Here is a 72089-nt window from a genome sequence, read left to right on the forward strand (position 1 = left end):
TTTGTATCATCCGCAAATCTGATAACCTCACTCATCGTATTCCTTTCCAGATCATTTATATATATATTGAAAAGCACCGGTCCAAGTACAGATCCCTGAGGCACTCCACTGTTTACCCTTTTCCACTGAGAAAATTGACCATTTAATCCTACTCTCTGTTTCCTGTCTTTTAACCAGCTTGTAATCCACGAAAGGGCATTGCCTCCTATACCATGACTTTTTATCTCAAATTACTTTTTATCTCAAATTACTTTTTATATCAAAGTGCAAAAAAGTTATCACAATTTGCGGTAACTTAGCTCTTCGCATAGGTATTAGCAAAAATTGTGATAAAGTGCCTATTACCATAAAGCACACCCCTTTTTCTATTGCAGGCAATATTTAGTGCATTTTGATAAATCCAGGCCTAAGTTATAAAACAAACAAAAAAAAACCCTAGGCTAGTCAGTGAGGTTTTAAGGGTTGGAGAACTTAGGGTAAAAGAGAGGCTAGTTAGCTAGGGGGGTTAGGGACTCTATCCTATAACTGGGCAAAGTGGGAACAAACTAGGGATGTGCATCCGTTTTCCACGGATTTGTAATCCGCAACTTATTTTTTGCTATCCCCCCACCTTCCCCTACCTAACCCACCCCCCCGGCCCTATCTAAACCCCCCCCCCCTACTTTGTCGGCCAGCAGCCCCGCTCCGTCCTCCGGTCCCGGGGGTTGGTCCGGAGGCCTCGACCACGCCCCTGGGCCGGCACCACAAAATGGCGCCGGCCGTATGGCCATATTGCCGTATTGCAAAATGGTGCCGGCCGTATGGCCGGCGCCATTTTGCAATACGGCAATACGATTCGAGTGCAGGAGGTCGCTCCCGGACCCCCACTGGACTTTTGGCAAGTCTTGTGGGGGTCAGGAGGCCCCCCCAAGCTGGCCAAAAGTCCCTGGGGGTCCAGCGAGGGTCCGGGAGCGATCTCCTGTGCTCGTGACGTCGGGAGACAGGAACCAAAATGGCGCCGGCGCTACCTGCCCTGTCATATGACAGGGCAAAGGTAGCGCCGGCGCCATTTCTATTAACGCACCCGTGGCCGAGAGTGGAAGATCACACCGGGACCCCCCCACTGGACCCCAGGTAATTTAAGACATTTTGGGGGGGTTCGGGAGGGTGGGGGATTTATTTTAAAGGGTCAGGGTGGGTTTTAGGGTTGTTTTAGTGTGCCGGTTTTCCCGCCCTCCCTCTTCCCCTCCCCCTTCCCCCGATTTACGATTTTTTACGATAAATCGGGGAATTCCTATTGTATATCGCCTCTAACAATTTTTGACAATTTAAAATGTATCAGACGATATTTTAAATCATCAAAAAACGATTCACATCCCTACCTAACTTCATGGAATGCCCCCTAGTCCTTCTATTATCTGAAAGAGTAATAACCAATTCACATCTACTTGTTCAAGACCTCTTATGATCTTAAAGACCTCTATCATATCCTCCCTCAGCTGTCTCTTTCCAAGCTGAACAGCCCTAACCTCTTCAGCCTTTCTTCATAGGGGAGCTGTTCCATTCCCTTTATCATTTTGGTTGCTCTTCTCTGTACCTTCTTCATCACAACTATATCTTTTTTGAGATGCAGCGACCAGAATTGTACACGGTATTCTAGATGTGGTCTCACCATGTAGCAATACAGAGGCATTATGACATTTTCTGTTTTATTTATCATTTCCTTCCTAATAATTCCTAATAATCTGTTTGCTTTATTTGACTGCTGCAGCACACTGAGCCAAGGATTTTAAAGTATTATCCACTATGATGCCTAGATCCTTTTCCTGGGTGGTAGCTCCCAATATGGAACCTGACATCATGTAACTATAGCAAGGGTTATTTTTCCCTATATTGAACACGTTGTACGTGTCCACATTAAATTTCTTCTGCCATTTTGATGCCCAATCTTCCAGTCTTGCAAGGTCCTCCTGCAATGTATCACAGTCTGCTTGTGATTTAACTACTCTGAATAATTTTGTATCATCTGCAAATTTGATAACCTCACTCGTCGTATTCCTTTCCAGATCATTTATAAATATATTGAAAAGCACAGGTCCAAGTACAGATCCCTGAGGCACTCCAGTGTTTACCCTTTTCCACTGAGAAAATTGACCATTTAATCCTACTCTCTGTTTCCTTTTAACCAGTTTGTAATCCTACTATCTGTAATCTATGAAAGGACATCGCCTCCTATCCCATGACTTTTTAGTTTTCTTAGAAGCTTCTTATGAGGGACTTTGTCAAATGCCTTCTGAAAATCCAAATACACTACATCTATCAGTTCACCTTTATCCACATGTTTATTAACCCCTTAAAAAAATGAATCAGATTTGTTAGGCGCTACCATTTTGATCTTTAGAATATTTTCCACTATTTTTCCCGGCACTGAAGTCAGGCTCTCTGGTCTATGGTTACCCGGATCGCCCCTGGAGCCCTTTTTAAATATTGGGGATACATTGACTACCCACCAGTCTTCAGGTACAATGGATGGTTTTAATGATAGGTTACAAATTTTAACTAATAGATCAGAAATTTCATTTTTTAGTTCCTTCAGTACCCTAGGATTCATACCATCCGGTCCAAGCAATAGGTTACCAGATGACAAAGATCTTTGCTACCATTGACATTGCCAGTGAGGCAAAATACCACTGTAAATATTCTGAGGCTTGAGGCCAATCAACAGCCTCAACCTTATAAACTTTAAGCTCACCATTTGTTTTGGTTTGAGTGCAGACCTCTTTCCTGTCAGTTTTCAGGACCTAAATGACAGTGTAGTCAAGCCATTGTGATGCCTACTATACAAGGTGGTCATAAAGAAGGAAATGTCTTTCTGAATCAGAGCATCCAGATTCATCCTCAGGTTTCCCCTTTCCATGCTTCCTTCTTTGCCTAATTGCATCCTCTCACACTGTTCTTTAAAGACCCTTACTGATAAATTAAATTGTTATAAACATACTCATGTCCATTTTGTGCTGCCCTACAACTCTCTGATCTCCTTTCACCTCCTCTCCTAAGATATAGTAGCTGTCCCTTTTCTCCCCTCAATACCGAGAAACAACCCCTGTGTTCCAGGTTTTTGAGAGCAAGCAAGAGGAGCCAAGAAGAAAAGAAAAGTGAATATGCTCAGATTTTTGTGCTCACACTATTTTGCTTCCTGTCAGTAGCTAAAATGGTCACACTAGTTAGTAGTTAGCCAATTAATTTATGGGTTTCCAGATACATTAATAATAATAAGTTCATGGTGTCCCATTGGTGACATTTTTTTACAATTCCTACACAAAAATCTTAGGGGTAGATTTTAAAAGGCCCACATGCTCGTCCATGTGCGCGAGGTTTGGGGTGCACGCACATGGACACGGCTATTTTATAACATGTGCGCATGCATGCCGGAGGTGGGTGGCCTCCTCCACGTGCGTGTTGTTTTTGTTTTAAATTGTGCAGCGACATGATCGGGCCTTTGCACAGTTCTCTCCCAGTTTGCTCCAATAAAGGCTCAGACTGGGAGGAAACTTCCCTAACCCTAATTTTATCCTTCTTCCCTCTTCTCCTCTCCTCCCTGACCCCTAAACCTATCCTAGCTATCCCCAATTTTTTTGTTTTTATACTTATTGCTCATCTGAAGCAGAAATAAATTCCATGCACTGTCCAGCTGCTTGCGAGCACTTCCTCAGGACAGCATCTAATGGTTCTGTTCCGGCCCACCCCCATGCCTCGCCTTGCCAAGACCCCATCCCTGGCCCACCCCTTTCTTCAGTTCCAGCACTTCTGCGCATATTGGGAATTACGCAAGTGGCCGGGCCCTTTCTAAAATGCATTTATCGCACGCAAGGCCCGGCCATGCATGAAACCCCCAGTATTTGCACACGTGGACCTTTAAAAATTGACTTGTTATTGCATCACTAGTTACAGTATGTGGTGTTCTAATGTGCGTGTTCAATTCTTAACAACTTACCCTCTAAAAGGTGAATTTTAAAAGGCTGACAAACGCATCAATTAAGGGATAAATGCACAAGTTGGGTTGGCACACACCCACCAAATTTTAAAAGTCGCCAAGATGAGCGCCTATCTCTGGCATTGCACACATCTCAATCAATTGAAAAAGAAGCAGAGCCTGGGCAGGACATGGGTGTTTCAGGGCAGGGCCAAGAGATGTGTATGAAATACATATGTGATTGTGCATGTGCCCAGGTGAAATGCCACTTAAGTTTACTTCTGCTATGGCAGAGGTGCAAGTAAAAAAAACCCCAAAAACTAACCATCCATGGAAATTTAAAGGGTCTGGGGTAACTGGGGGGAGTGTAGGCTTATAATTTAGGGGGGTAGGAGGACATAGCTCTTAACTGGGTGAACTGGTGGATGAACTGGTGAAACTGGCAATGGTGTGGGCACATGATCCTTTTAAAATTCCCCTATTTAAGCAGTAGAAGTAGGATTTTCGGGAAGCTTTGCTGGGAGGAGATGCTACACACAGAGGTATATGGGCGAGAGGGACTGAGTCTTGGTGGAGCAATTAGATCTGTGAATTCCGCCCCCCTGACATCATCAGGAGCCACCAGCTGCACCTATTTAAACCTTGGTGCAGTGGCAGGTTAGTGGAAGCCTTGCTGGGAGAAGATGCTACACCCAGAGGTTTATGGGTGAGAGGGACTGAGTCTCAGTGGAGCAATTAGATCTGCAACTTCCACCCCTGATGTCATCAGGAGCTGCCAGCTGCACCTATTTAAACCTTGGTGCAGCGGTGCGCAGCCGAAGCCGCGTGCCAAAGTGCCCCTGGGTGAGAATGTTTGAGAAGTTTTTCTTCAACATAGGTCTATGGGAAAGAAGAGGAAAGCGAGAATTGTGGCCTCCATGCCTGCAGCAAAGGATGTGAAAGGCCCGATGGATGTATATCTTGTCCGAAGGGTCAGTCAAACCACGAGAGAGGTTATCCCAGAGATTTCATTCTCGTTGGGAGCCTCTACTAGTCCCAGCCCAAACCAGTCATCTAGTTCTACCTCTGGAATTAATGGAGTTAGTATATTGATAGCTAACCCCAATCAAATGGAATTAAAAATTCCTTTAACATCTAATGAAAGAGGGAATGTACAGCCGGAACAGGCTGAAACAAACCTATTAATATCTGAGAGTAATATATTACCATGTGTAAGTTCTACACCATTGGAAATAGGTACTGAAATAGCTGAGCCTGATAATATCACAATGGTGGATGTATTGAGAGCTGATATGAAAATGGAGAAGATGTTATCACAATCCATGTCCCAATCCACCAATTTTACTGGAGAGGCCAGGAAAACCCTTGAAGACTATGGGCCTCATTTTCCAAGGCGCTCGCACATGATACCAGGATGGGGGCGGAGTCAGGGCAGAGTCGACCCCGGAAGAGGAGGAGTAGGGGCGTCACCGGGGCCGACTCTGCGCCAAAGCTGTGGACAGCGAAAAGGTAAGTGCTTTTTCGCTGCCTATTTCGCTCCCAATAGCTACACCTCCTATAGTGGCGCTACTGGGTGCGAAACCGGCAGGGATCGCACTGCAACGGTGCGATCGCTGCCAGCTAGCGCAGGCCCGCCCCCCGTTTCGGCCCCCCGCCCCTCATCTTCTAAAGTATCGCAGGCCTGCGATACTTTAGAAAATGAGGTCCTATGGCAAGCAAATTACACAGTTAGCAGCATCAGGTGCATCCTCTTCATTGCAAATTACTTCTCTCCAAACAACAGGAATGACCTTTATTAAGGATACTTTAATTATTTACAAGCAACTTGAAGGGTTAGAAAACATTATAAGAAGTAAAAACTTATGTTTTTGAATTTTCCAAATCTCGAGATTACTATCAGCTCAGGAATTGTTTAAAAATTATGTAAAATAAATTTTGTGTATTTCTAATGATTTTCTAATTTCTACAATGTATTATATATCTAATATGAAGAGAGATGTTTTAGCACCTGAGGGTGAAATGGATGTTCAATTAGCAGATAGACCTAACATAACATCTTTTTTAGATGACAAACAAACAAGAGCCACTTTAATAGTGACTTTTGGTTTAGAACAGGGAGAAAAATCTAGTTCTTCAAAAATATTTTAAAAATACTGGGCAGGATTTTCAAAGGGGTACGCACGTAAGATACGCGCGTACCCCCCGAAAAACTGGCCCAAACACCCCCTGCGCGGGCCGAGCCTATGTTGCATAGGCTTCCGGCATGAGCAACGCCCTGGGACGCGACTTTCCTGGGGGGGGGGGTGTTTCGGGGGGTGTGTCACGATCTGCGCATCATCGGGGGGCATGTCGAGGGGGCGTGACGCGTTCAGCGCGTCATCTGGGGGCTGCACCGTGGGCGTGGTTTCAGCCCAGGGGCGTTCCGGGGGCATGGCCACGGCCTCCGGACCAGCCTCCGGACTGAAACATGGAGCGCGGCAGCCGGCCCGGCGCACGCAAAGTTACGCCTGCTTCGAGCAGGCGTAACTTTCATGATAGAGGTAGTGGGGGATAGAGGTAGTGGGGGGTTTAGATAGGGCCAGGGACGTAGGTTAGGTAGGGGAAGGGAGGGGAAGGTGGGAGGAGGGTGAAGGAAAGTTCCCTCCAAGGCCGCTCCGATTTCAGAGCAGCCTCAGAGGGAACGGAGGCAGGCTGCGTGGCTCGGCGCGAGCAGGCTGCCGATTTTGGGCAGCCTTGCGCACGCTGACCCCTGATTTTAATGGATATGCGTGGCTACGTGCATATCTATTGAAATGCCGCGTTCTCTTGTTCGCGCCTGGTACGCGAACAAAAATACGCATGTGCGCAGATTTATAAAATCTGCCCCAAAGAGTTTTACTTTTGTGGCCAGAAAGTCCAGGTTTTTCCAGACGTCTCTAGGAACACTCAATTAAGGTGGAAGCAGTTTCTATCATTGCTTGCAGCACCTAAGAGTGGAAATAGGCTGTTTGGGACAGTTTCGTGTACTGAGAAGATTCATTGGTTGTTTTATTGCGGTGCACGATGTGTTCGCCATTTGCGGAAATGGATTCGCAAATCGCGAAAACATCGTGATTTGCAAATCCATTTCCGCAAATGGCGAAAACATCGCGTGACGCGATGTTTCCCCACTGCACGAAAAATGCCTTATTTGCATGGGACACGCCCCCTCATGCATTACCACTGCGATATTGGAAAATGAGGCCCATAAATTGCAAACATGTCCACACAGTCCCATGTAGGCATGTGTAGGAGTCTGCGGAGATTTGATCAAGTATTTTAGAATCTTCATCTGTGCACATTTTAAAATATGCTTATGTCTTCCCTCTCAGAGGGGTGAGGTACAATACCTGGCCCATAAGCCAGTCCTGGCAGAGCCTGCATTTCCAATGTTATCATGGAGCTTCTTAACCCTGGCAGATAAGTGCCTAGAGGGGAATAAGAAGGTCAAAAATCTAATAAAGAAAGGGCAACACAGGTGCATGTGCAAAATGACATAAACTAAGTTCAGGCTCTCGTACTCTTCATACAGTTTTGCACAGAAGCCAGGAAAATGATTTCCAGTGCTAAAGTGCTTTCTCACACAGGTACACACAGGGGTAGTGTGCAGGCCCACAACCACAGCTGTGGGAGCAACTCAGCCCAGCAAGGAGCTTCAGAGGATAGCACCAATGTCCTTATGCAACTTAGGAAAACTCCAGGACTAGTGGTGTTGATCAAAAGGCAACCAAGGCTGCAGTTCATATTATTAAAGTGTCATTTGCAGTGACAAACCTTAGGGGATGGGGTGGAGGGAACCTAACAGCATATACTGATGTCAGGAGGACAGTGAAGACCCACTGTTAAGGTGGGTCACTGGTTAACTGACATAAATGGAAACCTGGATAGTTATTCCCCTAAAGGACCAACCTAAAATACCACTTACCAAAAATGCAATAATAGTAAGTCATGGAAAAAATAAAAAATTAAAATAATCTCAACAAAACTGTGAAAACTCTATTAAGGGGCACTCATAAATGTGGTTTCAACAAATTCAGAGTACACAACTTATAGCATCTTATACCACTAATATTGTAATCATAGCCCCAAGAAAATGTATATCCATTTTCCAAGATTTTTTTAAACTTTTGTGCACATGTGAATGCATAGTCTAACAAAACAATATAGTGGTTTTTTTCTTGAAAATTCTATCTTGTAGCAATGCTCATCTGGAGAAGAGGGGCAGGCCAGGCTGCCACATGAAGTGGATGCAGGAGACCTCAGGCAGCAATGGGCCAAGACCAGTGGAATCAGCACTCCGCCAACAGTACTGGAGAGAGGGTCAGCAGCGGAAAGGCTTCTGAGGTTTCCGAGACCCCACCAGCAGAAGAGAAACGAGGTTCACTGGATGTACAAAGGGCTGATGGGGTTTCCCAGTACCCCACTTTCAGCAGGAAGAGGGGGCAGAGGGAGGGTTGGGAGTGAGATTGAAGCATTCCATGGGAGGGGATAGGAGAATAGGGTTGAATGAAGATGAGAGAATGTGAGTTAGAAGAGGGAACATGGAAGGGACAAGTGGATGGTGCAACAGGTAACTTGTGCATGACCCATATAGCCTCCCACCCCCCTTCACATCCACCCATTCATTCCCACCCAGCCCCCTCACACACACACACATTCATCTTCCTACACCTATCCCCCACATCCATCTCCTGCACACATATAGTAACATAGTAATAATGGCAGAAAAGGACTGAATGGTCCAACCAGTCTGCCTGCAAACTTCTTATGGTAGTATCTGCTGTGGAGTCAGGTTACCCCCCATGTTTCTCTTAAGGATAGCAACTGCTAGGGATATGCATGCAGCAGGGAAGGATACGTTCGATTCGATATTCGTATTCGTCAGGACCCAAATCCGTTACATCCGTTTCCGGGGGATCCCGATTCGTCCATTAGTTATGTGTGGTATTTGTTTCCCATTAAAGTTAAAAAAACCCCCATCCCAACCCTTTAAATTTAATTAACTACAATCCTCCACCCTCCTGACCCCCCCAAGACTTGCCAAAAGTCCCTGGAGGTCCAGCGGGGGTCCTGGAGCATTCTCCTGCACTCAGGCCGTCGGCTGCCGGTATTCAAAATGGCACCAATAGCCTTTGCCCTTACTATGTCACAGGGGCTACCAGTGCCATTGGTTGGCCCCTGTCACATGGTAGGAGCTATGGATGGCCGGCGCCATCTTGTGCTGCCAGTCGGCCCAATAAGCGTATGGTAATATCTGCTGTGCCTTGTAGGTAAAGAACATAAGAAATTGCCATGCTGGATCAAACCAAGGGTCCATCAAGCCCAGCATCCTGTTTCCAACAGAGGCCAAACCAGGCTACAAGAACCTGGCAAGTACCCAAACACCAAGAAGATACCATGCTACTGATGCCAGTAATAGCAGTGGTTATTCCCTAAGTTACTCCATGCTTTTCAGTTTCCCACACCGTAAAAGTCAGAGCCTTCATTTGCTGATTGAATCCAATTCCCTGTTATGCCTTGCCGTTGAAGCAGAAAGAAATGTTTGAATTGCATCAACAGTATCAAGACTTATTGGTTAAGGGTAGTAAACTGCCATATCAGCAAGTCACCCCCATATTTGTTTCCCTCAGACCGTAAAAGTCAGGGCCCTCATTGGGCCCCCTGCCATTGAAGCAGAGAGCGATGATGGAGTGCATCAACAGCAAGGCTTCTTGGCTAAAGGGTAATAGTAACCACCACACCAGCAAGTTATTGCATGCACTCTTTTCAACATTTCCATCCTTTTGCCTTTAGGGATCCACAATATTTATCCCATGCAGATTTGAATCCTTTCACTGTTTTGGTTTTCACCATCTCTTCCAGAAGGGCATTCCAGGTATCCACCACCCTCTCCATGAAGAAATATTTTCTCACACTGGTTCTGAGACATCCACCCTGGATTTTCATTTTATGACACCTAGTTCTAATTTATTTACAATGAAAAAGGTTTGACGTTTGTACATCATTACAACCTTTCAGGTATCTGAAGATCTATATCATATCAGCCATCTGCCTTCTCTCTTCCAGGGTATACATATTCATATCCTTCAGTCTCTCCCCTTAAGTTTTCTGAAACTGATGCCACACCATTTTGGTAGCCCTTCTCTGGACTGCTTCCATCCTGTCTCTATCCCTTTTGAGGTAAGGGCTCCAGGTGAGGCATTACCAAGGACCTGTACCAGGACATCACCATCTCCATTTTCTTGCTGGTTATTTCTCGCTGAGCAGCCCAGCATTATTCTGGCTTTAGTTATTGCCTTGTCACATTGCTTCACCATTTTCAGAGACTATCATCCCAAGATCCCACTCTTGGTCCGTGCTCATCAGCCTTTCCCTCCCCCCAATCAAATACAGCTCTTTTGGATTGCTGCATCCCAGATGCATGACTCTGCCCTTCTTGGCATTGAATCCCAGCTGTGAAATCTTCAACCACTCTTCATGCTTTAGTAAATCACAAGCATCAAAGCCTCCAAAATTTGTCTATGGGGAGATGACTTTTATAATCTATCAGGGGTTCCTATCTCTTGACTTTTGGAAAAGTGTAGTACATAACTGAATGTTACTCTTAATAACACTACATTCAAAACGTGTATACTTTGTAAATTACTTTGAAAGGAAAACTGTAAATTAGCATCGCAAGAGTTCAACCAACCTGTAAATGCCTGAAAAGTCAATTGAACTTATCCATATTAAGAAGATATCATCTATAAATCTTACCCAACATTTCATAAAGGGCCAAAATTCTAAACCATATACAAATTTTTGTTCAGATACTGATGCAAATAAACAAACCACTGAAGTGGCCATTGTAGGCCCTAAAGCCACCCCCTTAATTTGTTGAAAAATCCTATTTTGAAATTTAAATAAATTATGTGTTAGTGCCAAATATGCTAAATCTCCAATGAAATTGTGTTGTATTGTTGATAATAATAGCCGTAAATTATACGTAATAATCTGCAATGTTGCTTCCTGGGGTATATTTGTGTATAATGCTGTAATCTCAGAAGTAACCAACAGCCAGGATGGAACACCAAAAGAAATTGATTGCAAAATATTTATACAATTTCTTGAGTTCTTTATGTAGGATGCACTAGATAATAGAGATGTGAATTGTGTGATCGATCGTCTTAACGATCGATTTTGGCTGGGGGGGGAGGGAATCGGATCGACGCGGTTTTGTTTTTTTAAATATCGTGTAAATCGTAAATCGGGGGAGGGCGGGAAAACCGGCACACTAAAACAACCCTAAAACCCACCCCGACCCTTTAAAATAAATCCCCCACCCTCCCGAACCCCCCCAAAATGTCTTAAATTACCTGGGGTCCAGTGGGGGGGTCCCGGTGTGATCTTCCACTCTCAGGCCACGGGTGCATTGATAGAAATGGCGCCGGCGCTACCTTTCACCTGTCATATGACAGGGCAAAGGTAGCGCCGGCGCCATTTTGGTTCCTGTCCCCTGACGTCACGAGCATAGGAGATCGCTCCCGGACCCCCGCTGGACCCCCAGGGACTTTTGGCCAGCTTGGGGGGGGGCCTCCTGACCCCCACAAGACTTGCCAAAAGTCCAGCGGGGGTCCGGGAATGACCTCCTGCACTCGAATCGTGTTGCCATATTGCAAAATGGCCATATGGCCGGCGCCATTTTGCAAAATGGCGCCGGCCGTACGGCAACACGATTCGAGTGCAGGAGGTCGTTCCCGGACCCCCGTTGGACTTTTGGCAAGTCTTGTGGGGGTCAGGAGGCCCCCCCAAGCTGGTCAAAAGTCCCTGGGGGTCCAGCGGGGGTCCGGGAACGATCTCCTACGCTCGTGACGTCGGGGGACAGGAACCAATGGCGCCGGCGCTACCTTTCTATCAACGCACCCGTGGCCCAAAAGTGGAAGATCACACCGGGACCCCCCCCCCACTGGACCCCAGGTAATTTAAGACATTTTGGGGGGATTCAGGAGGGTGGGGCATTTATTTTAAAGGGTTGGGGTGGGTTTAGGGTTGTTTTAGTGTGCCGGTTTTCCCGCCCTCCCCCTTCCCCTCCCCCTTCCCCCGATTTACGATTTTTGATGATAAATCGGGGGAATTCCTATTATATATCGCCTCTAACGATTTTTGACGATTTAAAATATATCGGACAATATTTTAAATCGTCAAAAAACGATTCACATCCCTACTAGATAAGACCAAAGGTTTCAAAAATGAATCAATATACTTAGATATGGGCTTGAATAGTGATCCAATACCCAAAACTATTAGTCTTCCCAGGGGATTAGATAACATTTGATAATGACCCTTGCAAGGATACATCATCAGGATAAAAATTCTTTTAAGAGTTCCCTTGAAGAAGCCTTTGATAGATGAAACAAGGGCCTTTGTTGGGTCTATGACAATATTCCTTACTGTAAGACAACATTTAGTTTATGGGTCTTCAATGGTATTCCTTGATATAAAACAATATTTAGTTTATATTACAATGGGTCTATGAGGACTGTTCTTTTTTTTTTTTTGTCAAAATACTTTTTTATTGTCAATGGAATGTGCATAACAATTCAGAAAATAGTCTTGGCATAATACATAAACTTAAGAGTTCCAATAAGTCATTTAACATCATGAATGCCAACAACCTCAAAACATTGAAATTGAAGTCAGCCAACCACATACCTTTGTTATTTTGTCTTTTCAAATGCCCCTTTACCCCTCTACCCTTAAGCATGTAGACCGTTCACCATTCATACTCATGCTACTGACCTCTCGCAACTCATGCATACCACCCAGCTACACCCATGCAACTCTCATCCATCCTCCTCTATCCCCCCTACCTACCCACCCTCACCCAGAGACCAGGAAATCAGACCCATATAGTAGAATACCCAACACTAATCAAATTTGCCTGTACCTCGCAGGGTAATAATGCAAAACAATCCCGCCAACATTGCTCGTAGACTTTGTCTCTCTTGCGGTGTCTGGAAAGGCAATCCATGCATTCCAATTGCAGCAATGATGCCGTTCTTTGATACCATGCAGCTATGGTTGGAGATGTTTCCGGTTCCTCCCATATTGGAAAAATAGTCCGACACGCCAATAGTGCAGCCAAGCGCCCAAATTTGGCCTTTGAAAGTAGACATGAGGTAGGGCTAGGAATAGGATGGGTCACCAAAATATCTCCAGTGTGCTGTATAGTATTAAGAAATAATCCTCAACACTTGAGTCCAAAATGCCTACACTGTCATGCAATATTGGAGGCGATGCATTAGGGTGCCCTCTTCCTTGCCACACTTGATGCAAAGTGGGGAATCCGTAAGCCCCATCTGGAAGCGCCGAACATCATCATAGTAGGTTAGATGAAGTATCCAATACTATAATTCCCGGAGCCCTACATCTGGATTTTGCACATGCAAGGATTTGAACCATGAAAACAGTTGATCAGTGGTCACATCTCTGTCCAAGATAGATGACCAATGGCATGTCAGTGCATCCGAGTGACCTCTGGATTTATATGTCTGGCCATGCTATTTCCAGCCAGTAATAGAGTTAGTGAGACATGCCATATCAAAACGTTTTGTGGCAAATAAGGTCTCTATAGACAATGCTTCTGTCGACCAATGTAATGCATGCAAATAATGACAGACTTGTAGATAACAAAAAAAATGTCGCAACAATACTTGAAAGGTTCTTGCTAGCGTTTGAAACTCCAAAATTTCATGTGTCTCAGGGTCCAGTATATGGAAGAGGAAAACCACCCCTCGTCTAGCCCAAGTTTTGAAAATACCTCTGCAGTCTCGACCTAGTCGAAAGTCCAGATTCCCTAGTAATTGAGTCAACAGAGAGTAGAAACCCACCAGCCCACTCAAGTGTCGCAGCTACCGCCACACCTTTACACATGGATAAATTAAACACCATGAGAACATCAGTGCACGTAGAACGGACAGGCACAATTGAATAAGAGAGAGAGGTGACCAGTGAGCAGCCATGCTATTCAGTAAACCCGCTTCACAATAACAGTTATCCACTCTCCCACAAATCTTAGCTGGCAGGCCACATTATAAAGTCAAAAATCTGGCAATCCATAACCTCCCACTTCTTTAGGATGTTCCATTGTGGCATATTTTATACATGCTTTCTTACCTTTCTATATAAATCGAGAAATGCATGAACACAACCTTTGTACATCTCCGATCATTAACCAACAGTGGAGCATGTTGGGCACAATTGCCATTTTTAGGAGTGCACACCTGCTAAATAAGCTCAACGGGAGGGGACCCCACATCGCCATCTGTGAGGTTATTTTTGCAATAGTTTCAGTAATATTCAAGTCATATAAGTGACGAAGATCCCTGGGGATCCAAACCCCCAAATATCGGAGCTTCCCAGGTGCCCAAACAAATGGAAAAGGGCCCTCCCAAGAGGTTTGCAACTGTGGATTCAACACTAAGGCTTCAGATTTAGAAAAATGTATTTTTAGCCCAGCCACCTTCCTAAATTGCTCAAAGATATGAATAACAGGTACACTGCTGCGAGGACGTCCCACAAACAAAAGAATGTTGTCCGTAAATAGTGCTACCTTTAAAGGATAGTTGCTGAGGCTAAGTCCCCAAAACTCCTTTTCCCCCCGCAATTGTGTGGCCAAGGGCTCTATCGCTAATACAAAAAGAAGAGGGGAAAGAGGGCAACCTTGCCGCACTCCACATTGCAGCACAAAAGAGTCTGTAAGAGTACCATTCAATAAGATACGGGCACTGGGGTTCTTATATAAAACATCCAGCCATGTGACAAATGATCCTGAGAACCCATACTGACCCAGCATCCAAAACAAAGAGTCCCAAGACACTGAATCAAAGGCTTTCTCAGCGTCCAAACTCAAAATCATCACTTCTTCCACAGAGTAGTAACTTAGGACCGCTATGGGTCGTCTCACATTTCTTACTCCCTGTCACCCCTTGAAAAAACCCGTTTGATCCTTATCGATCATGGTGGGCAATACCTGATTGAAACGTGCCTCCAATACGGCTGCTAATATTTTTACATCCACATTAAGTAAGGAAATAGGCCGGTAAGAACCTATGTCTGTGGGATCTTTCCCTTTCTTTGGGAGGACTACTATGACTGATTGATTAGCCTCGCCAGAAAGTTTTTTAGTGATAAGTAAATCATTGAAATATGTGGACAGTGGGGACAGGAGGTGGAATTTAAGGATTTTATAAAACTCAGCCCCCAACCCATCTTGTCCCACCACCTTCCCACGTTTTAGGCCTTGAATCACCAAATATATTTCCTGGTCGCTGACAGGTCTATTTAGCAGTTTTTTCTGGTCCAAGGATATGCGTGGCTACTTTACTGTGTTGAAAAAGGAAATTGTGGCAGCTGGGTCCCTCATTTTTGCCCCATATAGCTCTTTATAATATTCTAAAAACCTTGCGGCAATATCTGCGGGTGAAACTACGTGTGTGCCATTACGGTCGTTAACCCCCACAATGACTGCTTTCTGATTTCTGAGCCGAGTCAAGTGGGTCATCAGTCTACTTGCCCTATTGCCTGGTTTATAAAGCTGGTATTGGTAGTATCACAATGACCAGTCTCTCATTCTCACCAGTCACCCTACTCTTATATCTCACTTTCTCTCCAATAATCCCAACTTGTCTCTCTCACTCTTACCAGCTACCCTTCACACTAGTATCTCACTTTCATCAGTCACTCCCACACCAGTTCCTCTCTCATCAGTTACCCTCAGTCATCTTTCACCAGTCACCCTAACCAGTCTCTCAATAGTCCTCACACTAGTCTTTCACTTTCTCACCCCTTCATACCAGTTCCTCTCTCTCACAGTCACTCCCACTCCAGTCTCTCTCACAGTCATGCTTCATACCAGTCTCTCACTCTCTTGCCAGTCAACACCCATACTATACCCTCTCTCTCATGAGTCACCCCCTACTCCAGTCTCTCTCTCTCCAGTCACCTCTCAATAGGTGTTTCCCTCTCTTTCTCTCACTCACCTGTTATCCCACACACCAATCCCTCCTCTCACCAGTCACTCCTCACACCATTCTCTCACTCTCTTGCCAATCAACCTCCATACCAGCCCCAATCTCAAACCAGTCATTTCCTACGCCTGTATCTCTATCACCAGTAACCTCCCAACCAGTTTCTCTCTCTCACTAGTCACCTGTCATTCCAGTGTCTCTCTCTCTCTCTTACTCACACACCACACCACACAATTGATGACAGATACATACCTTAGCTAGCAAAGATAGTGTGATACTTGCTCCAGTAATCAATCAAAGACAACAAATCATATACCACAACAATTTAATTTTCAGTGCTGACTACCTGCCTGCCCAGTGCCACAAGTGCACCACAATGTCATTGACATTCTCTATTTCATTTCAAATGAATTCACATTCCTAAGCAAGATATTTCTTTTCTAGTTTTTGGAAATTAACATTCCCTTCCTCAGATTTCACAGAATGACCTGGTTATTGTGTTTCGACCTGAAGAAGGGAATATTAATAAGCAAATGTTAGTCAAGTAATGAATTAAGCTAGTCCAGTATAATGGAATCACCTTATTTCTTTTTGTTTGTTGACTTTCATTTACAACAATTATTTTGAAATTAAATTCAAAGCAGATCTAGGAAAACCCTTTCAAACTCACATTCTCTACCACTCAAATGACTCAATCTTTTGTCTGCTGTATTTTTCATTTTTCATTTCACAGTTCACACTCTCTCCATTTCACTTATGTCAATTGCACATGCACAATAAACATTTTTTACAAGATTAATGCTCAGTCTTTTACTATCAAGCTGGAAAGTAAAGATAACTCATATAATGCCGATTCTCATCAGCTCTATTTCAATGGGGTGTCTGTAGTATTCTCTGTCAAAAGACTGATTCAGTATTGCAGTTCCTCTAAGTCTTGGTATTGTCATTTTCTGTCCTCCTTCATGAGCAGACTGTAAGATCACCACATCACAGTTTTATCTCCTAGTAGAGTTTCCTACACCATTACTGTATAACTGCTGCCAGTTATTATTCTTCCATTTCAAGTTGTTCTCCTTCACAGACTCCTGATACATGCTCTTCCATCACATACTCTCAAATGTATACAGGATTTCTTCTTGTCTCCCTTTTAATGATCTAACACTGAGCAGCGGGCATCCCTACTTATCAATAAGTGCTAGGACTGCAGGTTATTGTGTCACTTAACTCCTCGCTTTCTAATTCCTATCACTGGTAGCTTCTCAGTATTTCTTCTACCCAAGATTACTTTTCAATTGAAATTACCAAACTCCTAATCTATGCCTGTGCTATTTCTCATCTCTGTTGTTTCTGGGGGGTTTTGTTGTTGTTTTACACATTTTTATGCTCTTCCTCATACCCATTAATCAATTGAAAAAGAGCTGTAATATAATTGCACTGAAAGCAGCATAGAGATATTTTTATTCATAAAAAGGAGCATTAAGAGGTCTATTTACTAATTAGGATTAGCTTTAATGCCTGCCTTTAATGTGTGATAACAAGGACATTAGCCAAAATCCAAAAAACAAATATTGTTACCATGGGTACACTGCCGGAGTTCCCAAAGGTAAAGCAAATTCATACGCAAATATTACATTATTTATAATTTATAGAGTGGAGGAGTAGACTAGTGGTTAGAGCAGTGGGCTATGAACCAGGAAACCAGGTTCGCTCCTTGTGACCTTGTGACCTTGGGCAAGTCATTTTACCTCAGGTACAAAATTAGATTATAAGCCCTGTGGGATAGGGAAATATCTATAGTACCTAAATGTAATCCACTTTGAAGTGCCAAAATCTGAATTTATTCAAATTGCCTCATTAGACATATAAAATCCAGTGTTAATACCTGTGAGGATTACATGGCTCTCCTAATGCTGAAAAGGCACATTCTAAGGTATAGTTAACTTTGCAACCATAGGCTGCCTTCCTCTCTGCCCCCACACATAAGTACACTCCCCGATCAATGTCTGCTCCTGGAAATCCCCAACCCAGGAAAAGGCTCCCTTCTGAAAGACAGTCACCCCAATGAACGCTCCCTCGAGGAGAGTTGAGGCAATAAAAGTAAGAGAAGAGCCCAACTTCATCCCACCACCTTTATAGTCTATTTGCAAATGCCTGCTTTGCTACCTCACACTTTGAACCTTGCTGCATGTATATGTGGTTCAGAGAGTAAAGCAGCAAAAGCACCATATGCAAGAGGACCATCAAGACCTCAGGATGCAAATTGCCTCTACTCCTTGTCCTAGAGCCTTGCCAATACTGGTGGATGAGAGGGGATGGAAGGGACATGAAGCATGGTGTCAAGGCATGGGATCTAGAGAGTAAGGGAGACTGGATGGGAGCAAGGGCTTTTTTAGGGGGGGGGGGAATGGATTTGCCAGAAGGAGTGTGCTTTAGTTAGGGGGAGTCATAGTGGAAAGCCCTTGATAACTCTCCCTTTAAGTCTGAACCAGCTAGTATGGGAAGGCAGCACCTATTACTATTATGTAGACTGTTGCCTTGACCACTTTAGTATGGTCAATGCAATATGACAATGACCTGCATATAATTAGCTATGTGCATCTCATACTAAGGAGGTAATTTTGTAACTGCCTGCCCAAATTTAAAGTCAATTATCCATGGACTTTACACCAGTTATTCTATCAAAACTATCCACACACATCTGCACTTGCTTATGTGTGCGTGTAAATATTTTTGGGGAAAAAAAAGATGTGCATGCACTTGATAATGTAAAAATATGCTTAGAAGTACAAATCTGTCCCCAACCCTACCCCCAGGAAGGCAGTCACATAATTTTACCCGTGTATTGAGCAGCAGAAAGCAAACTTTGAAAATTGCCCTCTAAACCATAATTTGTTAGGTGGCAGCAACACTGATAGGTAAAATATGTTACCTGCCACACTTATAGCCTGCCTCCTAATTTTATCACTGTACAGACATTGAAATTTGCAATGTTTTATCTGCAATAGAGGTTATAAAGGCATAGAAAAGCTAAATATGGCTGGCCTGATGGCGCAGTTGGTAAGTGTTGTCTGTGGTGTATGCTTTTGAGACTATGAATTCATAGAATTTTGAAAGGTATGCGTTGGAATTAGTGCCCTGGGTTTTTTTATGTGAGATTTTTCTGGCTGCTGAAATGCCATTGGTGTCTGGTTATGCAGCTACACTGCCATTTGTAAACTCTACAGCTGGATTGTGGGGGGGGGGGGGGGGATTCGTTCAAACGTGGTTGTGAACATTGATACTGATAAGTATTTGGAGTTATTTTGGTTGATTTTATGGTAGAGACTTTGACAGAGAGGTATTAATAAAATATTGTTACAAACAAATTATGATAACAGCTATAGTGCGGTCTATAGATTCGGCCCGTAGCCCATTGCAGGCAGAAGGCTGCAGATCAAATGTATAGCCCTGGCCTGATTGGCACCTCTTAATTCACTTAAAGGTGAATTTTAAAACTGGGTGTGTGCCAAAATAAGGATATGTGCATGCATGTAGGACATTTTAAAATAATACCTTTATCTGATTCGATGGGGCATGGGCATTCCAGGGTGGGGGCCAAGAGATGTCCAGTGCCGCGTAACTTTACTTTAGCTATGAAGGAGATGTAACTTTAAAAAAACAAACAGCTATTTCTGAAAGGTTTAAAGGATCTGGGGTAACTGGCGGGGAATGCTTGCTATTAAACCAGGGGGCTTTGGAGGACATAGCTCTGCACTGGCGAACTGGTGGCTAAATTGATGAAACTGGTCATGGTGTGGACGCATGCCAGTTATGAAATTCCTTCACTTACGTGGCTCAGACTAAGGTGTGCAAGTCTAATGTGTATCAAGATGCAAAATAAGGCACACACATATGTACACCTATGCTATTTTATAATATACGCGCATCACTGGGTGTGTGCTGATGCACACGCGTCAATGTATGCCTGTGCACCCCTTTGAAAGTTACCGTCCCTGTTTGGGGTTTTCACATATTATTTCTTCACCTTTCTGTTATGAGGTGCTGTGAAGAACCATGCAGAAGGTCCCTGGTTTGATCCACAGGTCAGTTATTCTGTTCCCTGGATTAGCTAAATCTGGGGATGCTGTGGAGACAGCATGAATAGTCCCTGAGGCAGAAGGAGTCATGGCCATTGCCCAAGGGTGTCACCTAGTGTCCAGATGTAGGAAACAGCCCTGAACTAAATGAAAGTGGGGAACAGATGTAGAATAGGGGGAAAATCCTCAGGTAAGTGCAACTAAAGTCTCAGGGCATCAGATCCAAGCCTTGGTTTCAAATGAGATGGATTTACAAAGGAGCAAGAGGAAACTGCCTGATCAAGAAAATAAAATTTAAATGGTTAAAGCTCTGTGATGCCCATTTATGAGAGGGCATTCACCTTTCCAGCCTTGAAAATTGATTGGGTACAACATTTCCCAGAGACCTTGGATGGAAGAAATAGAATATCTAAAAGTTCATGTGGCTAGGAGATAGAAGTTAGTACACCATGCTGCAATTTTAGTTCTTAAAAATTGTTGTCACTAAAATGTACTTTTTGTTAGTATAGTTTCCTCCATGGGAGAATATACAGATATCTTGAGGATGCACAACCATTATTAACTTGGCTCTTAGACAAACTTATGCAAATAAAGCACATCAATATTCATTGTAGGTATCTGGAAAACCAGACCTAGTTGAGGGTTCAAAAACTAGAAAGATTAGGAGATATGCAATGAAGTTACTAAGTAGTACATTTAAAATAAAGAGAAGAAAACATTTTTTCAATCAATGCATAATTATGCGTTGAAATTTGTTGCCAGAGGACATGGTGAAAGCTATTCATGTAGCTGGGTTTAAAAAAGGTTGCAGAAGTTCCTGGAGGAAAATTCCAAAAAACATTTTTTAAATGACCTTGGAAAAATCCACTGCTTATCCCTGGAATAAGCAGCATGGAATCTATTTACAGTACCTTTAAGGATTTTGCCAGGTATGGCCCCCATCTTGAGTATTGTGTGCAGTTTTGGTCACCAGATCTCAAAAGAGATATAGCAGAATTAGAAAATGTTCAGAGAAGAGTGACCAAATTGATAAAGGGGATGGAACAATTCCCCTATGATGAAAGGCTAAAGAGGTCAGGACTCTTCAACTTGGAGAGAAGACAACTGAGGGGAGATATGAAAGAGGTCTATAAAATAATGAGTGATATGGAACGCGTAAACATTAATCAGTTGTTTACTCTTTTGAAAAATACAAAGACCAGGGGAGACACAATGTAGTTACTAGGTAATACATTTAAAACTAATAAGAAAAAAACATTTATTTTTTTACTAAATGCAAAATTAAGCTCTGGAATTCATTGCCAGAGGATGTAGTGAAAGCTATTAGCAGAGCTGCATTTTAAAAAGGTTTGGGCAAGTTCCTGGATGAAAAGTCCATTAACAATTATTAAGGGAGAATTGCAGATATCCACTGCTTATTCTTGGGATAAGCAGCTTGGAATCTATTAACCTGGATTGGCCACTGTTGAAAACAGGATACTGAGCTTGACAGACCTTTGATCTGACCCAGTATGGCAAACATTATGGGCCTTATTTACCAAGGCTATCGCAGGCTTGTACTGTTAGTGCAAGCCTGTGATAGCCTGAGAAGGTAGTGCACGCGTGTGCTACCTAAATGGGGGCGGAGTCAGCCCCAGAAGAGGAGGAGTCGGGCGTCACCGGGGCCGACTCCGCGAAGACGCCGCGGATGATGAAAAGATAAGGGCCTTTTCGCCTCCTACTTCGCGCCCAATAGCTACACCATCTATGGTGACGCTATTGGGTGCAAAACCGGCAGCGATCACACCGCGGTGGTGCGATCGCTGCCGGCTAGCACAGGACCGCCCGCCCCTCATTAGCGCAGTTTTCTAAAGTATCGCAGGCCTGCGATACTTTAGAAAATGAGGCCCTATGTTCTTAAATAAGTGTGGGAAATACTGGTTTAGACGATCAGCCGATAAACATTGCTCCTCTATCCCTTTTCTTCTTCTGATAAACTTACAGAGAAAAGAATGGTAATCTTCAAAGAGGCAGATATTTAAAAATGAACATTTATGTTAGTTAGCAGGTTATCGCTAACACTGGGCAACAATGAAAGTGTTACTGACCTAAAAAGGTCCTACTCTGTAATATCTTGATGTGCTGAATACGAATATGACCATGAAAAGTTTTTATTGGCTCTCGTTTTGAAGATATTTAATATAGTTCACTTTCTATGTTTAGTCATGTAAATTTATCCAGTAGGACTGTAAATAAGCCTAGAATGATGTAATATTGCATCATATTGCATAATACCATCATGCACACATCATCCAGAGTTTATTACATCATTTTCTGATGCAATGCATTCTACTGCCATGCTGCTGCTGAGTAAGCTGACGTCAGCAGTGTACTATTTGAAGCCCAGTCAGAAAGGGTGAGCATTTGAAATATTCCAGACTTTGTGGGATACAGTTTAAACTACTGTTGCATAAAACTGTTTCTGTTTTATCCATATAGGTAAATTAATTACAGATTACTAATGCCTTGAAAGTGTGTTAATACCGTGGACAATTTCTGTTATATTTGTGGGGAAGTGACATTTGTGAAGCAGAAGAAAAGTATAACTTCTCAAGTGAAGAAGGCATATCATCTTTATTTCGGATGCAAGATTGGCGACCAAGACAAGCCTTGGGTGCCGCATATATGTTGTGCTACATGTGCAAAACAGCTTTCACAGTGGTTGAATGGCACAAGACCATCAATGCCAGGGAAAATGGTCCACTACCATGCTGGCTGACTACTGCTGGACACTCCGCAGAGATGCTCCCGAACAGGTGTACAAGAGACAAGCAAAGAAATCTAAGACGTAGTCTATGATTTCATTTTTCAAACGGTATTAACCGTAGGTCTCCTACTATTGGCATACAGTTCAAGTTGTAATTATATTATTGCATATTACAAAAAAACTAGAGCCAATTTTGCATTTTCACAGTCACATTTGTGTTTAGCACATGGAAATTTATAAGAATTGACTAATTTCATTTCAGTAACATGACTTTTGTGAAAATGTGTTGCCCAGTGTAATCTGGCTAATTTACAAGGGATTTCAGCAGCATGGGTTATGCTGTTGAATATCCCCCCAATTCTGGGTAAATTTTCATAAGCTGGCACACATAAAAACCAGGAGATATGCGCATGGCTGGGCCGCAAGCATGCTCTGGGGATTTTTAAAGACCAGCGGCCATGTGCACATCTCTCCCAGTACGTGCCGAAGAACCGACCAAAAAAAAAGGGGCTGCCCATGGGTGGGGTTTGGGCGGGGTAGGGGCCGGCCAAGACTGCACCATTAGGCACCCTTCCGGTGAAGCTCATACTAGCGGTTGGCTGGCGCACACAACTTACTACTGTCTGGAGAACAGGTAAGTATTGAAAAAAAAACAACTTGCTATAGGGGTTTAGATTCGGGGAGGATAGGGGAAAAGGCAAGCAGATTAGGTAGGGTACGTAGGTAGTTCCCTCACAGTCCGCTCCTGGTGCTAGTTGGCGTTCACACGCACATGCGGCGCCAATATAAAACCATGCATGTAAATTTGCCACCTTACTTGCACATTTTACATCTGCTAATTATCTGGCATAAGTGATATTAAACGTATTTATTGTGTAGTACTGACTGGGTGGGAGGTCTGGATGAATCAGTGCTGATGACCTGGAGGAGGAATGGGTAAATTAGTCGACTAATTGGTTTAACTAATTAATTTCATTTATGTGTTCTTGTTTTAAATTTGGTGAACTTATGTGAGTAAATCCTGTTACTTTTGCACATAAAATATATGTGCATACATTTAAAAAAATAGGAAACGTTCTTTCAATGCTTTGCATGTATTCACACATCAGAATACATACACGCATATACTGCAGGTTAAAGATGTGTGTATTGTGTAATACATGTGTATGTGACACATGCAGGTTCTAAAATCTATGGCAAAAATATGGGTGACCAGATATGTGTGTATATGCTGTCACACATAATTGTTTGAAAGTTCTCCTCTGAGTGTCTAGAGAAATAATAAAGTTTTCAGCTCTAAACTCAATTTCCACTAGAAGTATCTCATCTAGGGATGTGAATCGTTTTTCAACGATTAAAATTATCGTCCAATAATGTTTATATCGTCTTAAATCGTTATAGAACACGATACAATAGAAATTCTAACGATTTATCGTTAAAAATCATTAAATCGTGTTAGTGCGCACTAACTCGAGTTAGTGCGCACTAACTCCCCGTTAGTGCGCACTAACTCGATTTAGTGCGCACTAACTGAAAATGATAGAAATAAACACTTTCCAGGTCACTGAAGGTCAGTTAGGAATAAATATGTGTTCCTATTGGCTGGCTGCCCTCTTATCTATTGATGTTACCAAGGTTACCACTGAGGTGATGGTTGGGGGGATGGGAAATGGAACTGGAAACTAACGAACACCAACAGAAAATGAAACAAAGTGTTCACACTTCCCAGGTCAGAAAAGGTCACTTAGGAATGAATATGTATGTATGTATTCCTATTGGCTGGCTGTGCTCTTATCTATTGATGTTACCAAGGCTAATACTGAGGTAATGGTTGGGGGGATGTGAAATGGAAACAGTTGGAAGCTTGACAAAAAAAGTAATGTAATGATCAGCACTCACGTGACTAGAACTTGTTTGTTTATTATTTTTGTTAGCAGGCACCTGAAATGCTAGTGCATGTTGAATTTGCCAATCACTGTGCATTTTAGAAAGGTGGTCCTGGCTGGAACTGTACACAGTTCAAATATATGTAATTGATTGTTGGTAAGTGTATTTTTTAAGTAGCCACACTGGCACAAGTATGTTTACTTTTCCTCCTACTTAACTCACTAGCTCAGCTTTGTAAGAAGGGCTTCTCTGCTTGTGTGTTGTTTTTGTTTGGTGTGAGGAGAGCAGAAACATCAGATCTTTATTCAATCTACTACAGTCATCTCTTACAGTGCCCTATCCCTATTAATACCAGGAGTGTTGTGATCTTCCTGCACACAGTGCCCTAACCCTGATACCAGTCTGAGACAGCTCCCTCCCTGCATTACTAGTGAGAGGCTGGCTTCACAGACAGCGGGGAGCTGCCTGACCCTCACTCCTGACTTCCCCCATGTCCCAGCTAGTGAATGGTGTGTGGGTGAGGGGGGGGGAGGATGGTGAAGTCTGAGACAGCTCCCTCCCTGCATTACTAGTGAGAGGCTGGCTTCACAGACAGGGGGGAGCTGCCTGACCCTCACTCCTGACTTCCCCCATGTCCCAGCTAGTGAATGGTGTGTGGGTGAGGGGGGGGGGGAGGATGGTGAAGTCTGAGACAGCTCCCTCCCTGCATTACTAGTGAGAGGCTGGCTTCACAGACAGGGGGGAGCTGCCTGACCCTCACTCCTGACTTCCCCCATGTCCCAGCTAGTGAATGGTGTGTGGGTGAGGGGGGGGGGGGGAGGATGGTGAAGTCTGAGACAGCTCCCTCCCTGCATTACTAGTGAGAGGCTGGCTTCACAGACAGGGGGGAGCTGCCTGACCCTCACTCCTGACTTCCCCCATGTCCCAGCTAGTGAATGGTGTGTGGGTGAGGGGGGGGGAGGATGGTGAAGTCTGAGACAGCTCCCTCCCTGCATTACTAGTGAGAGGCTGGCTTCACAGACAGGGGGGAGCTGCCTGACCCTCACTCCTGACTTCCCCCATGTCCCAGCTAGTGAATGGTGTGTGGGTGAGGGGGGGGAGGATGGTGAAGTCTGAGACAGCTCCCTCCCTGCATTACTAGTGAGAGGCTGGCTTCACAGACAGGGGGGGGCTGCCTGACCCTCACTCCTGACTTCCCCCATGTCCCAGCTAGTGAATGGTGTGTGGGTGAGGGGGGGGGGGGAGGATGGTGAAGTCTGAGACAGCTCCCTCCCTGCATTACTAGTGAGAGGCTGGCTTCACAGACAGGGGGGAGCTGCCTGACCCTCACTCCTGACTTCCCCCATGTCCCAGCTAGTGAATGGTGTGTGGGTGAGGGGGGGGGAGGATGGTGAAGTCTGAGACAGCTCCCTCCCTCCATTACTAGTGAGAGGCTGGCTTCACAGACAGGGGGGAGCTGCCTGACCCTCACTCCTGACTTCCCCCATGTCCCAGCTAGTGAATGGTGTGTGGGTGAGGGGGGGGGGGAGGATGGTGAAGTCTGAGACAGCTCCCTCCCTGCATTACTAGTGAGAGGCTGGCTTCACAAACAGGGGGGAGCTGCCTGACCCTCACTCCTGACTTCCCCCATGTCCCAGCTAGTGAATGGTGTGTGGGTGAGGGGGGGGGGAGGATGGTGAAGTCTGAGACAGCTCCCTCCCTGCATTACTAGTGAGAGGCTGGCTTCACAGACAGGGGGGAGCTGCCTGACCCTCACTCCTGACTTCCCCCATGTCCCAGCTAGTGAATGGTGTGTGGGTGAGGGGGGGGGGGAGGACGGTGAAGTCTGAGACAGCTCCCTCCCTGCATTACTAGTGAGAGGCTGGCTTCACAGACAGGGGGGAGCTGCCTGACCCTCACTCCTCCGGGGTATTGTGATCTTCCTGCACACAGTGCCCTATCCCTGATACCAGGGGTGTTGTGATCTTCCTGCATGCAGTGCCCTATCCCTATTAATACCAGGAGTGTTGTGATCTTCCTGCATGCAGTGCCCTATCCCTGATACCGGGATGTGTGCAAGAAGATCACAACACCCCCGGTATCAGGAATAGGGCACTGTGTGCAGGAAGATCACAACACCCCCAGTATCAGGAATAGGGCACTGTGTGCAGGAAGATCACAACACCCCTGGTATTAGGGATAGGGCACTGTGTGCAGGAAGATCACAACACTCCTGGTATTAATAGGGATAGGGCACTGTGTGCAGGAAGATCACAATACCCCTGGTATCAGGGTTAGGGCACAAGTTCTAGTCACATTGACTGATCACATTACTTGTTTTGTCAAGCTACCAACTGTTTCCATTTCCCATCCCCCATATACTGTCAGTAGGAAACTTGGTAACATGAATAAATCAGAGGGCAGCCAATAGGAATACATATTCATTCCTAAACTGACCTTAACTGACCTGAAAAGTGTCAAATTGTATCATTTTCAGTTAGTGCGCACTAACTCCCAGTTAGTGCGCACTAACTCCCGTTAGTGCGCACTAACTGGGAGTTAGTGCGCACTAATCGGAAAAAACGATTTTTAACGATTTTTTAACTAAAAAATCGTGCCTAAGACGATTTTCTTGCCCTGCCACACGATTTCTATCGTTAAGACGATATGGAAAACGATTCACATCCCTAATCTCATCTATAAATGATGCTCTTAACATATGACATTCTTTTAAAGTCCATTAATGTGTAAAACACAGTCACAAGGTCTTGTCTGCAAAGGAAATATTATAATAGAGCATCCAAAGGGAAGGTAACTTTCAAAAGGAATTTTATGAGTAATAGTTCTTTACCAAATTGCTTCACAGAAATGGATGCATTTTTACATACATAGGGGTAGATTTTATAAACTTACGCGCATGCGTACTTTTGTTCGTGCACCGGGCGCAAACAAAAGTACGCCGGATTTTATAAGATACACGTGTAGTCGCGCGTGTCTTATAAAATCCGGGGTTGGCACACGCAAGGGGGTGCACATTTGTGCACCTTGCGCGCGCCGAGCCCTACGCGCGCTGCCCGTTCCCTCCACACACCCCCGCACCTTCCCCTCCCTTCCCCTACATAACCCACCCCCCCCGGCCCTATCTAAAGCCCCCCCTACCGTTGTCGGCAGAGTTACGCCTGCCCGAAGCAGGCGTAACTCTGCGCACGCCAGCGGGCTGCTGGCGCGCCATCACTCGACCCGGGGGCTGGTGTGGAGGCCTCGACCATACCCCGGAGCCGGCATCACGCCCCCGACATGCCTCCCGCCTTGCCTCGAAATTCGCACCACCCACCCGGCACTCCCCCGACACGCCCCCCTTGCGAAGCCCCGGGACCTACGCGTGTCCCGGGGCTTGCGCGCGCCGCCGAGCCTATGCAAAATAGGTTCAGCGCACACAGGGGGCTTTTGAAAGGGTTACACGCGTAACCCTTTTAAAATCTGGCCCATAGTGGAGAGGAGTTCCCGACAGTGGAGTCTGGGTGGGGTTAGAATTTGCATACGTATTTTTTGATTTTAAAATGCATACATTTTCTCAGGAAAAGTATGTACAGTCTACCAAATAGCAGGTGCAAATGATGGGATACATTTTCAAAGAGAATGTTAGGGATGTGCAGCCAAAAAAATACTACTCGGGTTCATTTTTATTTTGTCCAATGTTCAGGACATTAATTCTGAAAGTCCTATTCGTTTCCATTTATTTTTGGACTTGTGCTTGCAAATGCTGATGCATGAGTAAAAAATGTAATTTTATACACATAAAAAAATATGATGCACATAAACCTCTTAAAATAAATTGAATGAATGCACTTCCCCAGCAAATTTACATGCATAATCTGTTATGAAAATTTGTGAAGTGTGGGCAAATAAAGATGAATTTTAAAAGTCCTGCGCGCTCCAAAGCAGGAAGATATGTGCACAAGCTGAGCCGGCACATGCCAAGCAGATTTTATAAGCCGCCCATGTACACACACATATCAAAAGTTTTTTAAAAGGGGCAAGGTGTGTGCGTGTTGGGGGAAGACAAAGTTTGGGCACCAGGCACACGCCAGGGTCCCCTGCCCTCTAACTTTACTACTGTTATGGATTGCATGTAAGTAATAAAATAAAAAAAATCTAGTCTAGTCAGCAAGGTATTAAGGGTCGGGGCTAATGGGGTTAATGGAGACTATTAAATAGGGGGGTTAGGAAGTCATATCCTTAACTAGGCAAACTGGGAACAAAGTGGGAAAACTCTCTATGGCATCAGTGTGCGTCCCTTATAAAATTCCCCCACTTGTGCAGTAGAAGTGGCATTTGTGTGAATCCATTTAAAATTGTGCACACATGAACACACATCCCAGGCTATTTTCTAACGTGCATGCATATATGCGCTAATGTTATAAAATGGGCACGTCTGTGGACACAAGCCAGCAAACATCATGCACCTGTTTCAAAGCTACCATCATATTATCTGGCTAACTTATGCACAATTTTACCAAATTACCACATTATTATTTTACACATATTTTACACAAATATTATTGCCATTAATAGACCTCTACTGAGTATGACACAATCACTCCCATTGCTTCCTTGGTCCCAATAAAATTAGAGGACAGATTCTGGATTTACAAAAACTGAATAAGCTTCAAATACCAGAGAAGTCCAGGATGAGCTCTCTTTGCACAATCCTTCCGTTCATGCAGTCGGATGACTGGATATGCACCCTGCCAATTCTTATATCCCAATTCATCATTTGTCCCTGGCAATACCTCAGTGGAGGGGAATCATTAGCATTGCCAGTACATCTGCCTTACTGGGCAATTTTTAAACTGTTTCCTCTATTTATTTATTTATTTATTTATTTATTTTGGATTTTTATATACCGACATTCTTACATTACATGTAAATCATACCGGTTTACATAGAACAAAAAACAGCTGGAGAATAATTTCATAGTCTGATACAGTGAACAATTACAAATTAAACTTGTTAACAAACTAAAAAGGGTACATAACTTGGAAAAGGTTTATATAACAGAAAATGTACAAAAAAGATATTAAATGAGGCACCAAGGGTTGTCAAAATCCACAATCCAAAATCCTGTGCTATTGACCGCACCCTTTGCAGCACATTTCAGAGAAAAAGTGCACATACTCTTCCCCTTTGGACTTTTACATCTGAGGTTTGTAGGAAAATAATATAGGTGGATTTGAAAATACAACCTACACATGTTACTTTCTGATTCCACCTAAAGCATTGTCCCCAAGGAATGCATGCCTAAATGGGACATGCTTCTAATGCAGGTTTTATCATAAAGTAAATTTGTGAAGCAGTTAACATTTTTCAAAATCATTAATTAGATGTGGGAACAGAAGGGTCAAGCAAGTTTTGATAGTATTACAAAGCCTTTCATCACTAGGTCAGTATGAAGTGCGTTGGCAGCCTTAATACAGCCTTAATACAGTTCCAAGGGCCATAGCAGAGGTGTTCACAGTGTGGCACCTGAGAGATACCTACAAATCTGTAAAGTCTGTTGTGTCACTCATCACAGGTTTGTGATACGGTAGGAGAATCAATTACAATTTAGGATTTTTCTTTACAATGGTTGAATAAAAGAAAATAACATGTTGTATAATACGTCATCTTAACAAAAACTGCAACAACAATTAATAAATACCACCACTAGAGCTGTAACCTTACTAAATTCCTTCTTTTTGGTTTCACCAAGAAATGGCAAACTTCTTCAAAAAGCACTGGAGGGCTATTGTCCCGTACTAAAATTAAATATGTTAAGGCAAAGATTTCACTGTACAAATTTACAGACATTTGATTTCATGATTATATTTTTCCTGTGACTTATTTTTTTTCTCTCCTTCCCAAAGCTGAAGGAAATGTAATCATGTGACAGGGGCCGACCGCCGGCCATCCATTGCTCCTACCATGTGACAGGGGCTGACCAATGGCATTGGTAGCCCCTGTGACATAGTAGGTCAAAGGCTATTGGTGCCATTTTGAATACCGGCATCCGAGGGTATGAATGCAGGAGATGGCTCCTGGACCCCCCGCTGGACCACCAGGGAGTTTCCCCGTTTCTACCGCACCGCCTAATTTGCATAGTGAATCGCACGCACTGGCAAGGGGCCGGTGCGTGCGATTCACTATATAAATTTCCTTCCTATGGAAGATTCATTGGGAAGAGATGAATGTATGAGTGTATGCTTTATACAGACAGGGGTAGATTTTATAAATTTATGCGCGCATTCGTGCACCAGGCGCGAACAAAAGTACGCTGGATTTTATAAGATACGCGCGTATCTTATAAAATCCGGGGTTGACGTGCGCAAGGGGGTACACATTTGTGCAACCTGCGCGCACCGAGCCCGGCGCGCGCTGCCTGTTCCCTCTGAGGCCACTCCGAAATCAGAGCGGCCTCAGAGGGAACTTTCCTTCCGCCTCCCCTCACCTTCCCCTCCCTTCCCCTACCTAACCCACTCCCCCGGCCCTATCTAAACCCCCCCTACCTTTGTTGGCAGATTTACGCCTGCTGAAAGCAGGCGTAAATCTGCACATGCCAGCGGGCTGCTGGCGCGCCATCACCTGACCCGGGGGCTGGTCCGGAGGCCTCGACCACGCCCCCGGACCCACCCCGAACCACCCCCATACCCCAGACACACCCCCTCCCGCCCCTTTTACGAAGCCCCGGGACTTACACGCGCAGGGCTTTTAAAATCCGGCCCACATTGTCTTAAGTACCAAATTTTAATACTGTAATCTCCACTATTTGAATGTTTTTTCATTTTTTATGTTTTTATTTTTATTTATTTATTTTCACACCTGATGCCCCGATGCAGGCATCTTCCCAAAGCATAGCCATGAAGGATACAAAAAGAGGCATTGATTGGGGTGTTCAGGGGTGTGATTAAGCTTTGGTGGATGAGGAGTGGATTCCCCATAGATCAAAATATACCAGTATTCATCCATTGCTGTAGAATCCTTCTAAAGTTGGGAATCATAGACGACTAGCCAATTTGCCTTTTCTAGGCTTGTTGATTGAAAGAGCAGTAGTATGGCAGCCGACCCAACTCCTGTAGGACTGACAGTTTCTTTGGCTTTTGAGAAAGATTTAGTAAGGGAACTTCTTTGTTGGATCTTTCTGATGACTTACACTGAAGTCTTGACAAGCATCAAGATTCAGTTGTTCTCCTCCTGTACTTTGTCATCTGCATTTGATACAGTTGATCATGCTGTTCTAGTACGCCATTTGCAAATAATTGGAGTTCCAGTTCAAATAGCAGATTGGTTTCATTCTTTTTGGAAGGATAGCAAATAAAATGTTATTTGGGGAAACACGTTTTTTTTTTAATTCTTGTGAGTTCTGCAGTGTTCTGTTATAAAAAATGAATGGTTTTAAGTGTCAGATTTATGCTGTGATGTTAAGATTTGTTCTGAACTAGCTGGGCAATGTCAAAATTTAATAAACAGATAAAATACTTGTTTGGGGGAGTGCAGCTTGGGGAGAGCCTTACCCGTGAGGAACTGTGACCAGAAGGACTGCCGGAGTTGTAACACCATCCGCACAACGAGCTTCGGACACACCCCCAGTAATGTCATCTAGCTGGGACATCTCTCAGCATAAAACCAGGGGCCTGTGGAGTAAAGTCCGGGAGTACAGCTTGGGGAGAGCCTCACCTGTGAGGAACTGTGACCAGAAGGACTGTCGGAGTTGTAACATCATCCGCCCAATGAGCGTCGGACACGCCCCCTGTGACATCATTTACCTGGTTCGTCTCCCAGCATAAAACCAGGGGCCTGTGGTGCGCAGCCGCCGGTGCGCTGCCAAAGGGGCGCACCCCTTGTCAGATCCTGCATTCTTTGTCGAGGAAAAGCTCATGTTGTCAACATACATGGGCAGGAAAAGAAAAATAAAGGTTTTTCCTTCAATACCATCTACTTCAACGGTAAGGGGTCCTATGGACATACATATTTCTCGTACTGTTATTACAAATTCTTTTAACCACAATCCGGAATTTTATTTTTCATCTGGCTCCATAAGGAGCCCTGATCTGAATGAACTGTTGGTTACAGAATCCTCTACAGATAAAATTATTGATTTAGAAGGAACAGCTGCTGGTGGGAGGGTAGAAACCCAAATGCAAGCAGCTGCTGAGGGGTGGGATAATAGTAATATGGAATATCTGATTTAAGAAATGTTACTTTAATCAATGTGTGGAGATCTGTAAAAAATATGGAGAAATTGAGCAATGGCTCAATTTACCTCTTCAAATATTGAGATAAAGAATAAACTACAGGAACATACTCATCATTTGGATAAGCTAGAGAGCCAAAGTGTGGTAAATGAACAATATATTAAGGATGTGAATTGTGCTTCTGACGATTGAAAATATCGTACAATATTTTCAAAATCGTCAGAAATCGAGGGCTCCCCGAAACTGATAGGAAAACCCCACAAAATTGTTTGTGGGGTTCTCTTATCGTTTTGGGGGAGGGCGGGAAAAATGGCACACCAAAACAATCCCTAAATCCACCCGACCCTTTAAAAATGATCCCTTAGCATCGCTCACCCTCCCAAACCCCCCCCCAAAAAAACTTTTTACAAGTACCTGGTGGTACAGTGAGAGTCCCGGGAGGGATCTCCCACTCTTGGGCCTTCGGCTGCCACTAATCAAAATGGCCCCGATGGCCCTTTGCGAAACACGGCCGCTGTCGAGTCATGAGCTTTGAATTTCTACACGAGTTATCAGCTTTGAATTTCTATATGAGTCGCTTAGCTTGAATGCTGACCTATATCCTAAGTAGCAAAGGGCTATACAAATAAGATCCTTAGATAACACCAGATGGTGAATCTTACAAAACAATCTGACGGGCCGCAAGTGATCGAGAAGACCGGATGGCTTGGTTGCACCGAGCACTTTGTCTAAGGCTTGCTGATGCGGTCCCGTTTCACATACAAAAAATTTATATAAATAAATTCTACAGTAGATGGTGAAGAGTTTTCTTCAGAGAGATTTTGGCGATACCTTTTGTTGTGAATGGTTCTTTTGAGCATACAGGTTTGCAGTGCTGCTCTTTGTGTTTTTGTGTTGCCAAAGTAAAGGAAGCCATCTATGAATTTTACCCCAACATTAACTTTATAAGGTCTTTCTTTGCTACTAATCATCAACAAGCACATATTCTGGGGGTTCTTATTGATGTGGAACTGTCTTTTTTTTCAGTTAAAATTCCTCTGTAGTTATTTTATCATCTTCAGGTTCTTCACTGTCTCTATCTTTTTTTTTTTAATTAACAACTCATATGGCTACAGTATTGCTTGCCCTACTATCTAGATATGATTATTGCATTGATCTTTATTTAGTTTTACCTAAGAAATAGCTATGAAGGCTGCAGTGCTGCAATGCGATGGGAGGGAGCGCTAGAGGGTGCTCTCCATTGCGGAATGAGTGGTGTGTGCCCTTGCAGTGAGATGGAACCTCATCTGGGAGTAGAGTGAGGACCAGACCTCCGCTGGCCTGCACAACCTCGGTGAGACCAATCATGCAAGATTGGTCTCTGAGTAGTCCTCCGACCACTCAAAGTCCTTTCAGACCTGCCACTGGGTAATGGCAGAGGCGGAAGGCCAGACATGAAGCAGAGGTGGATGAGGACATCAACAAATGTGGATGCTGAAGACAGCAGAACTGACGTAGACACTAGGACTTGACAATGACAAAGATAAGCTAAAATCAGATGAGTTAAAAGTCCAGGACTCCAGGAGAGCAGAGGGCCTCCCGCCACTGGCAGACACTCACTGAAGAGCAGCAACGAGCACAGGATGGACAATGGCCCCACAAGGAATCCTGGAACAGCAGACGGACATCTGGACAGAAGGATGAAGGAATCCGGCCAAACTCCAAGTAGTGACATTCTGGACTGAGCCTTGGGACCCCAGCGTGATCAACGCACCTGACAGGTCAATAAATGGAAGAGGAACTTCCGACCCGGCGTTGAAGATGCAACAGAGGGATATCCCAAAGTTGGACTGAAGACGGCCACTAGGGGTCAATCCAGAACCCAGAATGAGACAAGGACATCTGGACATCCAACACAGAGGACATCAGGCCATGACGGGTGAAGAGGATCTTCGACCCCGATGGATGGAGCTTCCCACCAAGCACCCTACACGTCCCGGGGGGGTGGGGGTGGTCGCAAACTACTGGGCCACTGCGTGCCCTACCAATCCAGCTGGGCTGGTCGTGGACCATGCAGGGATGGGAAAATGGAGTCTCAGGAAACCTCTGCATGCGGAACCTCATGAACATGGACGAAGACATCAGGACACATCAGGAACAGCAGGATGACAGGAACAATTGGAACATCAGGACACATCAGGAATATGAAGAGAACAGAGATCAGGAACATTGACGAGGGATCCCATGAAGAAAAACTCCATGCTGGAGCAGAGAGCAGGAAGTCCAGGAAAGACCAACTCCTTGCAAAAGGCAAACTTGAACTGAGAACTGAGCCCTTTTGTAGGGCTGAAGAAGCGACTCCCAGATGATGTCACCAGGTGGAGCCAGAGGGACCATTCCCTTGCTGGCCCTTTAAAGCTGGACGAGAGGTGCGGCCCCAAGCCTAAGGAACAGGAACAGGAAGTGCAGGACCATGGTCAGCGGCCATGCTGCCACTGAGTGCAGGAGCAGGAGAATGGCCACAGGCAGGCCCTGACATAGGAGGTGCCTTCCTGCAGCAGGAAGGAGGTAGGGGCAGAGCAATGGCAACATCCATGCTGCTGAGGAGCAGGCCTCCAGGCCTGCCGGAGGACGGCATGGATGACGGCTCCGTGCCGAGGAAAGGCAGGCCGAAGTCAGCGGCTCCCTGCCGCGGTGAAGAGGATGTCATTGGTGGCCTCCGGGCCGAATCATGGCATCGGGCAGGCTAGCAGAGAAAAAGGTAAGAGGCTGCCCGTAGCTCCGGCTGCGGGCAGCATTGCAACATGCAGTTGATCTAGAATATTTCCACACAGATTTCTTGAAATCTGCATTTTCATGTTTGCAAAACCACAGCACTGAAGTTTTGTTCTTGATCAATAAAGCTGTGAATGATAGGGACAGGCTGAAGTAATGCATCTGCTCGTCCCTATTATGCACAAACCCTTTTTACTGGGATTTCTATAAAAATGAACCCATTAGAAAACTTACAGGTGTACTTTTTCTATGGAAAAATTTGCAAAACTTTAGCTGCAGTTCATTGAATTATTGTCAACTTCTTTTTTTTTTTTTAAAAGCAGCCTGCATAGCTGTTTTTGAAAAATTCTTTATTAATGAATTTTTTAGGATGATTTTCATTGCGTAGCTCATACATGATTAAGTTCAATAAACATTTGCGCATGGATGAATACATGCATGTTTACCACTTACAGAGGGGAAAATGTGCAGTTTTTTTCACAAAAAGACCCTACACTCATAAATATGGACAAAAGCCTGGAACACTGGCATTTCATGGGGTTTGCACATAATTATCTGCTTAATCACCCATCTGCAAATACATTTGCATCTTAGTATTTCAATCACTGTGTGAAATTACTGATATATATTTGTTTATTTATTTATTTGGGGCGTGACATATTTCCTTCCTACTTGTTTGAAATTTCCACTCGTTCAGAACCAGGACAGGGATCCAGTACCTTACATCTTCGTTCTTAACCACTCTGGGAGAGGGGTTTACCCTACCTTACATCCCTACCCAAGTCACCTAGATTGGTGCTTAACCATAAACCATGCACAATGTTCCTGAAGGAACCCTGCAGTTATCAGAATTAAATCCATCCACTAGGCATCCCCATTGCATGGTGATAGGGTCTCCCCCTCCCCAAGGAATGGGAATATGGCCTCCACTGTATTTCCAGCCTCAGCCAGCCCTGGGGGATGGAAGTTCTGGGGCAAGAATGGAACCCGTGTTCTGTATGGCAATGCACTGCCCTGCTTCTCAGCCACCATGCCAGGCCTACAAGTACTGTAAATATAAGGCTATTCCTGTTAATAATATCAAAGTTATATGAAAATTTAACTCTGAATTTCAGAAAAGAAGCTCTTAACCCGGTATTTAAAGAAGGAATTCCAGAATCATAAAAATGTCTGACTTCAAATAGGATGTAAACCAAGGTTCAGATAAGCAATTAAACCTTAGTGAAATTAGATTATCCCTGTGAGATCAGAATTTATCACTGGAGACAGGCAGAGATTTTTCTAGAGATAAAATGATGGCTCTTACTGATCTGCAGAAATATCCTGCCAATATGTACATCTCGGTTAATTTCTCACTAGCCTAAATTTCATTCCACCTGCCCTGGAAACTCATCATTGGCTTAATTATCTGTCCACTCTTATCTCGCCAAACCGACAATAGAATTAAAAAGAGATGAGTCAGTCTTTCTTATTGCTGCTATTTAAGTACATTTCATAGTTGGCAACCATGCCTGCAAAAGTGGAATCACACTGATAATAGTGCCTGAAGTGATCTCTTTTATCATGTTCCTAAAACTTATGACTAAGTTTATTATTTATCTTCTTATTTTTCGCTTTGAAGCTAGTTTGTGTATTTGTACAACAAAAATATTCTTCTGTAGTCAAGAACCCACCCTGGTGAGAGGAGAGAAAACATCCCATCTCTCAGGTCTGCTATGCTCTCAAGACATCTTGTAAAAGTGGAAGGAAAATGTTTAATTAAAATATCTTTCAGTAAACAGTGATACTATTTCTGTTGTTAAGAAGAAGTGATATTTGACTTAAGCAAATACACACATAGTAAAATGAAAAGGGGACTATTAGCTTGTGTCAACACTTGAGAAAGATAATGCACTAACAGACCAATTTTTAAAAAATGGCTGAGTCTCTAACTGACCCCTAGATTTATCAAAATACTATAAACATAGCAGAAATAGCATCAGCAATAAAAAAAAAAGGGGGGCGGGCATGGTTAGGTTAATTTCCCTGCTCCCACAGGCAATTTTCATAAGGTATGATAAACGTATCACTATGCACATTGATTAATACATGAAAGAGAGAGAGAGACTTGTATACAATCAGTCTGACATGCTCTATATATGTACCACTGTAGACTGGCAATTTGAACTGAAGTGGGGTTTTGGAATGGGGAGGGGTTAGGAGGAAGTGTTACAAAAACATTCTGAAGTATTCATAGTAAAATTGACATCACTAAAGATTTGTGGTCATTATAATGGATGAAAAGTATAACTAGAGTTGTAGATTTGAATCTCTCTCTCTCTCTCTCTCAGTTGTGCTGCATTCAAAATATTTTCATTATTTATTGAGTGTGTTAGGGCATTATCACGCACATTAAGGCGTATTATCACGCACATTAAGGCGTACATGTGCGCGCGCTACCCGGTGCTTGCACATGTACACCTGATTTTATAACGTGTGCGCGCAGGCATGCGCAAGTTATAAAATCAGGGGTGCGCTCAAGGGGGTGCACAATTGCGCACCTTGTGCGCACCGAGCCGCATAGCCTTCCTCCATTCCCTTCACCCTAACCTGACCTTCCCCCCCTTACCTTAACCTTTCCTCCCCTAGCCCTACTCTAACCCCCAAAACATTTTTGTTTTACCTTTTGTGCCTGCACGCAATCTCTGACACAGCGGCAAATGGCGGTTGTGCCAGGAGCCACTGATCCCACCCCCGGCGCAAGTAAGGCTGGTTATGAGCGAAATACTTTTAAAATCCGGCCCTAAGTCCCTATCACTAAATGATAATTGACCCTGTGAGTCAGTCAAATTTTGTCTGGCTAAATTTAGCTGATTTTCAGATGAATATAGTTGGCTATATTTTTATTCATTTATTTATTTAAAATACTTATATTCCGCTGCCTACAAAGATCAGTTTGGCGAGGATTATAATAAAACATTCATAAAATAATACAATCTAAACACAGACATTCTATACTAAGAAGAAACAAAAAACAATACATCAATAAAAAACATAAAATGTAAAATATTTTTTCTTTCTGGTGAGATTGCACCTGCTGCTACATCCAAAGGCTTGCGTAAAATAAACTGCCTTTAATTGCTTCCTAATAGCTTTGTAATCCTGCTGCAACCTCAGATCAACTAGGAGATAATTCCATTCATGTGAAGATAAGTAAGGAAATACTTGCCCTCTTTTTTACCGGGGGGGACAACAACTAATAGCTGGGTTCCTTCAGACCTTAAAAAACGCCTTGGATTGTAAAGTACAATAAGATCTTTCAAAACACAAGGAAAAGAAGAATTTAACAATTTAAAATCAAATGTCATAAGTCTGAACCTACTGAAAACCATTCTAAATCTAGTCACCTAAATCTTAGAAGGCTATTATTAAGGTCATACAGTCTTTAGGCACCTAAATATAGTCAGCTAACACTAAACGTCAGTGCTAGCTGGCTACATTCTCTTCGACCCAACTCAATGTAAAGTTAACAGTGGGTCTTAGAGTCCACCCTATCCCTCTCCCCACCTGCCTGATTCAAAGCTAGCCCATGAGGTCTGTCCCCCAATCCCTTCCTCTCACTCAAATGATTAAAAGATAAACCATGGGGACAACAATCTCCCATTCCTCCTCACCCAATCATTCAATTCAAAACTAATCCATGGGGATGATGTCCACCATATTCAGCCCTCACCCATCTGAATCAACAATAACCCGCACAGCCTCTAAGCCATCTAAAAGTTCCACAAGCCTAACTGGGAAGAGAACCCAGGCTTCCTTCCTCCCATCTAATCTTTATTTTAAGAAAAATGTTAAACACTGAGCTGGAAGGAAGGAAGCCTGGGTCCTCATTCCAGTTAGGCTTGAGGAACTATTGGGGTGCTTGTAGTAGGCATGGTAAGAAGAAGGTCATAGGAATTGTCACCCAAATAGTTGTTGTTGACTTATATGGATAAAAGGGAGGAATTAGGAGATAGCCCCACAGTTAACTTATCTATAGGGGTAGAGCACAGCCCACTCACAGTGGATGCTTGATTTGATAGTGTGAAGTGGGAGAGAGAGAGGGCTGGTGAAGACTGGCTGGCTACTAGATCTGGACCTGCTAGTGTAGTACTACTTAGGTTTTGCTGGGCAAGTATGACCTAGAAATGAAAATCGGTGCTAGGTGTCTAGCTTACTCCCCCCTTCTTGATCCCAATTTAGATACCTAACTCCCAAAACTAGGCACCTAAACCTTTTGAAACACCACCCCAGAGTATGCTGTGCATTAAACTGGTTGATAACACCCACATTGAAATTGTCCATTAACACGCATCAATGATGATTTTAACACAGCTTAGTATATTGGTCCCCTTTAATGTGCCCCCTATTAATTGAAGCACCTTTATTAACTTTTTTTTTTCAAAAATCAAATATCCCAATCCAGATTCTGAAAGACTATTCTTAAAAATAAAGAGCTGATCTACAACTGGAAATTTGGGTACTTTTCCACTCTGTAAAAAATTGAAAAATCTGTTTTTTGTTTGTTTTTTTTTTTCATTTTCCTATTTTGGACCATTAGAGGGTAATTTTATGACAGTATGTTGCAGCAAAGTGTACATGCAGATTTTACCACGAATATTCAAAACACATTTCTCTATATAAGATCTCTTTGAAAATTCACACATAAGTGTCCTGGAATATGCAAACATCTAATTTCCACTCATTTCCTCCTACTGTTTGCAGGGCATAACTTGTGCAGATGAACGTGTGTGCATACTTTTGAGAATGAAAAGGTTCCATCGCCAAACACCCCCTCCCTCCCTGGAAGTCTGTTCCCAGTGCACCTAAAATTATGTGCAAAATCAGTTTCTGCACATACCTCGGTGCAAATTGAACCCCAGTCTATTTTATAACAGCCATTTACAGCTTAAAACTATGTTTAATGCATGGAAATGGCTTTGAAGATCAGGCCCTTAATGTGTAAAATATCAGCTATCTTCTCTCTCTCTCTCTCTCTCTCTCTCTCTAAAATACAGAGAGAGAGAGAGAGAAAGCAGTTATAGGTATACAATTGTATCACTATTCACTTGAACATATTAAACTATAATTATACTTTGCTGATTTCACTTCCAGTTCTTCTTACATTCTCACGCACCACTCACAGCAGGCACACGTTAAACCCTTCCTTTCTTGTTCTTGAGGCTCTCCAGAGAAACTTTCTTTGTTCCTTCTGCTACGTTTTGATTGCAGCAGCACTAACCGTCCAGCTGAGAAAGGCAGGCACTGCAGCAGTGTTACCTGCCCAGCATATTTATCGCTTCACTCTTGCTGTCGTTCTCCTGAGAAGCACACTGAAAGCCTGTGGCAAAACTGAGTTTGCCGCTGACATCTAAACTTTTCTTTAGTCAATCCATGAACTTCCGGGATAGCTAATACATTTATGATGAGAATTAGAATGTCAACAAAATAAGGATATCCACTTTTCTGTACTGATAATTTTAATTTGAAATTTGATGGTGGTGCTGTGGCTTATAATGCACACAGAAATAACCTATAACTTCCTGATTAATGTACATGAGCTTCAGATGATATGGAACTGGGAGCATATTCTGCAGAGTTTGATAATTATTTGCATTACAGATTCAAGTAATATTGTGCTCATTGTTCTTTTATTTGTTTTGCTTCTTTAAAGACCACATTTTCCTCCAAACTACTTTTTTTTTTAGCATGAAGGATCATGTGATTGCTAACAAGATCCATGTTGTATTTCAGCTTTTCAAAGGAAAATAAATAAATAAGTAAATAAATGAATAAGTTAGTGTAGAGCACTACAATGTTGCGTGAGTAGCAGAAGAGGGGGAAAAAGACAGGGCCACAAGTCCTGGGCAGTGAGGACAGAAGGGTGAGTCATATGTCAGTGACATGAGCTAAGACGGCTGAAGATTATCTGCACCCAGAAATGTGTGAATGTTGAGAAGATTGAAGAGGGATTTTGCCCCAAATGTTCAGAGTTGGAGCTAAGGAAAATCCAAGAATGTTTGTGCTAATTTCCAGGTAAGAAAAAAAAGTATTCAGGACCAAACAATATGAAGCAACGTTTTGGAAAGAGTAAAAGAGAACCCAGAGAAAGTGGAAAAGGAAATCTGCAGAAGCAGAGAGGTAGATGCACAGTGCCTAAAATATCCCATACATTGGTCATGCACACTAATTTTCTTTTGTTTTCATTTCTTAATTTTTTTTTCTTTTATAGAAATATTGAGAGGGAGTGTAAAGGAAACTCCCTCAGAAGGATTTAAAGGCCTGGCCGCAGCTATCTGGCCTTAAAAGTCAACCTAGCAAGGGATTTTGGGCCCAGGGAGGATCCCTTTAGGACAGGATAAGAAGACAGGGACCAAAAGAGTTAGGGAGGCCCCAGGGTATAGGCAGGAAGCCATCGTACAGACAGACAACTTATGTTTGATGCTTTGGGAACTGCATTTAAGCACAGCTGAGGTAAACAGCCTTTGGACTGTGTTTTTATTCCATTGGTAATAGACATCCAAAAGGTGGGAAAGAAGTGAGATGGGTTGCTTGTTGAAGATTTTAAGCTGCCGGATGTAAATTAGAGTATCCCTTCTGAGGAATCTACAAGAAGTGGAGAGATAGTGGATGCCCTTCAAGGGACTCTGCTCAAACAAAAGGTAAAGGAACCCACAAGTGTGTGATACTCGACTGAGTGCTCATAAATATTGTCTCTAAAGTCCATGTAGGTGCCACCTCTCACCTGAGCACCAGTGATCATCAGACGGTATGATTTGATATCACAAATAATATACAGAGAAGTCACATAAAGACCTGAGTTTTGAATTTCAAAAATATGGACTTTGTCAAAATGGGGATTTTTTGAAAGAACTAGAAGACAGGGAGATAATGGGTGAGATGGAACAACAGTGGGCCAAATTAAAGGGAGCTATTACAAAGGAAACAAATCTATGTGTTAGAAAAGTAAACAAATGTAAAAGGAAAAAGAAACTGATCTGGTTCTCAAAGGAAGTGGCTGAAAAAATAAAGGCAAAAAGAACAGTGATCAAGAAGTGTAAAAGGATCCCAAAAAGAGGAACACAGGGAAAACTATCTGGTTAAACTGAGGGAGACGAAGTAAGAAATCAGGAAGGCAAAAGGTCAAGCAGAAGAAAGGATTGCGAAAGAGGTGACGTGAGGTGTCAAAACATTGTTCAGGTATAACAGAGAAAGAAGGGTGGCCCAAAGTGGTATAGTGAAATTGAAAGGTGACGAGGGACAATGTGTAGAAAGAGACACAGAAATGGAGGAAATATTAAATAAATACTTCAGTTCAGTGTTCATTAAAGAAGACCCTGGAGAAGGACCGCTGCTGTTTGAGAAGACCGTAGATGGTAAACTTACAGAAGTGAATGTATGGGAGCAGCTAGGAGAACAAAAAGTGGGCAAGGCCATGAGGCTGGATTAGGTATATCTCAAGACACTGAGGGAACTCAGTGATGTGCTGGCGGGTGTGCTGAAATAACTGTTCAATAGATCCCTGAAAACAGGAGTGGTACTGCATGACTGGAGAAGCGTAGGGGTGGTCCTGCTTCACATGAGTGGTAGCAGAGAGGAGGCTGGAAACTACTGGCCAGTTAGCCTCACCTTGGTAGTAGGACAATTAATGGAGATTCTGCTGAAGGAAAGGATAGTGAACTATCTACAATCAGGTGGGTTGCTGGACCTGATGCAGCATAGATTCACTAGGGGAAGTTCCTGTCAGACAAATTTGATTGATTTTTTTAATTGGGTGACTAGAGAATTGGATCAAGGAAGAGCGCTTGATGTTATTTACCTGGATCTCAGCAAAGCTTTTGATATGGTCCCATACAGGAGGCTCATTAATAAAATGAGAAGTTTGGGAGTCGGCATCAAGGTGGTGGAATGGATTTCAAACTGGTTGAAATGGTATTGGTAAACTGAACCTACTCAAAGATAGAAGTATTAAGTGTAGTGCCACAGGGATCGATTTTGGGTTCGGTTCTGTTCAATATCTTTGTGAGTGACAATGCAGAAGAGAAAGAAGGTAGAGTTTGTCTTTTTTGTGGATGACACTAAGATCTGCAACAGAATGCACATGCCTGAAGGAGTAGAAAGAATGAAAAGTGATTTAAGGAAGCTTGAAGAGTGATCAAAGGTTTGGCAGTTGGGATTCAATGCTAAGAAATGCAGTCATGCACCTGGAGTTCAGTAATCCAATAGAGCTGTATGAAATGGGTGATGAAAGTCTAATATGTATGGACTGGGAGAGAGATCTTGGGCTGATAGTGTCTGTTGATCTGAACGCAGTGAAGAAATGTGACAAGATGATAGACAAAGCCAGAAGAATGCTGGGCTGCATAGAGTGAGGAATAACCAGTAAGAAAAAGGAGGTGATAATGCCCTTCTATAGGTCCTTGGTGAGGCCTCACACGGAGTACTGTGTTCAGTTCTGGATACCATATCTCAAAAAGTATAGTGACAGGATGGAGGCAGTCCAGAGAAGGGTGACCAAAATGGTGTGAGGCCAGAATAGGAAGACTTATAAGGAGAGGCTGAGGGATCTAAATATGAATATCCTGGAAGAGAGGAGGTGCAGAGGATAAATGATACAGACTTTCCAATACCTGAAAGATTTTAATGATGGACAATCCTCTAACTTTATCCATTGGAAACCAAACAGTAGAATTAGGGGTCATGAAATGAAACTCCAGAAGGGATGACTCAGGACAAACATCAGGAAATATATCTTCATGGAGAGGGAGGTGCCTTCTGGAGGTGGTGAAGACAAAAACTGTAACTGAATTAAAAAAGGCATGGGATAAACATTGTGGAACCCTTAAAGGCTAGAGGTGGAAATGAAGAAAAGGGTGCATGAGGTCAACCTGCATGAAGTGGCAATTACTACCCTAACTGAGGTATGGGGATCAATACCCTTAACCAATTATCCTTCATGATTTTGATGCAACTGCAGCATTGCTCTCCACTTCAATGGTGGGGAAAAGGGGGAATTGGATTCAGATGATAGCTAACTGTTGTGTTGGTGGACCCTTGGACTGAGGTAGAGTTGACACAACCTGTAGGGAGGAGCCCCATAGGTCCCCACCATCAGTAGGCAAAACGGGTGGAAGTAGAGGCCTGCTGGAGCTTTAACAATACCAGCCCACATTCCCCTTAGGTTGAGCTCTTGGGTGCCGGGGCTGACTGATCTTAGGTGGAGCCAATGCGGAGGTGGAAGCCCAGGTTGATGGGACATTGCAAGCAGAATGCTGAAGGGTCAGCAGAGGAACTGCCAGGGGTCCAGAGAAGAGAGCTAAGTGGATACACAGGCCGAGGTCCGGGCAGGAATTGAAACTCGAGGTCCAAGTCCAGGCAAAGTTCGAGGCAGGAGGTGATAAGAACAAGGTCAATGTCCAGTTTGGTGTCAAACCAAGATCAGTCCGAAGGGGAGGAAGTAGGAACTCAGCAACACAGGAAACCACTACTCCAAATGGAGATGATCTGTTGTCAAGGAGTGAGTTAGAGGCAGGAGCCGGCCTAAATAGGCCTAGGGCTGATGATGTCATCAAGGGATGTCAAGTCCCGTTTCCTGCCACTGGCCCTTTAAGAAGGGCATGGTCAGCACATGTGCCTAGGGAAGCAGCATGTTAGGAGTGGTAAGATTGTGGTGGCAGCCACACCAGCAGAAGGAAGCCGGCACTCAGAGGTCGTGCTCCGTGAACGGCTCTCCCCAGTGTCGGGGAACACCAAGGTGAATGAAGCAGCTCACAGAAGGCCACGGACTGCCAAGCACAACAATACCCCCTCCTCTAAACCCCCCTTCTAAGAGTTTAGGCTTTTTGGGATGAGATGTGTGTAATTGAGCAGGTTCTTGTCCAATATATTGGAGACGGGATCCCAGGTATTCTGCTCCTGGCCATACCCTTCCCAGGAAAGGAAGAACTCCCAACTCTTTCCATGCTTCCTTACGTCCAAGACCTCCCTTACTTGGTACTTGGTGTTGTTTTCCAAGGCAACCTCCTGTGGTTATAGCATCTTCTGAGAAGGCCAAGAGAGTATCAGGGGTTTCAGAATTATAAATCTTCAAGGATATGGGTAAGTGAAGTTAATGAATTACTGGCCCAAGTTGTCGCAGCACCATAATAAATAGCCTGATGTACTAGGGAGTGAGCCGCAAGGATGGATGTGTACTGTGCCATACCTTTACTCAGGTTTAAGCTGTGGCACAGGTCTTCGATGAAGGTCAGTGAACGTCTTAGCTTTTAGACTCACTATCTGGATCATCTGTTGAGTATGACTCCAGAGTTTTTGGAGTTCTAGTGCCGTCAGTTGAGCCACTGGTGAAGGAACTGTTAGAGAAAGAGGTAGAGGAGGTAGCAGTTATTTACCATAGAAGATTTGAAAAGGTGAAGAACCCATGGTGGTGCAAGGGTGAGAGATATGAGGGAACTCCATCCAAAGAAGCAGGGCCACCCAGTCATCTTGGTGGGTGTTGACATAAGAAGATTTTAATGATCAATTGGTCCATTTGGGTTGACCATTCACTTGCGAGTGGTAGGCTGTGGTGAAGTCCAACATAATGTTGAATTTCTTGCATAAAGATTGCCAGTACTTTGTAGTGAACTGAGTACCACAGTTTGAGATTATTTGTTTAGGAAGTCCATGGAGTTGGAACATGTGCTGTATGAAGAGTTAAGACAGCTCTGAGGCTGTGGGGAGACCAGGCAATTGCATGAAGTGTGCCATTTTAGAAAAACAGTCAACTACTACCCAGATGACCACATTGCCATTAGAGAAGGGAAGATCCACAACAAAGTTAGTGGAGAGATGGGTCCAGGGTTCCTTGGGAACTGACAATGGCTGTAATAGCCCCCAAGGTCATCTCGCCAATAGTTTCTGCTGCGCACAGGTGGGACAATAGTCCACATAAGCCTGAATGTCCTTCTGCATATGAGGTGACCAGTAGAATTGCTGGAGCATTGCACGTGTCCAGAGTGACCTGCGACGTCAGAATCGTGGAACCATCTTAACACATTTTCAAGGTGCTTGCAAGGAACAACCATCTTCCTTGGAGGAATGGTCATGGTGGAGGTGAGGAAAACCTGGGCTGGGTCAATGACTGTCCAGGTGGTTCAGAGGTGTCCTGGGTCAGAAATGAGCAAGAACAAACATCTGCTAGGACATTTTTGGCTATGGGCCTGTATCTGAGCTCAAAGTCGAAGTGGATAAAAAATAGTGATCAGCGAGCCTTCCAAGGATTCAGACACTGGCTATGGTGGAGGTTCTCTAAGTTCTTATGGTCAGTATAAAAGGTTATACGATGTTGTGCCTCCTCCAACCAATTGTGCCATTCCTTCAGCGTTAACTTGATGGCTAGAAATTCCTTGTCACTGATCCTATAATTATGCTTGACTGTGAAAAATGTTTTTGAGGAAAAAGAGCAATGATGCAGGCTTCCAGTGGAAAAGTACTGGTTCATGATGGCCCTACCCCTTCAGAAGAGGCATCTACTTCAATGATAAAAGGATGCTGTGGGTCTGGGTGACATTCTATGAATGGTTTTCTTTCTTCAAGTTTTCGGTAGAGTACAATTTGTTGGCTGTTCCAATTACCATGTGGAAAGTGAGTGCCTTCCTGAAGGAAGGCAGCCTTTAACTGTTGAAAGGCTGTCACATCTTCAGGCAGCCAGAGTTTGGCATTGTCCCCCTTGTGGGTCAGAGCCATGAGCAGAGCTGCCAACTTGGTAGTTACAATAATAATTAGCAAAGCCCAGAAATCTCTGTAGGGCTCATAAACTGGCAGGCTGAGGTCAATCTTGTATGCACTTGAGTTGGTCGGGGTCCATTTGAAAACCCTGACTGGAGACAATCTAACCCAGGAAAGAGAGGTTCTCTCGAACAAATACTTCTCGAGTTTGGCATAAAGCCGGTTGTCATGGAGGCACTGGAGTACCCGGGAGACATCTTGGCAAAGGGTAACCAGATTCTTGGAGAAAACTTAGATGCCATCCAGGTAGACCACTATGCACTCATAGAGGTCCCGAAAGATCTTGCTCATTATGTTTTGGAACTCAGCTCGTATGTTGCACAATCCGAATGGCATCACTAAGTTCTCTAGTGTTAAAGGCCATTTTCCATTCATCACAGTGTTGTATCTGGATTAAGTTGTACACCCCTCAGAGGTCCCGTTTAGAGAAGATCTTTGCTCCTTGCAGAAGGTCAAATAACTCCAAGATCAGAGGCAAGGGATAACAGCCCATCCAAGTAATTGAGTTCAGGCCTTGATAGTCTATACATGGACAGAGGGCCCCATCCTTCTTTGCCATGAAGAAAAAAACCTGCGCTGGCTGAGGAAGTGGAGCAACGGCTAAATCTTTTGTCCAGATTTTCTTGTATATATATTCTGAAATGGTTTTTGTCTCTTTTAAGGACAAGGGGTAAACTCTTCCCTGAGGAGGCTTGGCACTGGGTAGCAGATCTATGGTGCAATCGAACTCCCTATGAGGAGGCAAGTTGTAGCTCTCTTTTTAGAGAAAACATCAATGAAATGCACATATTGCGGAGGAAGGCCAGCTGGAACAATGGTGGCCAAAAGACATTGCTGGATTGCTACCTTCTCTCAGCAGGACAACTGGAGTGATGCCCAATTGAACTGTGGGGAATGTTGCTGGAGCCAGGACCATGGAATGAATAGTTTTATCGATGACATGGAAAGCCAGATGTTCCACATGCAGGGAGCCAGTACGGAGCTTTACTAGGCCGTGATGTGGGTAATTCTCCTCAACATGGAATCCCTGTGGATAGAAGAATCAAAGGAACCATGCAGAGAAGCATGGGAATCTGGAGGTGTTCCACAAGAGCCTTTATGAGGGAGTTACCTCCAGCCCCAGAATCCACTAGGGCTAGTGTAGTGAAGTCCTGGTTGCCCACCAAGAGTATCACTGGAAGTGTTAATGGGGGAGCTGGAGAGGTGAGGCCTAGGATCAATCCCTCACTGAGTCATAGGCCTGAGATCTTACTGGCCTTACTGGGCTGTGAGCTATTAAATGACCTGCCTCACCACAATAAAGACAGAGTTCGGCCTGGCGGCACTGGAGGCATTCTTCCGTGGTCCACCAGTCACGGCCCAGATGCATAGGTTCCTCCGTCGGGGTTCCAGAAGATAAGGATCTTCTGGAGGAGAATTGGGATGTTGAAGGTGGTTGATTGCAGCTGTACATCTCTTGGAGAGTTGTAACTCTCGGTTCCACTTCTGGAGTTGACGGTCACGCCTCCCAGTCAACTCAATGAGAAAGTCTAGGGAGTCAGAAAGTTCTTGAGCTACCAGTTCATCCTTAATTTGGGATGATACCCCATACAAGAGGATAGAGTGAAGACAATCCTCTCCCCAATGGAATTCCATAGCCAAGGTCGGAAATCAATGGTGTAGTCAGAGAGGGAGCAACTGCCCTAATGGATGTGGAGGAGAACCGAACCAGAAGCTGCCTGATGGCTCAGGTCATCGAACATGGTCTTGAAGAGTTACAAAAATCACTGGAGGTCCTGAAGGATGGGGTTGGAACACTTCTACAAAGGAGAGGACCTGGCGAGGGGATTCCCGTCCAAAAGGGAGACAATGTAGGTAGTATTAGTGGTATCATCTAGAAATAACGCAGATTGGAAGCAAAAATGTATGAGGAACTCCCGACAGAGCTGAGGCTCCCCGTAATAGTGGGGAGGAGCTGGAAGTGGTATGACAGAGTGAAGAGGGGCCACTAGAGTGATAGGAGCCAATGTAGATGGAGTCAATATTGAGGAGTCTAGGCAGCCACTGAGACACTCCATAGAGGCCGCTAGTTCTTCAAGACAATGTTGCAGTTCATGAATTTTCTGGGCCAGGCCTGGAATGGCCTGCAGGGTGGAGGCCTGTGGCCTTAGCAATCTGTTGTGCTGGTGGATCCTTGGACTGAGGAGGAGTTGACACTTCCTGTAGGGAGGAGCCCCACAGGTCCCCACCTGTGGGGCCCTGCTGGAGGTTCACCAATACTAGCACACATTCCCCTTAGGTTGAGCCCTCAGATGCCATGGCAGGCTGGTCTTAGGTGGGGTCTCTGTGGAGGTGGAAGTCCAGGTAGTCGGGACATTGCGGGCAATATGCCGAAGAGTCAGCAGTGGAACAGCCAGGAGTCTGGAGAAAAGAGCGAAGCAGGTACACAGGCTGAGGTCAGGGCAGATATCGAAGCTTGAGGTCCAAGTCCAGGCAAAGGTCAAGGCAGGTGGTGATAAGCACAAGGTCGATGTCCAGTGTGGTGTCCGAAGGGAAGGAAGGAGGAAGGAAAGGAAGGAGGAACTCAGCAACATGGCAATGCACTACTCCAAATGGAGATGACCTGTTTCCAAGGCATGGATTAGAGGCAGCAACTGACCTACTAGCCCTAGGGCTGGTGATGTCATCAAGGCGCATCAGACTTGGTTTCCTGCCGCTGGCCCTTTGAGAAGGACAGGGTCGGCGCATGTGCATACCTAGGGAAGCAGTGTGTTAGGAGTCAAGAGATTACAGCGGCAGCCATGCCAGCAGAAGGAAGCCAGCACTCAGAGCTCCTGCTCCACAAATGGCTCTCCCCAGTGTTGGGGAACGTCGAGGTGAGTGTGGTGGCTTGCAGAAGGCCGTGAGCTGCCAAGCACAACACTAATGCTGGGCCCCGACTTTTATGGTCCTGGGTACTGATACGCAGACATTAGTGAAAAGGTGCAGGACTGCTTCTATGCACAAGTCCTAAAGCAAAGCACATTTAAGTAGCATTGTCTGAATTATCAATTCAATTATCAGACAATGTTGATATGGGTTTTGACAGTGCTTGGTTTTGATTGTAAATATTACCACCCTTAACAAAAAGTTGGTGGTAACCCACAGAGAGTGCCAATTAATACCATAAGAAATTTGTTGGGCAGACTTGATGGATCATTTGGTCTTTTCCTGCCATAATTACTATGTTACTATTAGGGATGTGAATCGTGTCCTCGATCGTCTTAACAATCGATTTCGGCTGGGAGGGGGAGGGAATCGTATTGTTGCCGTTTGGGGGGGTAAAATATCGTGAAAAATCGTGAAAAATCGTGAAAAATCAAAAAAACGTAAAATCGCAAAACCGGCACATTAAAACCCCCTAAAACCCACCCCGACCCTTTAAATTAAATCCCCCACCCTCCCGAACCCCCCCTCAAATGACTTAAATAACCTGCGGGTCCAGCGGCGGTCCGGAACGGCAGCGGTCCGGAACGGGCTCCTGCTACTGAATCTTGTTGTCTTCAGCCGGCGCCATTTTCCAAAATGGCGCCGAAAAATGGCGGCGGCCATAGACGAACACGATTGGACGGCAGGAGGTCCTTCCGGACCCCCGCTGGACTTTTGGCAAGTCTTGTGGGGGTCAGGAGGCCCCCCCCAAGCTGGCCAAAAGTTCCTTGAGGTCCAGCGGGGGTCAGGGAGCGATTTCCCGCCGCGAATCGTTTTCGTACGGAAAATGGCGCCGGCAGGAGATCGACTGCAGGAGGTCGTTCAGCGAGGCGCCGGAACCCTCGCTGAACGACCTCCTGCAGTCGATCTCCTGCCGGCGCCATTTTCCGTACGAAAACGATTCGCGGTGGGAAATCGCTCCCTGACCCCCGCTGGACCTCCAGGAACTTTTGGCCAGCTTGGGGGGGGCCTCCTGACCCCCACAAGACTTGCCAAAAGTCCAGCGGGGGTCCGGAAGGACCTCCTGCCGTCCAATCATGTTCGTCTATGGCCGCCGCCATTTTTCGGCGCCATTTTGGAAAATGGCGCCGGCTGAAGACAACAAGATTCAGTAGCAGGAGCCCGTTCCGGACCGCTGCCGTTCCGGACCGCCGCTGGACCCGCAGGTTATTTAAGTCATTGGGGGGGGGGTTCAGGAGGGTGGGGGATTTAATTTAAAGGGTCGGGGGTGGGTTTTAGGGGGTTTTAGTGTGCCGGCTCACGATTCTAACGATTTATAACGATAAATCGTTAGAATCTCTATTGTATTGTGTTCCATAACGGTTTAAGACGATATTAAAATTATCGGACGATAATTTTAATCGTCCTAAAACGATTCACATCCCTAGTTACTATATAAAAGCTCATGTGTGGAAACAGACAAAGTTTGTTTGCATCTCCCTTTCCTTTTGGCTGTTTCTCACACTGTGGCTGCTACCAATTACCACAATATTTTGTTTGTTTTTGATTTTGGAGGGAGGAGGTTATTTTTTGTGTATTTTTTGTTTGTTTGTTTTTGGCAAATGGTGCACATTTGCTTGAAATGAAATGAAAAAGGGCTCATTCATCCCATTTTACACTTTTGTCAAACCAGTGGTACATCCTTAGTAAAGTATCAGTGAGGAGTCTTAAAAGAAAGCTATTGAGGTTGTAATAGCTTACTGGTTGACCCAGACATCAAAACCAGAAATCTTTCAATTTTTTGCAGGCAACCTTTCCAAGGACCTTAGATTTAAGAGCAGAAGTTTATGAAGAGGTAGTGTCCAGGTGACATAGCACCCATGCTGTAGGTTAAGATAGGATATCTTACGAGTACACAGACTAGTACAGAGACTGATCCACAAACTGAGTCACGTGAGAGTGCAGAGCAATATCAATAACAATTTGGCTACCAGAAGAAAGGGCCTGTAACAGGAAATTCAGAAAAGGAAAACTATACTTTTAACAGTATCTCCTAGGAGAAAACAAGACAAATAAATAATGTTATCCTTTTAATTACCTTTCCTTTGTGTCATCTCAGGTTCTGTAAATTTAACAATTCTGCCTTGAAATAGATTTATTAGCACCAACAAACAACTCAGCTTGAATATCAGACTTTCTGCCTGAATATTATACTTTAGGTATGTGCAGAAGTAAAAATGCTGTGTTGGTTTCTTTATTCATTTCACAGGTCACAATCATTTGTTTGATTTCATTCAGACAAAAAATCATTTATTTGTTTTGCTCATTCATTCATGTCCAATTAAAGTCAATGGAGGTAGCAATATAACCTATTTTGGGTCCCTAAACTTTAATAGGGATATGCAATCATTTTCCCCAAAAATTGGGACCCCAGAAAAAAACCCCCCCAACCACGGGAAAAACCGAAATTCCTGCGGTGGGGGGGGGGGGGGCGGGGGGCCCGAAATGAAGCCCGACATGATATAGCAACCCGAAGCTCATCTCTGGTAACTATAGCATGGGTTATTTTTCCCTATATGCATCACCTTGCACTTATCCACATTAAATTTCATCTGCCATTTGGATGCCCAATTTTCCAGTCTCAAAAGGTCTTCCTGCAATTTATCACAATCTGCTTGTGATTTAACTACTCTGAACAATTTTGTGTCATCTGCAAATTTGATTGCCTTACTCATCATATTCCTTTCAAGATCATTTATAAATATATTGAAAAGTAAGGGTCCCAATACAGATCCCTGAGGCACTCCACTGTCCACTCCCTTCCACTGAGAAAATTGTCCATTTAATCCTACTCTCTGTTTCCTGTCTTTTAGCCAGTTTGTAATCCATGAAAGGACATTACCACCTATCCCTTGACTTTTTACTTTTCCTAGAAGCCTCTTATCAGGAACTTTGTCAAACGCCTTCTGAAAATCCAAATGCACTACATCTACCAGTTCACCTTTATCCACATGTTTATTAAATCCTTCAAAAAAGGGAAGCAGGTTTGTGAGGCAAGACTGGCCTTGTGTAAAACCATGCTGACTTTGTTCCATTAAACCATGTCTTTCTATATCTTCTGTAATTTTGATATTTAGAACACTTTCCACTATTTTTCCTGGCACTGAAGTCAGGCTAACTGGTCTGTAGTTTCCCACATCACCCCTGGAGCCCTTTAAAATATTGGGGTTATGTTAGCCACCTTCCAGTCTTCAGGTACAATGGATGATTTTAATGATAGGTTACACATTTTTACTAATTGATCTGAAATTTCATATTTTAGTTCTTTCAGAACCTTGGGGTGTATACCGTCTGGTCCAGGTGATTTACTGCTCTTCAGTTTGTCAATCAGGCCTATCACATCTTCTAGGTTCACTGTTATTTGGTTCAGTCCATCTGAATCATTATCCATGAAAACCTTCTCCAGAATGGGTATCTCCTCAACATCCTCTTCAGTAAACACCGAAGCAAAGAAATTGTTTAATCTTTCCTTGTCTTTTCTAAGTGCCCCTTTAACTCCTCAATCATCTAACAGTCCAACTCATTCCCTCACAGTCTTTCTGCTTCAGATATATTTTAAAAAGTTTTTACTGAGAGTTTTTGCCTCTATGGCCAACTTCTTTTCAAATTCTCTCTTAGCCTGTCTTATCAATGTCTTACATTTAACTTGCCAGCACTTATGTATTATCTATTTTCTTCTGTTGGATCCTTCTTCCAATTTTTGAATAAAGAGCTTTTGGCTAAAATAACTTCTTTCACATCACCTTTTAACCATGCCAGTGATCATTTTGCCTTCCATCCACCTTTCTTAATTTGTAGAATATATCTGGACTGTGCTTGTAGGATGGTATTTTTTATCAATGTCCACACCTCTTGCACACCTTTTACCTTTGTAGCTGCTCCTTTCAGTTTTGTTTTTTTTTTCATTTTTCTCATTTTATCAAAGTTTACCTTTTGAAAGTTTAGCACGAGAGCTGTGGATTTGCTAACTGTCCCCCTTCCAGTCATTAATTCAAATTTGATTATATTATGATCACTATTGCCAAGTAGCCCCATTACAATTAGCTCTCTCACCAAATCCTGTGCTCCACTGAGAATTAGATATAAAATTGCTCTCTCTCTCATCAGTTCCTGAACCAATTGCTCCATAAAATTGTCATTTATTCCATCCAGGTACTTTATCTCTCTAGCATGTCCCGATGATACATTTACCCAGTCAATATTGGGGTAATTGAAATCTCCCATTATTACTACACTACCAATTTGGTTAGCTTCCCAAATTTCTCTTAGTATTTCACTGTCTGTCTCACCATCTTGGCCAGGTGGACAGTAGTATACTCCTATCACTATAGTCTTCCCCAACACGCAAGGGATTAGACTTCTGGCATTAGCATACAAACATTTCAACATTTGTTTTTTGTTTGTATTTTCATTCTGCTTTTTAATTGATAGGGATAAGTTAGAATTTTTTAGCTTAGGTGAGTTTTTAGTTACAGGCACTTGGACTACTTTTCTTATTATTGGAACCTCCCTGTTGGGATGCCTTAATTCTAATTAGGGATGTTCTATCGTTCAGGACGAATTAGGAAATTTCAACAAACTTGCCTAATTTGTCCTGGTTTGGGGACCCCGAAACCCCAATGCATTTTTCCCAAAATTTCAGGAAATATTTGGTTTCGGGTTGGCGCGCACCAACTCCTTTTAGCACGCACTAACAGGGAGTTAGCATGCACTAAGTCCTGTTAGTGTGCACTAACCTGAAATTTGGGTTCCCCCGAATTACAAAGGCCCAAACTGTGGTAAATATGATATTTCCTGCAGCAGGCCAAAAACAAAACCTTAACCGAAAGGTTCGGGCTTTGCACATCCCTAATTCTAATGCATCATTAGATCCTTTGAACCATGTGCTGCTGAGTGACTGTTGGCTTTCCCCTTTATTCTAGTTTAAAAGCTGCTCTATCTCCTTTTTAAAGGTTAGCGCCAGCAGTCTAGATCCACCCTGGTTAACGTGGAGCCCATCCCTTCAGAAGAAACTCCCCCTTCCCCAAAATGTTCCCGTTTCTTACAAAACTGAATCCCTCTTCCTTGTACTATCGTCTCATCCATGCATTGAGACTCCGGAGCTCTGCCTGCCTCTGGGGACCTGCTCATGGAACAGGGAGCATTTCAGAGAATGCTACCCTGGAGGTTCTGGATTTGTTTTCCAGAACCTCCCTCCCACATATTCTTATGTTGTTGGTGCCCACATGTACCACTGTCTAAAATCCTAGGTCTGCCAGCTTTGCATCAGGTAGACATGTTAATAGGCGATTCTCACTCCTACCAGGCACCCAGCTGTCTACATACCTAATAATCGAATCACCAATATGACGGCCGACCTAACCCTTCCCTGCTGGGGAGTAGCCCTTGGAGACACATCCTCATTGCACCACCTGGACAGCAGGTCCTTGCTACAGGATCCTTTCCTGTTGCACCAAGTTGATGCTCTCTCATCATGAGACCTTCTTCCTCCAAGGCAGCACCAAGGCTGCCAGTCTGAAGTTGGGACTTGGCTACTATGTCTCTGAAGGCCTCATCTATATACCTCTCTGTTTGCCTCAGCTCCTCCAGGTCTGCCATTCTAGCCTCCAGAGATCGGACTTGTTCTCTGAGAGACAGGAGATCGTTGCATCACATGCACATGTACAATTTCTCACCAGCGGGTAAAAAAATCATACATGTGACACTCGATGCAAAAGACTGGGAAGCCCTCCTCTTGCTACTGGCTGCCTTCATCTCAAATTTGTTCAGTTCCTAGTTAAGGTTTAGGTTGCTATGGGAGTAGGAATGTTTCTAATTAGCGTCCTTTAAATGTATTAGTGAATTCACTGTGGGCCAGATTTCAAAAGGTTACGCACGCTGGCCCTATTTTCAAAAGGCCCGGCGACTCATGTAAAGCCCGAGATGCATGTCAGTCCTGGGGCTTTACTAAAGGGGTGGTCCAGGGCAGAGCGTGGGTGGGGTGGGGTTGTCCGGGGCGGGGCAGGAACAGAGGCTCCTGGTACAGCGGCCATTTGCCGGTGTCAGGGATTGTGCACCAGCAGTCAGGGCTGAAGTAAGTTTTGTGACAAAAGAAAGAAAAAGGAAAAGGTAGGGGGAGGGCGAGGGAGGAAGGGGAAGGAAAGGAAAGGTGGGGTAGGGGAGTAGGAACAGGGGAAGGCAGCACAACTTGGTGTGGGCTCGGTGAGCACAAGGTGCACAATTGTGCACCCCCTTGCATGCGCTGACCCCCGATTTTATAGCATGCACGCACCTGTGCATGTCTGGTAGTGGCCTACAGGGGAGTTATCAAACTCTCAATAAAGTGTGGGGAATTCATGAAGTGAAGTTAAAAGGCTGTTTTGTTTTTCGTTTTGTTTTTTAGTGTGAATGTGGCAACTGCCTGTAAATTAAAGGATGAGCTAGAGGTGGGTGGGAGGCTGAGGGGTGGGAGGGTTGGGAAAAACAAACAATCTAACTTCTGTTTATTTGCTGCCTTACTGACTATTAAAAGCACAAACACAGAAACACACTAAATAATATTCCCCAATAGTTCACTTTGTCCTAATACTTTAAAAAAAAAAAAATTTCCAAGCAAAACTTATTGATTCCTTTCAGCCACCAGCAAGGTGATCCTCTCCTCTCAGTACTCCCACTGGAGTTCTCTAACATGCTGTGAGAGGAGTAAAGTAGCAGCAAGAGTGGGCAAAACACCTCCCAGGCTCCATAAGATGGACAAAGACCACCACCAACAATAGCATGAAACCCCCTCCCCCTCCAAGGTAGTATGAAAGGAACAAAGAGGCATCAAGTGTGGCATGAACAACTCAATGCGCCATGAAGGGGGAACAAAATACCTCAAATGGCAGGAAAAACCTAAAGACACCAAAAGGGGATCAAAGCAGCAGAAATAGTGGCATGAAGACCCTCAAAGCACCAAGAGAGGTACAAAGCAGCCACCCATAGTGGCAAGAACACCCCAAGGTTCCAAATAAGAGGCAAAGTGCACCAACCAAATTCATAAAAAAAAAAAAAAACCCATACCCTAGGAAGCCATAGAAAAAAGCCATAGATAAAAGCCATAGAAAATCCCTGGAGGAAGCCTGCTGTGATTTCTGTATGCAATCATTTGGGGAAGGAGCAGGTGCCTCAGGCTTGGAACTGGTCTTCCCCTTTCCTGTGGGATAATAATCTCATCCCTGTCCACATCATCTGTCTCTTCACTGGAGGCTAAGATGCTTCTAACTAGAAGTCCTAAATTCTCTTTAGCCACTAGCTGTTCAGAGAATCCAGGATATGATTCTCCTTCTGAGTCAGTGTTTGCAAGTACTCCTTCCATTATATGAGAAGCTCGCAGTAATCATGTAGGAGCACGATCCTGATTTTGGATACTGGACATCTGCTATCCCTGTCCATTGCTCTGCTGATATGATTATTCATATCAGCAGAGAATACCCCAATGCAAAAGAAATAAACTAGGTGTTTATTAGAATAAAACACTGGAAAAACATCATTCCCTTTAGTTTTCTTTCAACCCCAATTTGCCTTGCGACACGCACACGAGCAAGCGACAATGCTCAATTAGTGCAAGGAATAAAAAAATCACTTTTAAGTGCAGTCCAGATGACAAAAGAAAAATCAGCCTTCAAGAATACATTTTCCACTGTGCACAGAGAAGGGAAGACAATGAATTCCATCAGTTTCAGAGGCGGCTCTCCTTCTGCGCTTGGACCATAAATTATTTATGAGCGCCATTTTGGAGTGTGAAAGAACTGTTTGAAAAGCAGGGCCATAGTCTACTGGATGTGATTGACATTGTCATCCCTTGATTTTTGCTGCTGGCAAGTGCTATCCCTGTAGATTTATGTGCCTTTGGGTGTCATTAATATTTCCCTTGCTATTTGATCTGGACAGCTGTGATATGGAAATTTGCCATATTTTTTCTTTGGGGGAGAGGTGATAGGAGGGGTACTTTATCATGTGTAACCATACTCACAAACACCACAAGTTTGGCATAGCTTTACAAAGCTGGGGGAGAAACATTCATATTTGATTACTATTACACTGAGTCTGCTAGAGGATTTTCATTTGGTTTGGTTTTGTAAAGTCACGTTAACACACAGTGTTTAGATTCTTGGACATTTACCATGACTTTTGCCACAAAACAATCTTTAGTTCTGAGTGTTCTCACGCATGCTACTTCTCCATCATTTCCAGGCCTCAAAGGTGATTTTGTTTTGACTTGATGCAACAAGGCCTACTCTGTAGCTATAGAATATGCCTGCTGTTCTGAAGTACCAAACCATTATCTGTCCAGTGACTTCTAGCCAGCATAACTAAAGGGCAACAATCAAAAGCCCATGATAAATATGATATGGACAACAAATATTAATACAATTCCCAGTTTTTGTAGATGAACAAAGAAAACTGTTTTGCACTTCTTATGATTTAGATGCTAACACATTTATCAAGCCTTATAAAAAGCATTGTGACTTAACTTTATTTGCTAGTGTTGGCAACTAGCTAGCAAGTGATTTATGTCATTTACTAGCATCAGGGGTTTTCAATATGTGCGGTACAACATCTAAGCAGCACACAGTAACCAGTGTTGCTAACAGCTTCTCAGTGATCCAAGCTGTAAGATACCACTCCTTGCTGCTATATACCTTTTTATTCTCATTGTCACTCAGTAGTATGTCCTGATCTTTACCCTCCATTGTAATTGTATCAGTAGACTTCCAGTGAGAAGAGAAAAGATGAACTTTCTTTTGTTTTCAGATCCAATGTCATCTGTCCACTGTCTACATGTCTACACTTTGAGTGACACGGTCACTGGGCTGTACCTCAGAGGTCAAGTGTTTCATCTCTATGGCAAGTTGATTGTCATTACGAGTTCTCTGCTTCCTCAGAACTTTGCTTTCTGAGATGACAGTATAAGACAGCTATGTCAGACTTACTAATTACTTCACTTAAGCAAATGGAAAATGCAACAAATAAACCAAATGAAAAAAAAAAAACCCTCCAATATAAATTTACATGGTTGGGTAGGTAGAGATCTCATAAAAATGCTAGATTTAATTAATCTCATAGGATTATATTTTAAAAATATTTGTAAAATTGTTTTTAACTTTTTTCATGCTAGATCACCAAAAATGTTCCCAGTGTTACACAACAAACTAGTGGACAATCATGCAATATATAATTTAAGCTGTTTCAAATAGACATACAAATTAGAAACCACAATAAAAATATATAATTAAATAATATTTGTGGCAGATTTACTAAAGTTTTTCTCCTATTTTGTATCTATGGGGAAAATGCTTAGTTAATAGAGCCCTAAATCCATGAATTCTTGACCCTTTACAGCAGGGGCTAGTGGAGGAAAGTCCTATTAAAAAATCCTTTCAACATCTGCAACACTATTTGGAACATAGGAAAACTAAAACCGATCAAAGGGCAGCACAAATATCCAATATTTAATGGTTTTTGAAAGGCCAAATGGTCCTGTAATAAATGCAAATCAGGGGCCAAATGATTCCTAAAGGAGCGGCTAATGCAATGAAAAACCTAATCTCATGTAGCTTTCAGATAGACTTTCAACTGAGGAATAATAGAGAGAAACTTTTGAGAAGATTGTAGTGTCCACGACAGACAGTACATAGTACAGTGCATCATCGCTGCCCTCTTGGCTTGTAATTTTCCATAAAAATGTCTTCTGTATTACACCCCCCCCCAAAAAAAACAAAAAAAACCAGAGAGTTTATAGCGGGGAGGGGGTGGGGGAGGGAGGGGAAGTTTCCCTCTTTCCTCATCAGTCTATTCTTAGAACAGCTGTGGATTTGCAAATACGCTTTGAGACCGTCGGATTGCAAACTCAGAAAGAAGAAGCAAACTCATTTCGCATTAGAAAAGGTTATTTAGCCCAGAGAGAAAAATTCCTTAACACCACATTTTGATATTATGGAAAGCACCTGATTAGTTCTTAAGTTTGCCCAGCAGTGTAATTCCTTCATTTCACTTTCCCTCATGTTTGAAATGACATTTGGTTCAGAGTTCCAAAGCCATTTGATGGAAACTACACAGGGAAGAAATACATTTTTTGCCTTGTTGTACAATTCACTTCATATGCCTTTAGAAATTAAGAAGGAAATACATTACAAGGTTATTTCAGGAAAAGTTAAGATGGGTCTGTACTTTGGCTCAAGGCTCTTACTATGTATGTTATTCAGAATTACACGATAACCTTCTAAATAAAAATGGTTACTTCAAAGCCCAAGCCATATGTGTTGATATGCTTTTAGAAACTGAGAAGGTGCTGGCAGTTAAGACCAGATACTTTCATATTTGGGGATATGGATTTGCGCACTCTTAGTCATTTTGTGCTGTTATACCTTAATTCTAATTTTTTTATATATAGCCATTTTTACTCATTAAAAATTTGAACCAGTGATTGGACTTATGATAGGAGTATTATGATGATATATATATATATATATATATATATATATATATATATATACTAGGGATAACTTTGAAAAGCATTTAAACATATAAAATGTGGTTGTATACATGTCAATGGGATGTTTGAAATTACTACAGGGAGGGAATGTATGCATAAAAGTCCACTCAGAAGCAAATTTGCACATACTTCTGTGTATATTTGAAATGTGCATTCCCAGTAACAGAGTTGGGACAGAGAAACCATTTCTACACATATGCCAAGCAGGCATAAATGTGTGCTCATTTGCCCTGCAAGGGTGTGCATATATGTCTGCTTTGCAGATTAGAGCTCTAGTCCATAAACTTCAACCCTATGTAGGCTGTTATAAAAGTGGGCACAGTATTGGGAGGAGGAATAGCCTAGTGGTTAGAGCAGTGGGCTATGAACCAGGAAACCAGAGTTTGAGTCCTGCTGTCACTCCTTGTGACCTTGGGCAAGTCACTTTACTCTCCATTGCTTCAGGTGCAAAACTTAGATTATAAACCCTCTGGGGATAGAGCAATACCTACAGTACTTGAATGTAAACTGATGTGATATATCAGTATATAATAAATATTCATGATTTTCTACCTAAATAAATGTTTTAGTTCCTTCTTTTTCCTTGAATATTTGGTCCTGCTGAACAGCCACCACAGACAGATAAATAACTATTTGGCTAAAAGTTAGCCTTCTAAGTAGTGGGTGGAGTGAAGACATTCCAGGGAGGAGCCAATTTAGCTTAGCTAGCCAAATAATTTAAATCTGGTCAGCTGATAAGGCTGACCTGAAATTAGCCTGAAAAACAAATCTGGCTAACTTTAAGATAGCAGGATATATTCAGTAGTGAGGTGTGCTGCTGAATATATGGGCTAAGTTAGCGGGATAAGCACAGCAGCTCAATATCTCTCTCTGTGTCTCTGCCGCATGCCCAGCTCCAGCAAATCCAGGGTGCATGAAGCCCAATTTGGTAATCAATCCAGGGACCCTCTGCAGCATGCAACTCTGCCACTGAGTCACTGGGAGGCCAGATTTCTTAATTTTAAGACCGTTTATCTGTCACTTTATGCTGTGTAGTATCTGTGAAGTTCATAATCGTAAAACCAGTGAGTGGGTCAGTTATCATGGCAGGGTTAGCCATATAGGTGTTATGCCTGTCGGTCGCAAATGGCTGCGACTTCTCATGCTCACATCTTTTTTCCCCGCTCCATCAAGTCTGGGAAGAATGGCGGCCTCTGCCAATCCCTGCTGACCTCTCCGGCATTCCCGGGGGCTCCCCTGCGTTCCCGGCTATCTGCTCTTCCTGCCTGACTGCTACAGACCTGGTTCTCAGGTCTCTCTCTCTCTCTCTCCAGGAACCATCTACTGTGAGTACCTCTACTAACTTCTACTATACGAACTGTACTGAGGATTCCACATGGTGTACTCCGTACCTCGGGCCACTACTGCCTTCCTTTGATAGAAGTCATTCAGCTTTCCTGCACTATAGGAAGGCGGTCCGGGCTTGTCCCGGCCCGACGCAGATAACATGGGCTTGAGCAGCTGTGAGTAAGGGATAGGATTAGCAAAGGCAGGTGGGGGTGGGGGAAAAAAGGGGAGTTAGGTAACCAATAGCAGCATCAGCAATTTGAATGCTGTTCTGCTATTGGTCAGTAGTTAAACAATAGGCTGGAGCAGAGCTTAGAACGGCAGTTGGGAATTCAACAGCAAGCAGAGGGCAGGTTTTTGCTTTGCTGCGCTGGGGATTTTCCAACTGTCATTTGCGCGGTTTCGCTGTCTTTTAGTTAGTTATTTAGCAAAATGAATAGAGCCAAAAACAAACCGGAGGGGCTGCAGCGGGTGGAATTTCATCCCGTTCCTCAGCGAGGTCGTCAGGGGTTGGCAGGTGACGGTCTCTACAGATCTGCAGGCCTCATTTGGTGAGTGGCTTCGTCTTCACTAACTGACGTTCCCCCCCAATTCCCCTTGCCCTGCTGCCCTGCCTCCCCCACTGATTCAGGTGTAAGCGGCCCAGAACCTGCTGTTACCCCCCCCCCCCCCCCCGGGCAAAGCCCAGCCCTTAGGGGACAGCCTCGTGTCAGAGTTCCTGCTGCTTACAGTTTCCACAACCTTGTACTTGTTTTTTCTCCTCAGCCAGGCTCGTACAACATTTTGTGAGGGAGGCAGTCAGCGCTGAGGTCACTGGGAAAGAATTATTGGTTTCGGGTTCCAGAGTGATTTACATTTAAATGTGAATCCGATAAAGGCTAAGAAACATAAGGAGCGTGCCTGCTCTAGTGGCAGTGGAGCCCCCTTTCTCTAGCCGGTGACTGCCTGCTATGTCTCCTGTTATGATGGGATATTCTTTTAAGGGCAGTGTTTTACGGGAGCTGCTGGAACGGGCAAGCAGTGGAGTAAGGGGCGAGTTAGTGGATTCTTCCCAGAGCAAGTTCCCAGCAGGGGATGGTGAATGTGGTGGCAGACTTCCCAGTCGGCCAGTTGCCCCTTCGGTGCCCGTCGGTGCTAGGCCAAGGCTACAGCTGCATTTATTGTCAATATTTTAGGTCTCATGGCTAAAGCAGGATTTGTTAATTTTCAGCAGGTGTGGTGGGTGAGGGGAAAGGTGCGGAAGGTATAGGAGGTTGGCCCTCAGATTTAGGAGCATCTTTAGGCAATCAGATTTATCCTCAGGATGTTGGAATAAAAGGGCGGCCCCTTGTGGGCAAGCAAAACGGGGCCCCTTTACAAAAGATCCCTTTACATTCAGGGGCGCTAAAGGGGGATTTGGTGGCGGGGGAGGGGGAGGATTGTTGCGGATACAGGTGGTTTTGCAGATGAAGCCGATGATTCGGTGCCTGGACCTTCCAGTCGTGAGGCCTGGAGGGAGTTGGATACGGCAGCGCATGCCTTTACTGCTCAGGGCGATCAGGAAGGAATGAAGAGGAATGTTGCGGACGACAGGAGTGGTTTGGCATCGGGAATACAAGGCAGCAGTGTTTGGGAGCTGAGCAAGGTAAGACTTCCAAAGATAGTGCTCGGGAGAGTAAGAAAGATAATAAGAGGAGAAAGAGGGCTCATTCTAGTAGTAGTTTAAGCTCTTCTTCGTTTTCCTCGAGTACTAGCGACACTGGGCCAGGTCAGCATACGGCTTTATCTGTAGGGCCATAGTATGATATGGGTCCTCCGGCTTTAGCTTCTTTAATGGAGCTTTGGGAGGAGGTCCTATCCGGTTAGTTACAAGGCTTAAAAAAATATATTCTGTTAATATTTTGATTGTAGAGGGAAGAAAAGGGGGAGGAAAACATCTAGAAGTCTAACAGGCAGAATAAGAAAGGTAGCGCGGGCCCAAATATGTCTAAGAATATAGTCAATTGGGTAAAGGGGTTTTTTGCGTTTAGTAAGTGTTGGTAGTCATTTTGATCCTACTCAGTACAGAGCACGTCTGTCCTCCGCTGATAGTATTCTAGGAGCCTTTAAGGATTATGAGGGTTGGGCATGGCCCAATTATGCTGAAAAGTTCTGGGATAAAATGGCTGGGAACAAATTTATGTCATGGGGTTCTCAGGACATTCATTTATGGTTAACTCAGATGACCAACAATGGAACCAATTTAGTAAAGTGGGACAGGGAGTGCTGGCTTTAGTGCTAGTTCCGGTACTTTATCCTCCAGTATTGGTAAGAATACTTCCTTTTGTGGTCCTGGAACTGTTCGCAAAATCGAGTCTGGTACGAACAGTAAGGGACGCGAATCTGACATCTGTTGGAGGTTTAATAAGCTCACTTGCCTGTTCCCCGAAGGTAACTCCAGGTATGCATGTGCCACTTGCGGGGGGGGGGGGCGCATTCGGCTGTCAAAGGTTAGCAAGGTCAAGGTGCTAATGTTATCAAAAGTGCTAAGTGAATCTCCATGGTAGAGCAAGGCTGACTCTCCCATAGTTTATTGCAGCTTTAGTGGAAGGTTCAAAATCGTATCCCAACAGAGATGCTGTTGCTATGTTGTCTGGGGCTTTAGATGCGACTTCCATATCCGTTAAGAAGGTCCCGGGGTAGGGAGAGGGCTGAGAATTCTAAATCTGTTTATCGGATGGCTGAGGGCGCACGAGATAAAATACAGGTGGAACTTCAGTGTGGAAGAGTAGCCGGGTCATTTCCTTGTAAACATTTTGAGCATAGGCACTTCTCACCATTAGCAGTGATTAAAAAAAAAATAAAAAAAAGCCGGGAAAATTTAAGTTAATTTTTAATTTGTCACACCCTGAGAGATCTTCAGTTAATGATTTCATCCCTAAACAAGTGAGTCGCAGGCAAGTATGCATCATTCGATTAAGCCATAGACTTGGTCCGTAAGGCGGGTCCTGGGGGTCTTGGTTAGCCAAAGCTGATATTGAATCAGCTTTTCGGTTATTATTAATTGGTAGGGGTGTGCATTCGGATTGACCGCATTAGTAAAACGCAACTCATATTTTTTTTTTACTTAAAAAATTGATTCGACATAAACGATCGGATTTCCCACATATCGAACATAGATATGTTCGATATGTGGGAAATCGCGATTGTTGAGCCAAAATAAAAATATAAACCCCCTCACCCTCCTTAATCCCCCCCCCCCGACTTACCACAACTCCCTGGTGATGGAGCGAGGAGTGAGGACGCCATTTCTGCAATCCTTGGCGAGAAGCATGTGACGTCGGCGGCACGTCGAGTGACGCTGGCGTCACGTGATTCCCGGCTCGTTCGCGCCGGACGGCTCGTTCGGCCCAAAAAGAACTTTTGGCCAGCTTGGGGGGGTCAGGAGGCCCCCCCAAGCTGGCCAAAAGTTCTTTTTGGGCCGAACGAGCCGTCCGGCGCGAACTTGCCGGGAATCACGTGACGTCGGCGTCACGTGATTCCCGGCTCGTTCGCGCCGGACGGCTCGTTCGGCCCAAAAAGAACTTTTGGCCAGCTTGGGGGGGCCTCCTGACCCCCCCAAGCTGGCCAAAAGTTCTTTTTGGGCCGAACGAGCCGTCCGGCGCGAACTTGCCGGGAATCACGTGACGTCGCGTCTGAGTGACGTGGCGCCACGTGATTCCCGGCTCGTTCGCGCCGGACGGCTCTTTCGGCCCAAAAAGAACTTTTGGCCAGCTTGGGGGGGTCAGGAGGCCCCCCCAAGCTGGCCAAAAGTTCTTTTTGGGCCGAACGAGCCGTCCAGCGCGAACGAGCCGGGAATCACGTGACGCCGCGTCACTCGACGTGCCACCGACGTCACATGCTTCTCGCCAAGGATTGCAGAAATGACGTCCTCACTCCTCGCTCGATCACCAGGGAGTTGTGGTAAGTCTGGGGGGGGGATTAAGGAGGGTGAGGGGGTTTAAATTTTTTTTTTGCACATATGTACATATACCCAACTCATTGGATTTTTTTTATGTCCATATTGGCCGCAAGTGGGACCCCCTTTCGGACATAAAAAATATGAACATAAAATTTTGCTCTGCACATCCCTATTAATTGGTGTGTATTTTAGGGGCAAGCGGTGTGCAGCGCAGTGGCCAGGGCTATGGGTTTCAGATGTTTTAGTATTGAATATAACTTTCTTGGAGCTTTTTCCTATCATCGTTGCCTTAACTATATGGGGCAAGGAGTGGTCTAACAAGAAAGTAGTTTGGTGGTGTGACAATATGTGCGTGGTCCAAGTAGTTCATAAGCAAGCAGCAAAGTGTCTGAGAGTTTTGCTTTGTTGAGAGTAATGATTATATTATGTTTAAAATTGCATGTAACATAAGGCAGGACATGTCCCGGGGAATTTGAATATGATTGCTGATGCTGTTTCGCGTCTTAAATGGGATGTCTTTGGGCCGAAGCTCCTCACGCCAGTGGGTTGGGAGAGAGCATGCCGGAACACCTTTGGCATCTTTGCACGTAGTAATGCGGAATTTGATCAGACAATCCCTGGCTCCTGCTATATGGAGCTCATACTTAGCAATGGGGGAGAAGATGAAAGAGCGGTGGTGTTAAAGCGTATGGTTATATGTATTTGTTGCATTGGTGGCGGTAAGCCCGAGCACAAATATTGTTGATTTATTGTATTGTTAAAAGGTATGCAAAAGGAGGGGGGGTGAGTCTTGTGCAGTGCGGGGGGGCTGCCGCACGGGATGGCCAATGAGCAAAAAGGGGGCCGATGCTCAGAGGCGATATCCCTGACCCACGCTCGGACGAGGTGGGGTTATAGGTCTAGAGGATACAGGTGGGGCTCTACCACTGGGATGCGGTGGGGGGCCGGTTAAGAAGGATGTTACAAGGGGGGGGGGGGGGTCATGTTTTAGCTTGTTATAAAGTTATGGGGCTCGGGTCTGGTGTAAATAAACTGTGGCCTTTATTTGACCAAATAAAGGTGTTTGTCGTTTTTCAGTGAAGCAAGGAAAAAGGGGAATGTGTTTGGGGAGGGGGGGGTAAAAGGAAAGCGAATCTTGCCTCTACCGGTTATTGGTTTGGGGCACTATTCGGCACCTTCATTTAGGAGGGGCACAGCAACTACAGCCGTGGAATTGGGGTGGTCGGCCCGGAGAATTCAAGCGCTGGGACAATGGAAGTCGGAGGTTTATCGTAGTTATGTAAGAAAATAGCTTTTCTTGGAAGATGAGAAGACGATGTTCTGCATGAAAATAATTGAAAAATTTTGTTTTGCAGACATAAAAAGGGGGAGTGGATCCGTGAATGAGCTTGGTCGTGGGCCATTCTTTTGCATCGGGCTCTGCGAAGAGCGGAGGAGAGGCCTTATGGTGAACACTCGGATCTGAATCATACAGAATGGATTGTTCGCTGGTTTGGCAATGGGGGAATGCGTCGGGGGAATCTGCTTATCTTTCTCCAGAATAGAATGCTAAGATGGGGAATCCCGGAGATTGTTATCGATTATCTGGGGGGTAATGATTTTGGTAACTTCACACGTCGCGAATTAGCAGCGATCATATGCAAAGATTTGGCTACCATACTGAATTACCTGCATAATACTAAAATTGGCGGGTCTAATATTATAGTTCGTATCACACACTACACGGAGCCTTTATGGCGAAAGGGTTTTGGAAAATGAATTGAATAGGCAAGTTGGTAAATGGGTAGTTCAACACGGTGGTTTTTTGGGGTTCGCCACACAGGGTCATGGGTAACCGTAGGTGGTTTTTTCTTCGGAGATGGGGTGCATCTTTCTGACGTGGGCATTGATTTCTTTAATAATGATTTGGAGAAAGTTTTCAAGCAGCAGCTTTTAGGTTAAGTGGCCGCAGTGGGGGAACAAAGGCAAATATTTTGCCTTTGTTTGTGGCGGAAAAACCCGAGCCATATGTTTAATGTATTATTTGGAATTGTAAAGGACATTGGAGGGGGGGGGGAAATGCTCGTGTAGTTTGGGGCTGCTACACGGGAAGGCCTAAAGAGCAAGGGGGGGCCGATGCTAAGGCCGCATGCTTACCCTCGCTGGTGCCATGGCGGGGTGAGTGATGGGGGGGTGCCTAAAGTCGGCGGGGGGGGAAATGCTCGTGTAGTTTGGGGCTGCTACACGGGAAGGCCTAAAGAGCAAGAGGGGGCCGATGCTCAGGCCGCAGGCTTACCCTTGCTGGTGCCATGGCGGGGTGAGTGATGGGGGGGGGGGGGGTACCTAAAGTCGGCTTACCATTGAGACGCGGTGGTAAGCGAAAGAGGGGCATGGGGGCGGTGGAGGTTTGGGGGAATTAACTTTGGAATTTTGTATAATTTGCTGGCTCGGGTTATGTTTTAATAAACTGCGGCCATTATTTAATGCCACATTGTTGTTATGCGCATTTTGTTCAGGGAGAGAGGGGCAAGTATGTGTATGTATGCACGAACAGCTAGTATCAAGTCCCTATGTTAAGGAAGGCGGTCCAGGCTTGTCCCGGCCCGACGCAGATAACATGGGCTTGAGCAGCTGTGAGTAAGGGATAGGATTAGCAAAGGCAGGTGGGGGTGGGGGAAAAAAGGGGAGTTAGGTAACCAATAGCAGCATCAGCAATTTGAATGCTGTTCTGCTATTGGTCAGTAGTTAAACAATAGGCTGGAGCAGAGCTTAGAACGGCAGTTGGGAATTCAACAGCAAGCAGAGGGCAGGTTTTTGCTTCCCTCCCTCCCTCCCGAAATTTTATATTGCTGTTAATCATTTTATGAGTGTTTGTATTATATATGTCGCAGTGGAGGCGGAAAAACCCGAGCCATATGTTTAATGTATTATTTGGAATTGTAAAGGACATTGGAGGGGGGGGGAAATGCTCGTGTAGTTTGGGGCTGCTACACGGGAAGGCCTAAAGAGCAAGAGGGGGCCGATGCTCAGGCCGCATGCTTACCCTCGCTGGTGCCATGGCGGGGTGAGTGATGGGGGGGTGCCTAAAGTCGGCGGGGGGGGGAAATGCTCGTGTAGTTTGGGGCTGCTACACGGGAAGGCCTAAAGAGCAAGAGGGGGCCGATGCTCAGGCCGCAGGCTTACCCTCGCTGGTGCCATGGCGGGGTGAGTGATGGGGGGGGGGGGGGGTACCTAAAGTCGGCTTACCATTGAGACGCGGTGGTAAGCGAAAGAGGGGCATGGGGGCGGTGGAGGTTTGGGGGAATTAACTTTGGAATTTTGTATAATTTGCTGGCTCGGTTTATGTTTTAATAAACTGCGGCCATTATTTAATGCCACATTGTTGTTATGCGCATTTTGTTCAGGGAGAGAGGGGCAAGTATGTGTATGTATGCACGAACAGCTAGTATCAAGTCCCTATGTTAAGAATATCTGCATACCAACTGACTCTGGGCATTCCACATTGCTCAGAACTGTACTACATCTGTTATTCTGTGGACATTATTGTTTTCTCCATTTATAATAAAGTCTCTACTTCTAGCTGTGTTCCACACCACTGAGTCTGCGCCTGCTGATGGTGAGGCTCACAGGGCTCCTCCCTGTGGGCGGAGACACCTCTCATCTCAGCCCAGGGTTCACATTCTTCCATAAACATAATAACAGATTTTCCGCTGAATATCTGGGTAACATTATTTTGATAAGTGATTAGAGTTATTCAGGTAACTTTACCTGGATAACTTTTGACCTTCAGCAGGCCAGCTTGTCTGTGCTATTTTTTTCAATATGGATTTATCTGGTAGAATATGTGAGCCTGCTGTCGCCATGCCTGCACCCTGGCTCCCTGTTTGTCCAATTAACAGTGGCCACAATGTTTTTCCACAAAATGTGTCCACAAAAAGTTCTGTGTCAACAAAGTTGCTTAGACAAAAAGGATGTATTTTTAAAGGGGGAAGATGTATGTGGGTAAAAGGCAATTTTACCAGCAAAGATGTTTTGAATATGGACTTCTGTGTGGTTAGATTTTGTGGTTTAATTTTGGCCCATCAATCCATCCATTTGTTTCATGGTTTATTTTACATTAACTTCTGTTTGTATATCTCTTTGAAATTATCTGTATGATAGGAGATGTAACCCTAGACATGAGATGTGGGCTTATCACTGGGGGAGAGGGGTAGAAGCCCTTTGGATTTGTCTGGGCCTAACACAAGCTGGGCATACTGCTAAAAGTGAAAGGGGAAAAATGATCTGTCAATCTCAATAAGAACCATGGCATTTACTTCAAGTTATTTTTCAAACATATAATAAATTTAAAACAAAACTAAAAAAAAATAATCAACACATTCCAGAGAAGTAGACAGTTGATACAGAAAATAAAGTTCAACCTAAGAAAAGTAATTAAAGCCTTTCCTGTTTCATTGGTAGTCTCAAAGGTCCCCGTCAGGAGTAGATATAAACCTTTTCATATATTTTGAAAGTGATGAACATTTGTCAAATATTGTCTAAGAAATAAAATAAGCTAGAGTGGAAAATGTGCTTTATGGCAATACTCATATTGTCACACGGTTTGCATTGTGCAATGCATCATGGCATTGTTATGACTTTAAACTGTGTGGCGCAGGTCACCCTTTCTATCTCGTCCAGAAATCTCATTTGAGTATTGCCCAGCTCCATACAACCAAAAGCAGGAAGCCTAAAAAAACATATTTCCCAGGAAAAAATGTTCTATTACTCTTTCATGATTCCCGTAATCCAGTCCACATTTTCTTTGCTACCTAGCATGTAGACACAATACTCCCAATACTTCCACAGAGAAAACTTGACTACAATGGTCGCCCATAATTTGCTCTATCCCAGTCTTGCTAGAAGTTCTATCTCAGGAGTTCACTGTTGCCAGGTGAAAAATCTTGTAACTGGGGAATTTCAGATACCCGGGGCTCCCCCACCCCCTTTTCCACTCTTGCCTGTCCATGACAATAAGACAATAGGGAACAACAACATAATACGCATATTGGATGCAAAGGGCCAGAGCTTTTATTAGATGCTTAACAAGGGAATATAAGCTGGGATGCCGAGCCTTACGTGCCTAACAGCGCTTAATCTTGGGTAGGCACCACTGAATATAAATGGGGAGCATCCACCCAAGTGGATAAACATGAGGTCTCACTCCCATGAACCCAAAAGATATGGGGGAGGGGAGTAACCATCCAGGAGGAGTCCTGTGTAAGTGGCCACACAGTAAGCCCATTCAGGACCCTCCCATCTCCTTCCAGCCAGCTGACTTGTCAAGGCCCAATCCCCGGGCCTGAAAACAACCCCCTCCATTGAAGTGTCAGTCCTCGTAGATTAAGGACAAGCTGACTGCCTGTGAACTTTCAGAATCATTGGATGGTCTCATCTACCTGCCTAAGAGGATTGATCATTGCCTCCAACAATGGGTTAGGGAGCTCTGCCCTCTGAACAGAACTATTATGCTAGCTCCCCATTTCCAATGCTCACTCTCTCCACTTCTCTCAGCATCATCTACACAAGCACACCCCAAGAAGAGGTTTTGCTGATGCCAGCTGGGGTCCTCACTGCCACAATGCAGCAGATGGAACCACCCACTTTGCCTAGCCTTGGCAATCACCCTGCTGGGCCTTCCTCTGCAGCATACCAACTACTTTGATGTATTTTCTAAGAAGAAAGATGAGATTATGCCTTCCCATAGGGATTATGACTGTGCCATCAATCTGCTGCCTAACACCAGGCCACTATGTGATAGGGAGTATCCTTTATCCATCCCTGAGACCAAGATGATGTCTGAGTATATCAAAGAAAACCTATACCAGGGTTTAATTTGGCCCTCCACATCCATGGCTGAGGCTGGCTTCTTTGTCTCCAAGAAGGATGGGTCATTAAGGCCCTGCATTGACTACTGAGGATTGAA

The sequence above is a fragment of the Rhinatrema bivittatum genome, chromosome 3, assembly GCF_901001135.1.
Source record: "Rhinatrema bivittatum chromosome 3, aRhiBiv1.1, whole genome shotgun sequence".
In the NCBI taxonomy this organism is placed as follows: Eukaryota; Metazoa; Chordata; class Amphibia; order Gymnophiona; family Rhinatrematidae; genus Rhinatrema; species Rhinatrema bivittatum.